The sequence below is a fragment of the Mesoplodon bidens genome, assembly GCF_964165515.1.
Source record: "Mesoplodon bidens genome assembly, chromosome: 6".
In the NCBI taxonomy this organism is placed as follows: Eukaryota; Metazoa; Chordata; class Mammalia; order Artiodactyla; family Ziphiidae; genus Mesoplodon; species Mesoplodon bidens.
The window spans coordinates 19,304,064-19,376,152 of NC_138162.1; the positions used below are offsets into that span (position 1 = coordinate 19,304,064).

General features: G+C 43.3%; 1 protein-coding gene across 1 annotated transcript; it reads left to right on the forward strand.

The window, feature by feature from the left end:
- Positions 1-3,160: 3,160 nt before the first annotated feature.
- On the forward strand, positions 3,161-27,199 carry TNFSF8 (TNF superfamily member 8; the record flags this gene model as incomplete). The annotated part of the gene is made up of 4 exons (XM_081237718.1): positions 3,161-3,355; positions 12,981-13,023; positions 25,271-25,342; positions 26,805-27,199. 4 exons carry the CDS (start codon positions 3,161-3,163, stop codon positions 27,197-27,199), a joined length of 705 nt encoding a protein of 234 aa, XP_081093844.1.
- Between the last annotated feature and the right edge of the window lie 44,890 nt (positions 27,200-72,089).

A 72,089-nucleotide genomic window follows, 5' to 3' on the forward strand; every position in this document is an offset into this window, starting at 1 on the left:
AGACAGAGGGCTCTGGAGAGAGGATGCTGGTGGACTTGAGAGGTCTAGGCAGGCTTTCCTAGAGGATTGAGCCAGGCTGGCAGGGGCCTTGAGGGACAGGAAGGATCTGAAGCAGTGGAAGAGTGAGGAGAACACGGCAAGAAGCCAGAGTGTGCTTAGAATACCAGCAGGGAGGGGATGAGAATGAGCACAGGGACTTCTAAGTATGTCTCTACCCCTCCCCAAGGAAACTCCCCCGAGTCATTTCCATTCCTTTGTCTCTGTTTCTGATTTGAGGATTGAGGGCTTTGAGCTAAATCACAAGTTTCCAAATTTTGTTCCATCTTAGAGAGATCCCAGATTATTAAATGATAAATGAGCAGTCTGTGCTCAGCCCTTCTCCTCATCCTGCTTCTGCTTCAGCCAGAGAACTCCACTTTCCTGCACTGTTACACTCATTGTACAGTTTCACTTCCAAAAAGGATTTGAAAATCACTGAGCAAGAAACTCTGTCAAAGCTCTTTCCATTTGTACACTGGGTGGCTGGATAGAGAGGAGAAAGAAGCCAGTTAGCACAAGGGATGGGACCACTAGGTGGGCCAGGCTAGCTTCTGGCACAGCTTGACAGCAGAGAGGAGTTTAGACCAATGGAGGTGAGAATTAGGAAACCATTGATGGTTCATGGGTGGAGGAGGACCACAGGGAGAGGAGTGGAATTGGGCCCACAAGCAGCCAGGGAAGCAAAATCTCAACTGCTCAGAAGGTTCTGAGTAAAAAAAAAAACAAAAGGGTGATTTTTCCCCCTTGTCAGCCTTCCCTCCCAGGACATTGTACTGTATGCAAAACGTGTAACTGTAAGACAAACATTTTTTTCCACTGCCCTTCTGAGCCCCACGGGCCTTCAGGAAGACCTGCACTACAAGCAAAGCCTTTTTATTTTTCAACACCCACAGCTTCCATTCAACAATCAGAAGTTTTCCACTTTCATCAAAGAGACTGCAGAGAAAGGTCGAGGGAGCAGTCTGTTCTCAGCAGCTCTGGGAAGGTTACAGAGCCCCCTGCTACCCACTCACTGCTCATGCCCACCACAGGACACAGTCTTCTCCCCGAATCAGCCGGGTGCATACCCCACAAAACACTGGCTTGCTTCATTCCCACCTCAGTTACAGATCAAATGAATGTGTGCACCTACTTCTTCCAAAACCAGGTCCAATGTGGGATCAAGGGGACCTCAGCTTCCTTGACTATAAAATGGGTACATTTTATACCACTCTCTTTAGCCCCCCCCAAAATTTACCTCTTGATGGCTCTTCCATCTCCAGAATCTATGATTTTATGGATTCACTTGGAAGGAATATCCACACCAATTCTTAGAGTGACCCAACCTAGGTTACGGTCAGCAGTGGGATCTCTTGCAAAGGTGGCAGTGGTAATAATCCAAGCTTGGCTTTGGACACAGGACCTTTCCTTGGGGGGACCTGGGATTTCTGCTTGCTCTCAGAGATATATGGCAGCCAAAAAGTGAGCAGAAAGGGGAGGGGTGCTACAAAGACCTGGGTACTTCCAAATGAAGTTTTCAAAGAGCTGCATCCGGAGGCACCAATTATGCAGTGATTCATTTTTTAAGTGGTATTTTGAAATGGAGGTCATTAGTAACCACAGATGTGACGCAGCTCTGCCCCCCAGAGAATCTATCTACTCTATCTGTCTGAATTCCAGACTATTTGGAACATTGAACCAGAATGGTCCAATACCATCTGCCAAGTCTATTCCCATTCATGAAGTACTCTTATATCACTATCTCATTTGACCTTCGTGGTGGCTGTCAATGCAGATGGGGAAAAGAGAGGGGCATAAGGATTTGTACAAGGACCCAAGACCATTATGGGGTTGGGCTGAGACAAGACCCCAGGTTTTCAGCCTTCAAGTACAATGACAGTTGAATGATGTAGCATGGGTTCAGGGGCCAGACAGGTATAGCTATGCACCCAAGTTATCTTGCAACTTTGACTGAGGCAGTGTTCATCCTCTCTGATCCTCAATTTTCCCATCTGTAAAAAAGAAATATTAGCTGCCTCAGAGGGCAGAGGTGAGGGTGAAGTGAGGCATTGTGTAAATCTCCTAGCACTGCGCCCGAGACAGAAGAGGTTCAACTGTAGTGGTCACATACACACACACACACCACACCACACAGCACACACAACACACACATATGCACACATCATGCACCACACAATATGTACCACACGTCACAAAGGCACACCACACATGCACAGCATACACATATCACATACCCACCACCCACAGGCAACATGCGCACACATCATACAGAACACACACACAAACCCTGCATTCTGCACCATATCACTTCCCGACACCCACCCGCACTGCCAATTCCTTCCCCTTTTTCTGAGTTTTATGGCAGGCCCAAGTTTATGTGCAAATTTAACAGATCCCAATATACTCTGCAGGAATTTTTGTTCAGAAGATCAGTGTTTCCAGATTCTTTCTCTCAAACAGTATCTTTGAACCTGTCACCAAATTTCATACTGCCATGAGCCTGTCTCCCTTTGGATCAATCTCCACATTTGTGGGCTCTTTCTTCCCAGATATCTGGTAGCATTTCCAGTTTTTAGCAGGAGCCAATATTATCAACCCTTTTGAGTCATTCTGCCACAGTCCAAGGAATCCAGCCTCCCCAAGGTCCAGCAAAGAGACATTTTTCTGATGAGGACTTCTGAGCCACAGGCCTTGCTAAAGAGAATGTGCAGCTTCTCAAGCCGGAAGGCGTTTTGTGGCTGAGTGTGATTGAAACAGAAGTTGCTTTGTGTGTGTGTGTGTGCGCGCGCGCACACACACACACACACACGTACACATCAGAGTAGGGAAACCGTCATTTTCCTACTCACCCTCTGACATCAGCCACCTTCTCTGTAGCTACAGTTTCTCTTCACTCACATTAATCCCTGGAGATGAAAAATGAACCTCTCCCCCACCCGCGCTGCTGCCTTTCGCCTCACGCCCCCAGAGAAGCATTTCTTCATGAGGCAGACGGTGAAGGTTTTTTTCCAAGTCACATGATCCAGGATGCAGGGGGAGAATCCTTCTTGGAACAGAGATGGGCACAGAACCGAATCAGATGAGGAGAGATAAGGTGTGATGTGGGGAAGACTATATAAGAATGGACCCAGGACTGCAGCAAGCACTCAACCCACTGGCCCCTCCTCAAGACACAGCCATGCATGTGCCCGCAGGCTCCGTCACCAGCCACTTGGGAACCACTAGCCGCGGTTATTTCTATTTCACCACAGCCTCACTGGCTCTGTGTCTCGTCTTTGCTGTGGCAACCATTATGGTGTTGGTAGTTCAGAAGACGGTAAGTGGACTTCTCTTCTTTGCCTTTCCTTTCTGATTTATGTTCAGTTTTCTCCAGAGAGAGACTTGGAAATAAACTTAAAAAAGAACCTGTATCATACAGAGAAAAGGAGCAAAGAAATGGGAACTTAACCCTCTCAAATAGTTTGGCTTTTTGAGAGAAAATTTTGTTGAGCCACCATCTCCAAACTTTCCAGGCTCACAGGAGCCAAAAGAAGGGAGAGGAGCTCTTAGCCTTGAGAAATTACTATTTAAATGTTGCTGAGCCAGAGCAACATTCCTATCAAGGAAGGAAGTGATACGGAAACTTGCTAACACATTTGTACAACTTGGTATCATGTCTTCAATGCCTTCAGACCAGATTCCAAGGTTCTATATTCTCTGTCCAAATGTTCTGAGACTTCAGAGGCCTCATCCAATGCTAAGAGCTTTTTTTAACCTGGAGCTAAGTTTCAGAGGCCAAAGTCTATAAGGGAAAGAGGCAAGAGAGAAGACCAGGGCTTCTTAGAGCTTGGGCATTTCAGCGTTAAAGCTCACCAGACACACTGAAAGCTTCCTCCTGAGCCACTGCTTTGAAGAGCTTAGCTCTTCCACAAAAACATAAAGCACAGAGGCAGAACCTAGAGATGTTTTTCACACCCGTTCCCTTGAGACTGCTCAGAATTCTAAAACTACAAGCAATTATGGGTACACGCTGTGAGGTCAAACGGTCTCAGGAAATTCACCTTTTTTTGAAGTAAATGGTAAGATTTATTGTGAAAACAGAAGAGATGAAGGAGGAAGCTTCTTCGTATTTTAGGAAATTGGTGTTTACAGAGAATCCACCAGCATGTATTTTATAGAAAATACTGTACTGATAGTATATATTGCTCATGAATTTTTTAATGAAATAATTTTGATAGTTTAAGAACTGTAACCCCCCCCCAACCTGCCAGAGTAAGTACATTTCTATTATTCCTTCAAAGCTCCCATTTTTTATGGTATTATAATCCTGCAGAATCTGTTCTGGTTTCCTTCAGTTGTCTTAGGTTGAATGCTCTTTAACTTATTGATGGCTAAAAAGAACCAGGCTTTAAAAGGCTTTGGTATCTGTTTCTCAAGTGTCATCAAGCTTTGAAATTTAAATGAAACGTTGAGGCTCATATCTCCACAAAAGTGAAAGAAAACAGAATTGCCAGCATTTGAGATTTAGACTGTAGAATTTATGAAAGTCATCGTTTAATGGGCTCATCTACATCTACTAGGAATAATACTCTTGAAAACATTCTAGGACACTTTTTTTTTCTGTAGAGGCTCTATAATTTCTATAATTCTAATCTGAAGTAAACCAGAGGTGTATCATTTTATAGCAACAGCCAAAGTAAAGTGGTCTTTGAAAAGTTCTGTAGTTAAAGGTTGCAGCTAGAACTGCTATGAGACAGAGAGAGAGAAAAGGAAGGAAGGAAGGAAGGAAGGAAGGAAGGAAAAGAGAAAGAGATGATGGGGGTATAAGGTGTGGTGGTAACATATAAAGCTAGAGAGAGCTCCAGAATGGTCCTTATTCAAATCCCACCTTTGTATGAACTGATTCTTTCCATGAAGGAACTAGAGTGGATCTTTCTCCCTCCTTTTTGTCAATGTGGAAAATGAGGAACAGAAAGGGGACAGGGCTTGACCTAAGTCGTCCTGAGAAAGTGGTAAAGACTGCTTGATTATTTAATCAGGACACCATTCCCTTTGACGATACAGCCAGCCACAGAAGCACTAAGAAACCCTGTCCCTGCTCTTCTCTTGGGAGCGTTATCTTCTTGGCATCTATCTCCTTGACTTACCCTCACGTTGGGATATGAAAAGATTCACTTCAAAGTCTGATTGTAGGGTTTGGTGTACTGTGATTTATTAGCCTGCGAAATATCAGTCACTTGCTTAAAAGAACTGCGACATTAAAAATTAAGTGTTTTACACATACCATTTCCAATAATTTGTTCAGATATTAACTGTTAGAAGAGCTAAGAAGACAGAGTTATCCCCTTGAGCTTGAGTTATCAGGAAAGGCTTCCTACAGGAGGAGGGAAAGCAGGCTGGCTTTAGGACAGGTACAAATGACAGTGAAGAGACAAATGAAGAGACTCTAACAGGGCTTCTGGTAAAGAAGTCAATGGGAGATAACCAAGGACCTTAAGCTCATATCCCAATTATTAAAAATGGAATGGATTGGTGGCCACATAGCACTCTACTGTGAGGGTGGATCGGGGCAGGGGTGAGAACCATGAGAATGGTTCTATTGGCCTAAGAAGTCACAGTTCTAAATAAAAAGGCACATGCACAGACAACATTTAAAACAAGCTTAACTCATAATATATAATAAGCGATGGAAGGTAGGCACATAGGGCTACCATGAGACCACAAATTAAGGAGACAGAACATTTTCCCAGGCAGATCTAAGAAAAACTTCACTGGAGATTGAAATTTCAGTTTGGCTTGAGAAATGTGCACAATTTCAAATGGGTGAAGGGAGATTCTAGGAGAGAGCTTTCCTGGCCAGTGGAACAGTGTGAGAAAAGTGATGGAGAAGAAAAGTGAAGGGCATGTAGGAAAATCAACAAAGATCGCCTTGAGGTTTGGCTTGAAGACCAAATAACTCCAAGGCCAAATTCCTTGGGGGAGGCAAAGAGAGAACTTAGGTTTCAACCTCGAATATTTATTGAGCATCTGCTGTGTACAGGACATTGTTCTAAGTAACAGGTATAGAGCCTTGGTCAAAGCCAACAAAATCCCTGCTTTCCTGTTACTTATGGAACTTACTGCCTACTGATGTCTTAAGTCTCTGTGGTGGCTGTATTTTATTCACCTTTAAACTATTATATTTATTTAAAATATTATATTCTTGTGGTTTAAGAAAAGTAAATACTAAACAAGGGAAAAGAAAGAAAAATAGAAATCTCTCACACTCTCCCCACCCAACCAGCAATCCCTCTTCCCTGAGATAATGACCATTAACAGATTCTTCCACGTCCTTCCAAAAATCTATGCTTCTACAAATATATAGTATACACATGTCATTATAGTAAACTCATAAATTTGCACCTTGCTTTATTGACTAGACAGTATATCTTGGAGATCCTTCCATGCCAATACATGGAAGTCCATCTCATTCTTTTGAAGAGTCACATAGTCTTTTATTGTACTTCATATTTCATCTGTGCCTAGTGAAGGACACTCAGGTTTTCCTCTAGAAGTTTTGCCCACTGTGCACATCTGCAAGAATATCTGTGGGACAAATTCCTAGTGGTGGTAATATAATGTGTTTTTCATTTCTATAAATAATGTAAATCAGCTTCCAAAGAGATTGTACCAATATACTACTCTTGAGGAAGTAAAAGTCCTACCAACAAAGAGACAGATCTTCATGGGAAAGACAGAAAATTGATTTCTTACTGAGTAAGCACAACAGAGTACCTGCATATGTGTCAGGATGAAATTTCACACAATTCATACCGCAAAGAAAGAAAAACAACGAAAAAAGAAAAATGATAAAATTTCTCATATCTCCTCCAGAGACAAAGGGTTACATATAGATTATATATAGGCTACAAGGTTGACATCAGAAGGGTTTACACTGCAAGTGGCTCTGAGGTCTTCAATCTTAGAGACCTCTCTCTTACAAACCAGGAGCCTGGACTTATCCAACCCCTAGAGAGATCCATTTACAGTCCACAAGGTTAGAGCAAGGGCTCATTATGTCCTCTGGAAAGAAGAGAAAGCAGCTGCCTTCTTTCCCTTTATCAGCAAAGAAAATTCCTTTTTTAAAAAAATTTATCCTTACGATACCACTCTACTTCCCCACCAAGAGTGGAGTATAGGGGTAGTGACTGGTGGTCATGGTGGTAAGGTTTTTTGGTTTGCTTTTCAGCCCAGTAAAATATAGGGGAGAATTGAAATGCCTGCCCTGTGATCCTTCTCTCTACCCAAGCTACTCTCTCCAATGCATTCAATTTATCAATCCAAAAAAGTCCACTGAAAATCTTCTCCAGGGAAAGCCCTATGCTGGGCTGTGAGGGAAGGACCCAAGTGGGTAAGGCAGGACCCTTTTTACCGAGAATCTCTAAGTTGGAGAAATGAGGCCCAAACACTCAAGAGATTGAATGTGGGGCAGAATGGCACTGAATGCCATACCAGAGGAGAGGAAGACAATTTCTGCTTGGGATGAGGGAAGGCTTTGCAGAAGAGCTTAGAAGGGAAGCTGAGCCTCCTCCAAGAATTAGAAGGATCATGTCTTATGCCCAAAGTTTTATTTTGAAAAATTTTAAACCTACAGAAAAATAGAATGGTAAACACCCATATAACCTTTCACCTAAATTCATTGTGTTAATATTTTGCCATATTTCTGCTCTTTCTGTATATACGAAAGTAAGTTTCAGATAGTGTGACCTTTCACCTGCATGTATTTCAGCACCCATTTCCTACTTACTGCAGTGCCATTATCATAGCCAAGAGAGTTAATGTTAATTTGGTAATATCACCTTATTATAATATATAGTCCATATTTTAATCTCCTCCACTTGTTCAAAAATGTCTCCTACAGCTGTTGTGCCTTGTTTTGTTTGTTGATCCAGAATCCACTCTCAGGTTATCTGTTCTAATCTAGAATGTTACAGTTTAAAAGGTGGTCCTGGGAGCTTGTTAGAAATGCCAAGCCCCATGCTAGACCTGCATTTTAATAAGGTCCCTGGTGATCTATACACACATTAAGTTTGAGAAGCACAGATCTAACAGTCTCCTCTGCTCTTTGTTGCCTTTCATGGCATTGACTTTTTCAAAGGGTCAGTTCTGTTGTAGAATAGTTTACGTTTTGGAACTGTCTTAGTGTTTACTTGTGATTATATTCAGAGGAAACATTTTTGGCAAGAATAGTACACAGGCGGTGTTATATACTTCTTATTGCAGCAGGGCTAGAGGCATATGTCAGGTTGCCCCATTATTGGCAGTAATGTTTAGTCACTTGATTCAGGCGGAGACCACTGGCTATCTCTTTAGTAGAACACTTTGCTCTTTCTTATTAATAAGTAATCTATGGGGTAATACTTTGAAGACATAACAATATCCTTCACTCCACATTTTTGGCATTCTTTGATGATGACCCTCATCTGAGTCAGCTAATGCACTGAGGGTTGAAGAATGATAATTGCCTAATTCTATCATTCTTTTTGCGTTTATTAGCTGACATTCTTCAATGGAGAAGAGCTCTCCATTGGAAGGATGGTGGCAGGTGGAGATGGTGCCGGGCATTCCAGGTGAGGCGAGAGTGAGGAGACACACAGCCTGGGAGAAAGCAAGCCCAAGTGTGAGGACAGGAGTTGCAGGGCCAGAACAGAGGTCAGTCCAGACTGCACTGGGGAGCAGCAGGACTTAGAGCTAGGTGGCGAGAAGCATTGACAGAGGAAGGTGAGAGGATAGGAAGCCACCCAGCAACAGACTCGGAAGATTTCCTAAACCCATGCATGAGCTCAGTGCCACATTCCAGAAGCCTCCAGAAGCCATTCCCCATTCCTTGGGGAAGGAAGGCCTCAGTATCCTGATTGCCTGTTGGGTAACGTCTTTAAGCCCTTGTTATTCAAAGTGTGGACCCTGGCCCAGCAGCACAGGTATCATCTGGAAGCTCATTAGAAATGCAAAACCTAAGGGCCCATCTTAGACCTACAGAATCAGAATTAGCATTTTAACAAGATCCCTAGGGGGAGAAGCACTGCTTTAAGCCACTGTATTCCAATGACCACTTTCACTAACATTACCAAAACAAAGGGTGCCAAGGAAGATTTTCTATGACCTCCATCCACTTTCTCATGGAGTCTCAGGAGAATTTCCTGCCCCAGCTTCATTCATCCTGCCCTACCCTAGAGAGGCAACGTGGCTTGGCATTGAAGAGCATTGCCTTCCAAGTCAACGTGCCGAGTTTGAACACTCCTTGCTATTCACCATCAATGGGACCTTCTATAATCATTAAGTCACTTCTCTACATCTTAGTCAATCACTAACTCTTGGGGTAAAGATCAAATAAAATAATGCATGTAAAGCATTTAGCCCCCGAGGATTAAGCACCCTCATTAAGTGCTTAATCACGTTCACTGGAAAATAAGAGAGGCATTCCTGGCAAAGGTCTCCATGGCCCACCTTACAAGATGTGAGGCCACCTGGCATATTCCAAATATTAGTTCCTTTTGACCATTTTCCATCAGAGAGGGTATCTTTTTTCGAAGTAAATTTGGGAGGTGACTCCCCTGCTTTTCAGCCCAGATAAAATATAGGGATGAATTGAAATGCCCTGCGATACTTTGCTCTGCAAAAAGAAATAAGACTTTCAAAGGTATTGAGGCAAATTAAGCACCTCATTAGGATTAATAGCGTCACCAAAATAACTACAGTTTTCAAGTACTTGCTAACACTCTATGTATAATATCTTATTATGTCCACAACAACCCAGCGGAGGGAAGCATTATTAGCCCTGTAATCACAGTGATTAAAGGAAATGGGAAAACAGACTCCTAGGCAGGGAAGATGATTGGAACAGGCCATTTCACCTGGAAACAAACAAGTTAAATGTGACAGTTCCTCCCTCCACACACAGAAACATTGTTGAGGATACCCATTAGACACACAGAGTCTGGGGAAAAGAAAGAGAGAGAGAAGTACACTTAAGGAAATGTACCTGGTTGGTAACCTCGGAGATGGAAGTTTCCTGAGCTACTCAATGGAGCTGAGAAGGACAACGTGGGAGGGTCCATTTGCTTGTGTCCAGGTCTAGCCTGTGTACTATGTACCGCAAAGCCAAGCTGCTAAGCAAGGTAGTTCACGTTTCCCCAGCCAAGACCCGGATCCCCAGGCTAGGTATGGGAAAAAATTCTAAGACGGGGAGGTACCTTACTAAAGAGGGATAGATAGATGGACAGCACTGAGCATAGCCCCTAGGGTATAAAGAGTCCTCAGCAAAATATAAGTCGTCATCTCTTTATACCCTACTTCTGCACCTCCAAATACAAGGACTACTAAGGGGCGGAGGGCCGGGGAAGAATGAGCTTTTCTATCCTTGGCTTCTGAAGGTAGCATCTCTCCTGGGGCATAGAGCCCGGGAAAGAGCACTGGAGAATTTCAGTCTGGGATCTGGGATTCCACTGACTCATGAATGTCTCAGTCTCCTTGCCTGTGAAACTTAGCTTGATGGACTAAAGGATGTCTTGGTTCCCCTCTGGCCCTGATTCTCTGATCTTGTCTACCATGGGTAGCCAAGGGAAGCTATGGAGACCTGTCCTCAACCCAGGAGCTCTTCAAGATAGGAATAGTCACACTTCTGTCTCGGATGCCATGGGTCCTGGGTGAAGGTTCAAGCAACAGGATTCTTTCCTGTACTATGATGCTTTGTTTCTGACATCCTCCTGTCTGAAGCTAGAAAACCAGAAAGCCCTCAAATGGCAGAGACTCCCCCTGTACCCCCAACCCCCCATGTAAATTAGATCTCCTTCCAGATATTATCTCTTACAACCTTTCTACTCAAATTGTGTTCTGTGGGCCAGGAGCGCCCATGTCACCTGGGAGCTTGTCAGAAATAGACTCTCAGGCTCCACCCACACGTGCTGAATCAGCACTTGCATTTTAACGAGCTCCCCAAGTGATTCATATACATGCTAAAGTTCAAGAAGTAGTATTTTGAAACACTCTGCCTCTCTCCTGGCAGCTCTTGCCACAACTTGCAATTCTAATTAGATATTTACTTGTATATCTTAAATGACTGCTTTAATGATCGAGCCATAAAATCCACAGGATGTCTTCCAATGACTAACTTAGAGCCTGGCGCACACCAGGCGCGCAATTCAACATGTGCTGCATGTATGATTCTCTGGTATTTCCCAACTGCCAGTGGCCGCTGCGATGGCACCACGGGGGCTGCTGCTCTGGCAGCCTCTCAGTGTCCCTGGACATGTTCCTGGGCAGCCAATGAATTCAACGGTCTTAGCACCACATTTAAACGTAGATGTTTTTCTTCACGTATTTGCACATCCCACTAATTGACGGACATGCTTGGCAGTAAACTAGGTGTTTATTAAATTATGAAATGCTGTTTGTTGTCTCACAGAGGCAACCAGGAGGGGAATTTTGTGACATCAGGTTTTCCTTTGAACTACATGTGCAACTGAGAGACCACAAATGTACAGCATTGTTCATTAGGTTAAGAGCTTTCAACTAAAGCAACAAAATCATAGACTGTTAGAACAAGGAGGGAAGGACCTTCCAAGCCAAGTTCACTTCTTTTCCCTGATAAGCTGAAGCTCCCAAATCTATACTGACTTCCATCTCCAGATCAGTACTCTGCAGGGGCTTTGCCTCAGGAGTCTCCCTCGGACTCCCTGCCACACATCTGGGCTGGAGAAGAGAGTCACTGATCAGGAGAGCTGGCAATGGAAGGCAAAGGACAGAGCCCCTAGAGCAATGGTAGAATAAAGAGGGGACTCCAGATGGTCCTAGGTGTTCATACAGGACACTAAGAAAATAAGGTGTGGGAAGCTGCTAATTTCTTGCTCCGTTAGAAGTTGGGAAGTTGTTTTCATCCTCGTAAATGCTCACATTTCTCTAGGTCCTTATTAATATTTCAATCCAATGCACTATAGGAGATCCTGACCAGGAGAGGTCAAAAGATAAAGGACACTTCATTCCTTATTGGCAGGACAACTGAGGGGTGTCTCTAATGGCTGAGGTGGGGAGAAGGAGGAGGGAGACCGGGGAGGAAGCTAGCCTCTGAAGAATTAGGGGTGAAGAACTGTGCCCATCTGCTTCTGTTGCTCTTACTCAGAGCACTTGAGCAAGACCTCCTTTCATGCCCTCCACTCCCCAGCCCGGAGGCCCTCCTTCAGAAGACAATCTGCTATCAACCTCTTACTTAACTATGTAAATATTTATGTATATATTTATGCTTATTATAGAATAACATAAAACATGTGAATATTAAAATAAATAACATACATTTATGCTTATTTATGTTATATATTTATAAGTATTTAGATGTTATAGTCAAATATAAATTTGTAATAAATCCATGAGGGCAGGGACCCAATTTAATTATTTTTGGTATCTTCGCAATGCTTGGCACATAAACGTTCTATTAGTTCAGAATTTCCAACCACAGGAGAAATAGAAATGTACCTTCCTAGGTATGTTTACAACATACTTTCACTGTTTGCGGAATCAAACGTAGAAAAAAAAAACCCACATATATTTACATACTACACTTGTTTGCTCTTATGTTAATCAAAGTAGGAAAAAATAACACATGTGGTGGTGAAAACAGAAAGCACTGGACTGAAAGTTGAGTTGCAGATTCTAGGTCCCCAGTTCCTCACATGTGAAATGAGGACAGTAATCCTCCAATTGTGTTTCTGATAAGCAGGTTGTAAAGCAAATGGATGAGAAAGCCCACTGTAAACTAAGTCAGTGAATTAATTTTTTTTAAAATCTGAGAGTCAGATGGAACATGAATTCTAAATTGCACAATACTTTGAGGACAACCAAACTGGAAAAGAAAAAGACTAGCTGTTTCAACCTGATGACATTCTCATGCTGGGTTTTTTTTTTTTTTTTCCCTCTTTCTTCTCTTCCAGGACTCCATTCCCAACCCGCCGGGCAAATTCCACCTTAAAGGAGGTAAGACTTTGGAATTGGGAGTAAATGTGCAGGGACGCATCCATATCACATCACAGATGATTAATAACCAGAAACATCATGAGAGTGTCCTACAGAAGAGGGGGTGAAGGCGGAGGTGGGCCACACTCACCTCCCCACAGGTTCTCCCACCAGCCCTCAACTCTGCCACTAGTGAAAATTGCACCTCTGGCACAGGCTGTCACACGGACACAGAGAGGAACACAAAGCAGCGTTGTGTTAAGAGCTTAAAATCTGGAGTCAGGGGGCTTCCCTGGTGGCGCAGTGGTTGAGAGTCCGCCTGCCGATGCAGGGGACACGGGTTCATGCCCCGGTCCGGGAAGATCCCACATGCTGTGGAGCGCCTGGGCCCGTGAGCCATGGCTGCTGAGCCTGAGCTTCTGGAGCCTGTGCTCCGCAACGGGAGAGGCCACAACAGTGAGAGGCCCGCGTACCGCAAAAAAAAAAAAAAAAAAAAAAAAAAAATCTGGAGTCAGGCAATATGGGTATGAATCTTGGCTCCACACCCCACCTGAGAAACTCAGTTGCTCATCTGTGAAATGGGACTAATCATACCCACCTCATGAAGGTGTTGGAGAAGCTGTCGGATCTCTTCCAGATACTGCTTGGCATGGTGACCAACACATAGTAATCATTAAGTAACTGGTAACAGACAAAATGCATTATGAAGCTGAGGGCTTGTGAAACAGACCTCCCCACCCCTCATATTTCCTATCACTGAAGTCACTAATTAATGCATCGTCTCTACTAGCCCCAGAGTGGTGATTTGCAGAGTTAGGTTAACGTGGAAAATGAAAAACTTTGGGATCATCGGATGAATGTTTTCATTGCACAGAAGAGGAAAAGTAAGACCAAGTGAAGGGTCTTGTTCAGAGTCATATGAAGTCAAGCCTAGAACCCAGATGTCCTCACCTCTAATCCAGTGTTCTTTCAACCCAAAATCTTTAGCCCCATCTCAGTCCTGTAACCTTTAGAACCTAGCTAGCAGCTGGATAACCAGACAGCTCAGAGAAAAAAAAAGTAAAAGAGAAAGAGTGGGTCATTATAGGCACCTGGATAGAGATACCAGGTCATGCTTGGGGCCAGAGGACATAAGTGTCTGGACACAGCTTCTCACAGCAGCAGCCATCACACTTGGGAGTTTCCTTCAGGACACCCGTAGTCATGCTTCTCCTGCTATTTGTCACCCAGAGACTTAGAAAGTAAGGGCAAAATCCCCTAAAAGGAGCAGCATTCTGGATCTTTCAAGGCAGACTAATAATTACAGCTTGGTCAACAATAGCTTAACGTTGGCTGGAATTACTTAGCATGTGACCTCAGTGCCCACAACGCCTCTGTAGACAGTCACATTAAGGTAAAAAGGAGTATGGCATAATGCAGACGTAAGCAAACTTTTTTCTGTAAAGGGCCAGATAGTAAACATTCTAGGCTTTGCAGGCCATAAGAGACCCTGTTGCGAGTCCACTCCACTGCTGTGGTGCAGAGGCAGCCACAGACTCTGTGCAAATGAGCAGGCATGGCTGCGGGCCCACAAAACTTCATTCACAGAATGAGGTGGTGGTGTGGAGCTCACCCACAGACCGGGGTTTGCTGCCCCCCATCATGGAAACAGTACTGGCTTTGGAATCAGAACACGGAAGCTTGCAAGAAACCAAACACACTGAGTAAATGTCATTTCCCCTTCCCCAGTCCCACTGTTCCACATCCATCCAGATTTTCCAAGTTCTTTTGACAAGAACTTCATTTTTCAAGAGGGGGAGATGGATCTTTAGGGAGAACATAACCCCAATGACAAGGACAATTTTGATCAGGCAACACGACCTCAGCCATTCTGGGTCTCAGTTTCTGCACTTCCGTCGTAGGTCACCAACTACAGAGGTTCTAACCAGTGATCCCCCTTTTCCCATGGCCAACTAGGCTTTCCTCTGAGAGCACCTCCTTTTCCACAGTTTTCTTTTAAAGGGAAATTTATTATTTTTGTTTATTATTATTTATTTTTGGCTGTGTTGGGTCTTCGTTGCTGCACGTGGGCTTTCTCTAGTTGCAGCGAGCGGGGGCTACTCTTCGTTGTGGCGTGTGGGCTTCTCATTGCGGTGGCTTCTCTTGTTGAGGAGGATGGGCTCTAGGTGCGCAGGCTTCAGTTGTGGCACGTGGGCTCAGTAGTTGTGGCTCACGGGCTCTAGAGTGCAGGCTCAGTAGTTGTGGTGCACGGGCTTAGTTGCTCCGTGGCATGTGGGATCTTCCCCGACCAGGGCCTGAACCTGTGTCCCCTGCACTGGCAGGCGGATTCTTAATCACTGAGCCACCAGGGAAGCCCTCTACAGTTTTTTGGTATGAAAATGTCCTTTCTTTTACAACATGAAGCTGATATAGATGGGAATTAAGTTGGTTTGCTTTTAGTCAGAGTTATTTTGTTTGTTTGTTTTAATGGTCACAAGGCAAAATAATAAGCTGCCCATTGTATACCGGTAACTGAATTTACATTTTGGAGCAATTATTTTGGTCCATAAAATTCAAAGTTTTGGAAGCTGTGGACTAGATCACTTATCAGATCACTTCTTATATGGGCCATCACTGTAGATATCAGAACACAAACTAATCCAAAACCAACCGCAGTTTACAATTCAGTGTTTCTACAACCAGGTAGAAAACGCTAATAATTCTCACCAGGGCCATGAAACTTTCGTTAAAGACCTTCCCACACCTCCCCTGGATTTGTATTAGCCTCCATCCTGTAAGCAAACAACATGGGGATTAATAGTCCCATTTTGCAGATGATGAGCTGAGGCCCAGGGAATCAAGGTGACTTGCCCAAGGTCATCTACGGAGTTGATGGCAGAGCACGGATCAGAATCCAGGGCTCCTCTCTAGCCCCCGCATGATGTGCTTCAGCCGTAAAATGTCAGTGACCTACTGTGCATGGTCCCTAGCTTTCTCCTGCTTTTAATGCAAGTTTCCACCTCTCTTAACTTGGCAAACTACAGACACAGTAGCAGGGTGAGGTGGAAAGAACACTACCTCGGAGCAAGGCCTGGGCTCCAGAACTGACCTTCACACCAGCAGGCTGTGCTTCTCTGGGCAAGTCTTTCCTCCTCTTTGGGTCTCATCTATAACATAACAACAATGTACTGAATGAACTGGAAGGGCCCTTCCAACTCTGACACTTCATGATACTCTAATCTTTCATTCATTATGTAAGTATAGAAAAGTCTAAAAAGATTATTCCTAATAACCTTGAGGAAGTCTGCATCCACAGCCTCCTCCCCCAACAAACCCCTCTTAAACAGGCAGACGCAGCAAACTCCCTTTTGAAAAGCCATTGCAAGACATTCCAGGCAGAGAGGCATCGTCTCCCAGAAACTCCAGGGAGGAAGCCCCAGGGGGCAGCATGTGGTTTGTCACTGGGCTGGACAAGAGCAGAAGCCAGACGCTTCCCAGGGAGACCTCTGCCACCAACTGATGGAAACTGCCCACCATCAGCAGGAAGCCAGCGGCAGCCCAGAGCCTGGAAAACAGGGCCATGTCCGTACACTGAAGTAATGTAACACAGGATGACACTTAGCTGCAGGGAAACCACCAAAAGCCAAGCCTTTTTTGTAATGAGAACATGTCTGAGTCTCAACACAAGCTTCCCACTCCCAGCCAGGAGACTTGTCACTGGCAGACGGCTACCTCACACACACTCCATTGTGCTTAGGACTCAGTGGCCCACGCAGGGGTCCAGCCGGGACTAAGGGCAGGAGGGGCAATGGGAGGAGAACCTTTTCCCACACGCTTCTCCTCTTCTCTGGCAAATGCAGTCATGAAGGACTCCTGCACAGAGCCACTACGGGGGTGAAATGGGACAGCAGATACGACCCTTATCTGCCACATGGTCGAGCGTAAGTCCTCTGGACACAGTCCAGGTGGGCTGGGCGAGGGAGGCTTGTACTGCTTCTCGTCACTTCTTGTTCCAGTCTCCTGCCTCCACGGCGTTTTGACTCTCACCTATGCTCATGTATGTGCCTTATTTGCCCAAACCCCGGAACACAGCCCCCTGTGCCTGAGGTCCCCAGAGTTCCAGAAGCACCTGCAGCTGTGTGCAGCAAAGCTGACAGTAGCATTTAGGGTACGTGGAGAAGCCAGCGGGGCAGTGCCTTCCATCATGGAGGATGTGGCAGAGTTGAGTTGCAGACCCCTCTGTGCTTGTGAGGCTTCTGCGCCCCGGCCACCAGGGCCTTCTCGAGGGACTGCACTGCTCCCTGGGGCTCAGCCCACCGCCATACATACTGCCCTGCTTCCATGCTCTCCTTCTTCCCATTTTCACCACGCCTTCACTTCCCCTCACAAACTCTGCAGAAACTCAAATTCTACTGCCTTTACTGCAAAATAATTTTGGTCACCTTGGTCTCAGCCCCAGGCCTTCCTAACTTCCCAACAACAAAATACCCGTTCTGAGCTGTACTGGAGGAATTCTGTAGACAACTTGTAAATCAGATTTTCTTTTATTCCCTTACTAGGTATGTGTGAGGATCTGGTGGAGTGAAAATAATAAACCCTGATGGGTCACTCACTCTGTGCCACGCACTGAGCTGAGTGCTTCGTGATTCACGCGTACAGACTCACAACAAGTCCGGGGGATAATTAGTAGCCCCTTATTATTTATAAGTAGGGAAACTAGAGCACAGAGAGGTTTACCGACTTGACTTGCCTAAGATTGCACAGCGAGCATGGAGTGGGGAGACCTCAGAATGCAGGCTGACCGCCTTGGAGCCCTTTTGCCGAACCGGGATTGTATGGTCAGATGCTGAGTACAACACAGCTGTGCCTCCTTCCAGTGCCCCTACCAGTCCTCCAAGGCTAGGAATCCTTCCAAGGCTCTCTGTCACTTCCTGAGCACCTGCTCCTGCAGCTGTCTGTCTTCTTGTCACTGAAGTATGCTCTCTGTTGTAGAGCTTTGTTTGAGACAGAGAAGGCCACTAGCGCAACCACACACGTGGGTTTGCACAAGAGGTGAGGTGGTAGGGGGCATGAAGGGCCCACGGCAGGGGATCTAGAGCCCAACTCAAGCCCCAGGAGTCATGAGACCTGGGATGGTTCCGTCCTCCCCACAGCCTGCCAGTTAGAAGAGTCTGTCTTTCCTGTGAATGTCACGTGGCCCCTAATATCCCAAGGTTCCCTGGAGGCCCTGAGGAAGTGGGAACAGTGGATAGACCACATGACGTGGTCCTGCACCCCTCCTGTGCATTCCCCACCCTCAGCCTGAATTCCATCTCCAGCTGGGGATGAGGTACAAAAGGCAGAGAACTGGGTTGAACTTTGGAATACCTACATTCCAGTCCTATGACTTGAACTCCCAGGGACTGGAGTTTCCTATTTTTGAAAATATCAGGCATGAGGCGGGCAGCCAGGTGACCTGACCTGGCATGGATTTTGCTCTGAATATAACACTCCAGGAATCAAATATCTTAGGATTCTTTGACCATTTCACCATTCTAACAATTTGGAATTTTTGCATGGCTTGGCAGGCTACCTTCCTCTCCATTTCCCCTGCTAAAAAGAAAATGTGGGCATTAAAAGAGATCAAGTAAGTTAGCTCTCTAATTGTAACGAGTGAACCCACCCCCAGGGAAATAATACAAGCTGCCCATCGAAGGCAGTGAAACTAAACCAAGGAACTAGGTACTCACCAATCCCCCGCCAGCCCTGGTGTCACACAGCTGGGATCTGGATGGTTGTGGCCCCACCAGGATGCTGCCCTGGCAGCAGAAGAGGCAGGCAGAGAAGCAGCAGTCTCCTCCCCTAGAAAGACCGAAAAAGAGCAGAGACCTCACTTCTATCAGGTGGACTGATCTGGATCTAAATTGCCCAGTCTACAGGTGTTGTAGTTTTTTTTTTTTCCACAGCAAGTGGGGATACCCCTGCTCATGGGGTAACTGCTTTTCAGATAGTCACAGGCCTCAAAGAGCTTATTGGCTTCTCCATTCACTTTAAACCCATTCACTTAAAGCCCACTCTTCACCTGTCTTTTTTTGTTTTTGGCCTCCCCATGAGGCATGCAGCATCTTAGTTCCCTGATCGAACCGGGGCCCACAGGAGTGAAAGCACAGAATCCTAACCACTGGACCGCCAAGGAATTCCCTTGGGGTCTTTTCAATCCTGACCTGTTGCAGTATGTAAGATAAAACTACCTGACTTGATAGTTTTATCAAGCCTCGCCATGTGGCCAAAAAAAAAAGACCTCAAAATCCTAAGTAACCTTCAAGGGATTCAAATGAATTTCAGCTTGATCTCAATTTGTACTTACTGGTGACTTTCTATGTGCTTAACACTGAGCATGCCGTAATGGCTATTCCCCCAATGCTGTTTGTAAATCCAGGGTCACCTAGCTGTCCTTTGTTCAACAAAGAGCGCATCCTGGAGTTTCTCTGTTACTAGCTGGCCTGGTGGCATCGAGAAAACGGTCCAACTGAAGCCAGCTGAAATGACCCTTAGGTTAAGGATTCATTCTGATTCTGAATTCGACTGATAGTGGACTCTCCCCTAGATGTCACTGTTGGGACTCTCCTAGATATTCCGCCAAAAGGAGGAACTAAGAAGCCAGGACATGGTAGATGCAGAGTCATGAGGATGATTCCTCTCTTTCTTGGAAGGATTAAAATATTTTCAGCAGATGGGAGGAGGATTATTCACACTTCCCTGGGAGCATCAGATGGCTTCAAACACTTATGTACATAATTGAGAAACTTCAATCCATCAGATAATGCCGTGAGCTCTGGTTTAATGAGCATTTCATCAGCCAGATCATTTCATGAGCTAAGCAGCACTGCTAAACTGTGCCACTGTAACAACTAGGGAAAGAGGAGTGGGGGAGGAAGGGGCTACCATGTGCTGTGCCGGCCACTTGATATCCATAATCTCACTGCATCTTTGCTACATCCATACGTTGGGTTGTTACCATCCCCACTTCACAGATGCAGTAATTGAGGGTCAGTAAGGGAAAGTGACAGGTCTGAAGTTAAAAGCCTTGACCAGAACCCAGGTGCTCTCTTTGAGATGCACTGTGTTTGTTTTGTCCTGATATCAACGTGGAAGGTGCCTGGCACTCAGACCACATACTTTCTGGCTGGAATGATACGTGTGGTTTGTTTTGCCCCCTTGGGCATTGCTGTATCTTAATGGAGGTCTGATTGCCCCTGACTTACAACTTGGTAGTGTTCAGCACACCCGCCTGAAGTCACCTGCTGCCATTCTCCCAGGAAGAGGGAGCCCAGAAGGCTCATTTGTGCTTGTTTTCCCAGCACCACCAGCTGTCTCAGCAGTTTTCAGTCCAGCGTGTATGGTGGCCACAAATCCACTTCTTCCTACATTTAACCCTTCCTGCTACATGGAAAGACTAAAAACTGGGACTGAGCCCTAGAATAGGAGTCAGGAACTCTGTGCTCTGAACCCAGCTCTGCTACTAACCTACGGTGGGGTCTTGAGCCAGACCTTCAGTCCCTCTGGGTTCAGTCTCCCCACTCATAAATCTAGGATCTTGGTTAACTTGGCATCTAATGGTCCTCTTGGGTCTAATGTTTTAAGATCTCAAGGTGGGTTCCCATCTTCAGGTTGCCATTATTCTGACCTCTAGAACATGACCCTTTCAACCACCTTAAGCAACATCTCTCTCCCTATCTCTGTCTTACGTGTGCCTGTCCAGGACTGTTTCATTGGCACATATTTCTCCCCAGGCTTCCAAACAAAGCCCAAGAAAGTTCCATGATCCCCCTAGAGGAGGCCAAAGCTTGGGAGAACGCTTACAAATCTTGCCCATCTGAAGGCCTTGGTCCTCAGAAGTATTCACAGAGTACTTGAGTTGTCCAAAAGATGGAATGCCCCACAGGGGCACGGAGTCCTGGGTTTTGGCCCTGCCTTTGTCACTGACTCACGGGCTGACCTAGGACAAGTCTGCTGGGGGGGTGGGGGTAACACTGGGGAACACACATGTTATGTAGTTACCAAGCCTGGACCAGATGAGTTCTCAGGGAACTTCCATTTCTATGAACCATGGAAACCGTTAACAGAACCAGGCTCTTCATAACTTCGATTGTCCCCAGACCTAAAATGCTCTGTTCTACTGATACAGCTGTCTGGAAATCTTAATATGTGACGACAGATTCCTAGCTGGGGTAGAGCAACATGCCTCAAAAGACAGAGAGTTGGAGCTGGGACTGACTTTCGGTCCCCACAGCAAGCCTGGTGGTGTCTAGCTGGGTCTACACAGCCTGCTAGAATCAGCTAGAAGGGCCCTTCTAGATCATCAGATTCATACTGCTCTTCATCTAGCTATGGACATGACAGCCCAGAGAGGGACAATTCCTAGATTCTAACTCCCAGGCCATCTACTCTGCCATGACATGCAGATTGTTCTCATTTCCCCCACCCTAGTGTTTAGTTCTTCAAACTAAACCCCTCGAGACGGCAAATCTGGTTGGGAAATGAATGAAATGGGTGTGTTTTGCTCCCAATGTTCCCCAAATTCAAAATTCCAGGAATACTATAGGATTCCTGTCTCATAACCAAAAAGGAAAGTCAGAGCATGGATTCAAAGGGTGATGAGGAGACTCAAGCCACATGACTAATGACCCAGGAAACATTCATCTAGGTCTTGACAAGAGCCTCACGACCCTCACATCAGTCCAACATAACTTTGAACAGCACTAACCGGTCAAATGTTTGCGCTGCCAGCACTGTGACTTACAGTGTGAGTTGTGTGTCCTTGATGAAGGTCTTCCCACTGCCTCATCTGAGAAATGGGAACAAGAGTGGTGTTAACCATTAGCTGAGCGCATCATCTCCTTAAACGTCCATGGAGCCTTCGCGTTTAGGCCCCAGAGAGCCGGCCCCCCTCAGCCCTGGCTCTCCTAGCAGCCTTGACAGCTGCTAAAGGCCACCAGTGTGCCTTCCTCTGGCCTCCTCTCCAAGTTCAGTGGCCCCATTCCACCAACAGCTCCTCCGGTGTCCTGGTTTCCCAGCCCCTTCATTTAGCCAGCTCTAGCGATGTCATTCTTCAAGGGAGTTGCCTCTGTTTTCCCTTTCTCTTGAAACATCTAAGATTGTTTAAGAAAAACTAAGATACGCCATGGCATTTGACTTCAGGAAATGCAAATGCTTCAAAATAAGGTGTTTTTTTTTTTTTTTCCATCCTTGGGTTTCTCAGAATTACAACTGAGGTCAACCCAGCAAATATGCAAAGACCAAAGGGGAAATTTTTAAAAAAAGAGCATGCATGTGTGAGAGTCAAGCCCAGGCTTGTACTTCTACAGCCACCCGTTTACAGAAGCCCACCTGATAGATGCCACCACAAGTGACAGGGTGTGAGGGGGGTCTTCAGCCAAGGAGTACAGTCTGTTCCTGGTGTCATGTGCTGGCTTCAGCCAAGGGCTTGAATCTTAACCTCCCGTTTAATCTAACCTAACCCGCAAAACCAATGATACACTGAGGCCAGGTGCTATTCCAGCCCGGAAGGGAAAGCAAGCCAAGACTCTGCCTTCCCCTCACTCAAGCCTTGAGAACTTAGCTGACACCCACAGAGGGGAGTAAGAGAGACAGACTAGATGATCCAATTCAACATTTGCAGAGCATCTTCTGAGCTGGCAGTGGAGATAGTTAAACAGTAGTCTCTGCCCTGAGGATTCACCATCTAACAGAGGAGGTAAATACCAAACAGACGGAGGGGTCACAGAAGGGTTCCCAGAGGCTGTGCTTTACACAAGGAATAGCTTATCAGTGAAGAGGGGAATTCCAAGTGGAATGGAAAACCAACATGGTGTACGTGGGGGCACCCCAAGGCCCCAACCTTCAGTAAAATGGTCAAAAATCCACTCAGGCATTAGAGTCAGATAGCCTGGGTTTGACTCTCCACTCCACCACTGACTAGCTGTGCGAATGTGAACTTTTTAAAGCCTCCATTTCCTATGTACAAGAGAGAAGTCATTAGAGTAGCTTTCTCGTGGGACGATTGTGAGAATTCAGTAAAATAATGCATGTAACATGCTTGGCAGAGTGACAAGAAAACAGCCCTCAGTCAACATGTATTAGCTATTATTATTATTATTACTAGCACTACTACTACTACTATTGGGACAAGTACAAGAGAGTACAGGGAAAGAGGGAAAGTGAGGGATGAGACCGCAGAACTCCGTAGGGGTTAGAACACAAGAGAACACGAACGCCATGAGGAGGAGCTTGGCCCTGATCCTGCGGTCACAGTAGTGTCTGAAAGGGGTTCCAAGCAGAGAAGAGATGCAGCCAGACGTGCCTCTCTGCGATTCCTTTTGACTTGATGTTCCACATCCCAAAAAGAGAAGGCTGGGCCAGGGGGACGCCCCACCAGTAGTCAGAGCACATTTAAGGATGAACAGCCCTCGGGAGTTCCCTGGTGGCCTAGTGGTTAGGATTCCGGGCTTTCACCGCCATGACCCAGGTTCAATCCCTGGTCAGGGAACTGAGATCCCGAAAGCCGCACCTCATGGCCAAAAAAAAAAAAAAAAAAGAATGAGCAGCTCCCGTTGCCTGGTTGTTGTGAATGTGGCTGGACATAGCCCGAGAGCATGGGCCGCAGGCAGGACAAGAACGCTAGTGGGAGGATGCGTGAGAGATGGGATCAGAAGAATGGCAGCTGGCCTAGCAGCCCTCCTCAGCCGAGAGGCCTTCAGATCAGAAGCTCTTCATGCCTTGAGGGGAGAAAAGGATGAAAGCTGCCCCCTGCTTCTGCTGGGGGTGCCTCTAGCAGTGAGCTTGTTCAGACAGCAGAGGGGACTCTTCACTTAGCTTTCCACCACTCCAAGGACCCCACCCCACTTTAAGGAAGGCCAGGAGGGATCTTCTCAGGCCTGGACAGAGAAGGCAATGGGGAAGATGGTGAGCCCAACATATACTACTTGAGGATCCAGTGAACAAGCCTACTAGGATGTGGCCACTTCGACTGAATGGCTGCCTAGTCTCTGATGGATGGAATTGAGGGATCATCTCTGGTGACAACGTCAAAAAGATGTCAGTGTCAGGTCTTAGATCTCCCAGTTGTACAGATTAGGGAAACCAAGACCCAAAGAAAAGAAGAAATTTGCCCAGAATAAGTTGAATTCATGAGTCTTTGAAGGAAATGTATAACTTGGTTCTTTGCATACAAAATAGTTACTATAATAAGAAGCTAAGCTGCCAACACCAGGGAATATATTTAAAATATTTTTATTTCTTAAATTCCACAAGGACATAAACATTGTCTTTTTTCCCTGCCAAAGAAGCTCCAAATAGCAGGCTCCCCGCTTAGACCTCTTTGATCCTATATCCTCTTAAAATTGAGCACCAGGATGTGTTTATCTCCTTTGTCTAGCAACATGGCCCTGAGGAAGAAACCTGATTCTCTGGAATCAGATAGACATGGGGGCGGATCTCAGGGTTTCCACCAACTTGCATGACCTTGTAGCAGTGACCAGGTCTCGACATTGTCTAGGATTAGCCTCACAGAGTTATTCTGAGAATTAGATTAGCTGAAATATGTATATTTCAACTAGTGCACTCTTTTTTTTTGCGGTACGTGGGCCTCTCACTGTTGTGGCCTCTCCCATCGCGGAGCACAGGCTCCGGACGCGCAGGCTCAGAGGTCATGGCTCGCGGGCCCAGCCGCTCCACGGCATGTGGGATTCTCCCGGACCGGGGCACGAACCCGTGTCCCCTGCATCGGCAGGCGGACTCTCAACCACTGCGCCACCAGGGAAGCCCTCAGCTAGTGCACTCTTAAAGGAAGGGTGGCAGTAATTACTCCCAGCCTTCGTGTTCTGACTACCACAGCCTGGCTGAGTGACTGATGTAGGACAATGTACTTAATCTGTCTGGTCCACACGCTTTTTTCCATCTCTCAAAGGGACGTAATAATACCTCTCTCATGGAGTTGTTGCAAAGATCAAGTGAGGTGGCGTATATAAAGCAACAAGAATGCAGCTGGTACATATAGGAACTCAGGCCCTATCTGTTTCCTCCCCCCAATTTCCACAGTCTTTTGTAAAAACCCAAGTGGGAGCAATCACATTTTTAAAAACCTTCTAAGGTACTTGACAGCAAAATGAGAAATAAACAGGTTTCCTTTTGTCCCCCAAATGGAAACAGAATAGTAATCGTCTCCATCAAAGGGTCACGGAGAAAGATCTGGTGGCTCCAGTTCCCGGAGCAGAGAGAGCCATTTAACACGGGATCTCCTTATTTTTAGGGAATTGTTCAGAGGACATCTCATGTATCCTGGAAAGGGCTGCATTCAAGAAGTCATGGGCCTACCTCCAAGGTCAGTAACCGAATCCAGGAACCCAACCGCATGAGGGCCACTTCCTGTGGCCTTTCTGAAATGTCTAAGCCAGAGGTCACAAGTAGAAGCCCATGGCCAAATGTGACCTGCATGTGGATTTTGTTTAGCCTGCATGATATTTTTTATAATTTGAATTTAAATGCCTTAGGGGGCGAAGGGAGAGCATTACTCTCGAAAGCTACAAGGTTCCCACTTCCTCAGCCTCATTCACTCTCTCAAGTTTGCGGCCCTGGCCTGTGAGGGCATTTGTGCCTCACCGCACCACCCCTCTTTACTCATCCATCTACGGGCTGCAGGCCAAGTGTGCAGTACTTTTCCTCAGGCATGGGAAGCAGGCTCTTAATCTCTGCCTCTATCAAGTTATTCATAAGGGAGCCACAAAATTGCCCTGTGCCCAGATTGACAGCTTAATGACCATGTTGGCACAGGGTCTATTTGCATATCGCAGCATGCTTCGGGAGAGAGGCCCCTTATAGATGAAATAATAAGAGGCACTTACACTGGGAGAGATGAGGTACAGAGGAGATGGCCAAGATTCTCTGAAATAGCCATTCTGCTCATTTAAAAAATTCTATTTTGCAGTCAGCTTAATTCTCATTCTTCAGCTGAATTGCAACGAGGTTTAAAGGGAAGCAATTAAAATGAACACGCCAGCTTCCCAATTCTGAAAGACACCCTGACCAATCAGTGCCGATTTTCACTTGTTAAGACTCAGAGACTTGGCTTCCGACGCCAACCTGTCAGCTTAGAGGGTCTGCTAATTCTTTGCTTTTCTATAAAACCCAGCTGGGAAGAGGCCCTTAATGTGCACTTGAGGGGTCTACAAAATTATGTCTGGCCTTTTAAAGAGAGGAAGACATTTTAAAATTCAGACAATGTTAAGGGACGAATCTTAATGTGAAAGTTAACAAATTGAGATTCTCCTGGACCGCTTGATGCCTAAACTGTATACTAATCGAACAAAATTGAATGTTTTTTTCTCTGATACTTTGTGCAATGCCTACCAAATAGCAGTCTCCCATTGATCAAATATTCCTTGATTGGTTGATTAAATGTTCATGATAGTCCAGAACTTATGGGGAATACAGTCTAGGAGCTTATAATCTGAAAAGGGAAAAATTATAATTATAATAATAACAGAATGATACAACGATTAAATGGGAAACAGTTCCATAGGAGGTAAAGGTCTAATACCGTGTGTGTTCTGACCCTCCAGCTTTATGCATTAGAGAAAAGGCAGGGGGTGGTTTTCTTCCTGTACCTTGAATACTCAGTAATGCCTAGGAGTAACATGGAAGATATTCCAGGTGGTTGAACCAGCAGCCAATATTATGGAAAACACAGGACTTGAATGGGGAACCTTGAATAAAGACTTCAAATTTTCCAATCCGCATCTGAAATTTGCCTAATGATTGAGGTTCTTTTGTCCTTCTCTTTCCAGTGTCAAAGCATATAAACAAAACCAAGTTGTCTTGGAACAAAGATGGCATTACCCGTGGAGTCAGATATCAGGATGGGAATCTGGTGATCCAGTTCCCAGGTTGGTACTTCATCATTTGCCAACTGCAATTTCTTGTGAAATGCCCAGAACATTCTGTCGACCTGAAGCTGGAGCTTCTCATCAACAGAGATGTGAAAAAACAGACACTGGTGACAGTGTGTGAGTCTGGAGTGCAAACCAAAAACATATACCAGAACCTCTCTCAGTTCCTGCTGGAGCACCTCCAGGTCAACGCCACCATATCAGTCAAGGTGGATAAATTCCAGTATGTGGATACAAACACCTTTCCTCTTGAGAATGTGTTGTCCATCTTCTTATACAGTAGTTCAGACTGAACCATCCCTCCTGGCCTTCAGGAAGAAAGCAACTTTCCACCATACAGCACTTCAGCCTTCCAGATACTTGGGGAAAATAGAACACTTTAGGCCAAGACTGAAACCACAAAGGGAATTAAATAGTACACTTCTCCTGTTTCCTGGGAAGATACAACTCTGGGTTAAAAAGAGAGTTTTGAGTGAAGTATCTTCCAGATAGAAGGCAGGGACGCAATGTGGTGTGGTGGACAAAGCCACACACAGGCATCAGAAGGGATGGGTTTAGGCCCAGCCCGATCACTAACTCACTGTATGACCTGAGCTAGTCCCTTCCCTTCCCTGGGACTCAGATCCCACGTCAGAAAAATCAAGGGGCTGAGTTTGAATCTCTCCAAAGGCTCTTCCATCTCAGAAGATCAGGCTCCCTCATCACAGACCTGTGAACTAAGATTCCAGGCAATGTTCTCGAAGCCCCCAACCAAAGGAAAGTTCCCCGCACTGGCATAAAACCGATGGTACTAGTAGTATCTGGCTGCGTGTCACCTCAAGCGGAGTCAGGATTTGGGGACAAGGTTCAGGGCACCTTGACAAATGGTGTGAACAGTAGGATCTAAAGTGTGTAAAACGGACCATCCGGAATCTAATGCCTTCTGGGTATTTGGAAGACCACCTGACCAGGCTTGACTCCATTGCAGTTAAGACTGACAAATAAGTCAACAACAGACAGCTTTTGTTTCCTGTCAGGAAAATGCTGTGAATTGGGCAAGCGCTCAGTCAAGGTGATCAGTCATTTGCTCAGAGAAGAGCTGCTGCCGTCGCCCGCATAAGCTCTTTCCCTGCTTCAGATACTCTCGGAGGGCTTTTAAGGCCCCACAGCATTGATGATAGACAGTGATGACTCTGAAAATGGTGAGAAGGACTTCTGAGCAGCAGCCACCTCCTCTCCTGACGTCAGGCACGACATTTCAACCCGCATTTACATTTGTCCGTCTTCGAAGGAGCACCTTGTTTGTTTTGAGAGAAGGACCACTGACTTGAAATATAAGCCCGTGAGGTTATGCTTCCAAAGGAAAAAGGGACCCTTAACTGCTATGCAAAAGAATGGAGCAAAATTTACATTGTTCTCAATTAGCAGGAGAGAAAAAGGAGTAGGGACTCAGGAAAGTTTGTCAGAGAAAGACTAGAAATGATTTAAACGAAGAAAAAAAGACCAAAAACAGCAGTGGTGGTACGGATGAGAGGGACTTGGGAGAACAAAAACGGCTAAGGGCAAGATGTAAGTAATTTGCTGAGCAGGGTGTTATGTCGACCCCTTCCTAGGTCTCCACTATGAAATATTCAGTAAAGTGTACATTTCTCTTTAACACTTTCTGTGAGTAGATTCTTTGGGAGGACCGGGCACTGGAAGAAGTGTTGAATTCATCCAGCCAAGTGGTACGTGGTAAAAACAGACAGGTTGTGAGGACCCGAAGCCACAGAATAAGGGGGCACCTGGCATTTATACCCTAACTCTGTAGGACAGATGAATCCTGCTTAAACCAACTCACGCGCTCTTGAAAAGACAGCTGCAACCTAAGCATGTGTCACCTAAGCAAGTTCTCTACCGTCTCATATTCTAACTTGAGAAAGTTTCCATTTTCGTTTTCCAGCAACCGTCCTCTGAGCAGAGGTACCTGACCGTCACCTCGTGAGGGGTTCTTAATCTCAGTCTCTGGCAAGCAATGCCCTGAAAGTCAACATGTGCAGACACAAGGGGGCACAGAATTTAAAGGAATCCAGCAGCACGACAGAAAAGTATAGGAGAATGATCATTAGTAACCCAAGGTAGGGATAACCCATAGGGAGAGGACAGCCTAGGAAGTTTAAAATGAAATTCTGTCACTCCCCAAGGGTTATATGCACCCTCTGGAAATGCTGTGAGCCAATGACACCATCTACACAAGTAAAACAAATCATTTTTCTAACTGGGAACCCAGGCTACCTGAAACATATGCCTCTTTGGTAAAAACTCATCTGGAGCTCACTGATTCTGCCCTCTCCCACCCCCAACACACACACACACACACACACACACGCACGCATGCACGCACGCACACACACACACACACACACGCACGCACGCACGCACGCACACACACACACACACAGTTTACTTGTAGAACTTGGACAAGAGGGTGATGGGTGAGTTGACGAAAAATAATGAGTGTAAATGTATTTCTGCCTTTGGGAAAATTCATAGGGCTTTCTCTATACTTGGTGACTTTCTTCACCCCGTTTCTCCATCACACACCACTGTCTCTCCTGTGACTTCCTTGTCCAGTTCCTTCTCAGAATCCCGCCATCACACAAAGGTTGGCTCAGAGGAGGGCCCAGCACCTCCAGGAGGGTTGATGTGAACACGCACTAAAGCAAGGAAGTGCTGAGGGAAACTGGGCAGCATTCACCCAACAAGGGAGGCTTCCAGAATCCCTGGAATACCACTGACTGTCCTGGGGGACAAAGCCCTTAAGTTAAGAGGATACAGAAGTCAGTCAGTGTCATCTCTGGAAAGATCCTGAGAGATCAGCTGAGCCAGTGTTTGAACGGAAGCCTAAAATGGGGCAGAGACTAAAATCCTCGCATGTGGCTGGCGCTTGAGCGGGGATTTGAGCCCAGACTCCTTACGCCATTATTCCCCACCAGGCCGCACTGGTCCCCACTGCAGCCTTCCTGTAACTCCTCAGGTCACATCTTTCCAGCCCTGCACTGCAGTAGGCCCCAACCTTCAGGGATTCTTCTGTTTCTCCCTGCACCTCTCAAAACAATCTGGGATCATCATTCTAATGTGAGACACAGGTGGTGTGTAGATCTTGGACATGGTCAAATCACAGAAAAATGTTAGGGTCCCACGATGTCAAAGTTCTCTCTCTCAGAAACTGAAGAAATATATGCTAAGGACAATATTTTGCAATAAAAATATTAAAAGCTTGTCTTAATTTGAGGTTACGCATATATGTGTGTATGTATATATATGTATAAATGTGTGTATAAGCATGTACATATATGTATATTATATATTCACATATGTGTACATGTGTGTATATGCTTTCCCCTAATAATTGTTGTGTAGGTCATCTGCTTAACCTGGGGTCCCAGGAAGAAACCTGATTCTTGCTCTGGGCATTGCGAAATTTATATACTCTTGTATTTATTTTTAATTATGAAAAGAACAGAAAGTAATATTTCTCCCATGCCTCACCAGTGTATTTAATAACTATCAATATTTTGCTATATTTGGTTCTGCTTCTTTTAAAAAATAAAATAATACAGATAGAGCTGAAGTCTCACCCCTCCAACCATTTCCCTATGCCCTCCCCAGAGGTAACAACTACCTGGGAGTTTTCATGTCCCCTTCATTTACATAATTTCATATTTCTTGTCCCATAAGAATATACAGTACAATTTTGTGTGTTTTTTAAATTTTCAATAAATATCATACTTTATATAACATTTGTGACTTGAAATTTTTCACATAACGTTAAGTTTCTGAGATTTTTCCAGGCTGACCCACGTAGATCTAGGTCACTCATTTAACTGCTATTTTACTATTTCATTGTTTGAATATACCAGAGTGTGCTCATTCTCCTATGGATAAGCATGTAGTTTGTCTCCCTCTTTTGCTGCAATAAGGATCTTCCTGTACAGCTCCCCCTCCTTTCTGCCATTTTTCAATACAGCAAAAATCCTCTTTGAAAATTAGAAATAGTACCCTAAAGCTACTGAGTTAGCCTTGACCAGTGAGGGTTTAGACCCCTCTGTGGTCACAGCTCATAAGCTGGAGGCTTGGAATCTAAAGAGCCCTTTCCATCTTTCCTAAGAACCTCTCTGCTCTGTACAAACATTCCACGTGAAGTCCCAAGTGCCAGTGTGGTGCCAGGCCCCGGGCCAGGTGCCAGCCTATGCTTCAGCACAGTGTGTGCCATGGCTCTTCCAGGCTGCTGCAAAATCAGCTCTGGTTAGCGTGTGCTTAAAACACGCCTTTCCAAAGCACTCTGGGGCTCCCCTGGATCCAGTTCTCTTTCCGGAGAATAAAAGAAAAATCCCAGACTGCAAGACGAATGAGCACAACCCCAGAAGGAAATTTCTCTCCCAAGACCAAACGTCCATGTTCCTTGGGCTCTGTTCCCTTTTCTCTTCAGACTCCACACTGTCTCCCTGGGTGACTTCATCAACGCCCTTGCTATCAAATGACATCTTCTTGCCAATGACTACATCGTCTCTGCCTTCAGTATGGTTCTTTTCCTAAAATCCAGCCCCATACATTGAGTAGCTATCGCACTCTACCCATTAGTCAATGTCTAGTACAGTGGCTTTCAAACTTATTTTTTTTTTACCATGACCCAGAGAAAGAAACACTTTAGTTCACAAATGATTGCATGTACGTGTGCACACACAAACGACAACAACACACACACCTAAGACAAGCATTTCATTAAGTAATACTTACCCTTACTATTTGTGACTAAGGAAAAAAATCTTGTTATGACCACCTGAATTGATTTTATGATGCTCTAATGAGTCACAACCCACAACTATTCAAGCTTGCCTTTCCCTGCTCCAGAGGTGGGGAAGCTAAAGATATACTTTCCTTACTCTCTTGCAGCTTGGGCTTTAGAATAGTTCTGTCTGAGATGGACAAGATTTAGGAATGTTTGTCCATTCACCCAGCAAGCACAGCTGTGGAGGCCTGTGGTGTTTCTGTAGCTGCATTTGCATAGCTTCCAGTGTTCAGATACTAGCTTAGTAGGTATGGCGAGCCTGGGTGTAGGGAGAGAAGCATCCATCCTGCTGACATGGTCTGTTGCAGATTCACATTGGTTCTAAAACTGGCAGCAGCAGTGGCTTCCTTACTGGGGTGGTTTCCTGTTGAAACAGCAGTGTTGTGGCTGTAGAGGGGGCAGCTTCCTGACTGCAAGACTGTTGAAGAAACAGCAGCGACCATAGTGGCTCAGTTCCTAGGAGCAGCTTAGAGGTTGCTCCTGAAAGCTCAACCTGGATTCTGTTTGCTCAGCCCTCTGACAATTCTGTAAGCCATTTAATACCCTGGGATACATGCCTTCCTGCTAAAAAGCTGGAGAGAAGTCTGCTCCCTGCAACGGATCCCTGATGGATACAATCTCAATATGTATAAAACTGACCTCATGATACACACCCCAGGCTTGTCACTATCCCCATGTTCCAAATCTCAAAGACTACCTGAGACTCTCATGATCCTTCTTTCCTGTCTCCCATCCAATCAACATCTGTCCAGTTTATCCAGTTCTCTGGTCCCAGCCACCATCATCTCACGTGCGCTATTCCCATCACCTCCTAATTCACATCCCTGTCTCCTGACTTACTCCTTACAAATCATATCTCCAGACAGAAGAACAACTTTCCCTTGTTCTTGGAATTGATAGTAATAATTATCATTTATCAAACTTTTACATCTTATGCATTTGTCATGTACTCACTCATTCAATCCTCAAATCAGCCCTATGAGGGAGGCATCATTACCACCACACTGCAGGCAACAATGACATTGAGACTCTGAGACACAGTGGCATGTAAACATCACACAGCCAGCGGTAGCAGAGCTGGGATTCAAGACCTGGTTTTTGAACATCCCATTTCAACATTCACGTTCCAATCACTATGAATCCAGCCTTCCTAAATTCCAAGCTCTCCAAACCAGCTCTATATCCATTTAGATCCTGCCTTTCTCTTCAGCTTCATGCGTTCATACCCACCTCCCACCTCCCATGCTCTATGCTCAGATGACATCGAACTTCTCCCAATTCCTCAAACCTTCTGTGTTCAGCCTTTTGCACATGTTGTTCCTTCTGCCTGGAATGCTCGTTTCACTCTCTTTTGCCTGGTTAACTCCTAACATTGTTCTGAGCTCCTCAACAAAGTCTTTCTGACTCTTCTGGCCTCACCTAATTTCCTGCTGTCTTCTCTCGCGCTTGCCCCATCCTTAAGTGCGTGACACTTTATTGTCCACCCCTGGTTCTCTCTATAGCTCCTCTCCAACGTCCAAAGTCCTCGACAGCAGGAACCTTATTCAGCACTGGGTCCTCTGTAGCCCAGCACAGTTCCTGATATAACAGAGAGCTATATTTCTTAACTATAGATAGCTCGATAGCTATATTTCTTAAATAAATAATCGAAAAAAAATCTCTTTAAACACGGGCCCCATTCTAGGGAAAAGATATCAAATAAGTCACCAAAATAATTTAAAAATTTTAAATCCTTACTAAATATGGAAATGTAAATTGAAAGTCACCTTTTCTCTTATGAATGTTTTTCAGCACTCAGGAGAGTAAGAATGTTGATTAAAGAGAGGTGAAATTTTCAGAAAAGAAAATCCACCTGTGCCATCAGAAATTTGGAAGGGAAAAAGACAAACGCTCACTTACTTTATTGAAGCTTTTCTATAAGCCAGGTATAATATTTGCTATATAATCTGTCTCTTACTATCCTTATAAGACAGCTATATGCTATTGGAATCATTTCACAGGAGGGGATACTCACCCTAGAGAGTTTAAATCAAATTTAACACCTTAGAACCAACTGAAGGACTTCTTAAAACCCTCATGCCCAGGCCACGTCTCAGACCAATCAAATTAGAATCTCTAGAGTTAGGACCCAGGCATTAGGATTGAGCTCCCAAAATTTAAGCTAAGTTTAAAAGTCAACGGTTTAAATCCATGCTATCCATATTGTGCCCTGGACCAGCAGCCTTAGCATCCCTAGATAGCTTATTCAAAAGGCAGACTCTCGGGCTTCCCTGATGGCGCAGTGGTTGAGGGTCCGCCTGCTGATGCAGGGGACACGGGTTCGTGCCCCGGTCTGGGAAGATCCCGCGTGCCGCGGAGCGGCTGGGCCCATGAGCCATGGCCGCTGAGCCTGCGCGTCCGGAGCCTGTGCTCCGCAACGGGAGAGCCACAACAGTGAGAGGCCCGCGTACCGCAAAAAAAAACAAAACAAAACAAAAAAAAAAACGCAGACTCTCACACTCACCCAGACCTACTAAAAAATATGCGTTTTAATAAGATCCAAAAGGAATTCATGGGCACTGAATGGTCTGAGCAACACTGGTTTCCATGACTTTCCCTGGAAAGTGGAGATTACTCTGAATCCATTATGCTTCCCTGTTTCCCTCAAGCTGATTTTGGAAAATGGATTTTCCATTCCCTTCTACTGCATATGCAGATGTGAGGGTTTGGACACTGCCAAAGGCATAGTTAAGTCACTATGATGGTATTCATTTGTAATTATCATCACGGAGTTTTTAAAATTTGCTTTTGGTCCAGCTCTCTCCCCTGGGAATCTTAGGCAAGAGCTGGGACAAAATTCTGGCCAATATGTCGAAAGCTCTGGATACAGTACAGAGAGGGGGATGTACTTTCCCTGTGGCCAAGGAACAGAGAAAACGAGTTTGGGGGCAGCAGGTGGGAAAGAACACTTTGGAAACCTGACTCTGAATCCTAGCTCAGGTAATTGTTAACATTAGGATTTTGATGCGTCACAAACACTCTTTAAACTTAAATTTCCTCAGCTGTGAAATGAGGCGCATAATCCTTCCCAAAGCTGTGGGAGAAGAAACACACAATAAGCTTGAAAAGTACACAAACGTGAGGTAATTTTATTATATTCCATATTCACAAAGGAGTTTGACCATGGGAAAAGGAACAGGGGGAAACGTTTGAGAGGAATGAAGTTCCTCAAATTCACCGAAGCCACGTCTCCCTTCTGTGGCCAGAAAAACTAGCCATTTGACAAACAAAGGTGTCCGTGAGACAAACACCTGGAGGTGCTTTTATACTGTAGGGAAAACTGTCCTGGATAAGCCAATGGAATACTTGGGAGATAGAGTGTTGACAGTCCCCTCCCTGTGTCTCCCTCATGGCTGCAGTGGACTATTGGTATTTTTTCCTACTTAGAACATCTAGAAGGCAAGACTCTTCCTCTGAATCCCCAGCACCTAGATCAGTGTCCGGCACGAAGTCAGCACTCGGAAAAAGTAGATTTCACCCACAGCGAGACAGAGAGTTAATGGGTGAGGATGTCAGTGCAGCTAGTTAGGAACATACTGAAAAGAAGTTTTATCCCTCCCACTACTGGAAGGCTCCAAGGGAAAACCAGCTGAAGTACGTCATCATTTCATCCCCTCTGCTAGGGGCACAGATGACATAACTGCCATGACCTTCTGACTTTGCCTTCTGCTCTCACAATCAGTTTCATTTTACCAGCTGGCCTCATGCACACAGCATCAGGCACAGAAGAAGACAAGGGAAGACAGGCCATCCGTCACGGAATTGACACAGCAGGATGAGGAAAATCAAGAAAATGCTTAAGGAGGCTTAATTCCTACTGCCAAAGTTACATTCTTACACTCGAATATATAGTCTTAATTGGATCTGATCTTCCCATGCTCCTCCTTCAATAACTATGGTGTGTTTATTTAAACAGCTTTATATTATATGAATATACATAATGGATAACACTTACTGAATGCTTCCTTACCAGGTTCCCAGGCATCATATTGAAGCCTTCAAATACTGTAGGCTATTGCATTCTCATACCACCTTATGAGAGATTGCCATTCCCATGTTACAGATGAGGAAACTGAGGCTTGAAGAAACGCATCAGCAAGTCCAAGTTTAAGCAGCTCAAGAGCCAGGATGTAAATGCCCAAAGTCTGACTCGAGAGCCACATCCCTAAGGACACTACACTGCTCTGTTGTGAAGCCACCTGACTTTGCACATGTGATTCCTTTGTCTACAAGGTCCTTGCCCTCCCTTTTCAGCTTGGTTAACTGACCTCATCCATAAAACCTCAACTCAAACATTATTTCTCAAGAACCATTACCAGGCTAAGTTAGGCATTCCACCTGGGCCTTGATAGCCTCACCTCCATTAAAACACTTATCACCTTATTTATACTACAATTGTATGATTATGTGTTTGCTTCCCTTGTTAGACTGCAGACTTCTTAATAAGACAGTGCTTAAACAGAGGACACTTCTCCTGCCAGTGTCTACAAAATAAAGTGATTCTTGCTTCTAAGTTATTTTGGCATGATACCCCACCATTCACACCCTACTCTGGACTCTGGAAGGGACACTGCTACCTTGAGGCCGGTCACTGTACATCACTTAGCCTTTACACTTCATTCTGGCTGTTCCTCCCCATGGTCACTGCCATTGCTAAGTGGAAAACCATGAACTTGAAGATACCAATCACTCTAGGCCTAACTCCACACAGCCAGGCAACATCTCACTTCCCACTACCATAATTACCCAGGCCTTTTCATGACTGAGAATCCTAACCCAACTCTTCCTGGCCCCAGAGAAAGAAAGAAGAGTGACCACCCCCAACCCAAAGTGCCAACTCATTTCCTGCCCAGAATTAAACACTTCCCAAAATGAATGACTATGTGAACATCCATTCCCTTCAGGGAAAAACCCCTCCCCACCTACCAGGTTGTCATCTTACCCTATGACCCCAACCTGACAATCACCTAACAGTCCAATATTGGTACCCCTCCCAAAGTTTATCTTTATCTGCTACCACCTTGTTGTTCTAGGATAGTTCTTTTTTTTTTTTTTTTTTTTTTTTTTTCATTTTGGGGGGAGTTTTTCTTGGACATGGGAGCCAACCGGAAAGAACTGAAGCTAGAACAATTTGAGCATCCGAAAGGCTATTAAACCTTTTGGAGATGAGGCACCAGGGAAGGTGATATACATGTATATATTTCGTATATATTTTAGTCTGAAGGGGATGGATACATGGGTGTATTCACTTTAAAATTCTGTTGAGCTGTACACTGATGATTTATGCACATACTGTATGCATGTTATAGTGTAGGATCATTCTTGATGCACAATGGGCATTTGATAGATATTTGTTGAATAAATGAAGGGTTTGTTGAAAACCATCTTAGATGTCTGTACAGTACTTTAGAGTTTACAAAACCACTCTTTCAAGTGACAGATGATGCACTCAGCTGGGAGGGGCAGGGCTGGAAGCCCCTAGTAATCTGATTTCTTGCCCAGACTATACTATATTCTGGGGTCAGCAAACAATAGCTTTGGGGCAGCTGCATGTTTTGTAAATAAAGTTTTATTGGAACACAGCTGTGTCCACACATTTATATACACTCTATGACTGCTTTTCTGCTATTGATACAATGACTACACACTGAGTAGTTAAGCCAGGATGCAAGAGAAGCTCTATGGGGCCTGCTAAGCCTGAAGTACTGACTATTTGGTCCTTTGTAGAAAGTGTTTGCCAACTCTGCTATATACTACTGGGCACTCCATATATGTTCAGATGTACATACTTACATACCACACACACACATCCTAAATTCACTCACAAATAGAACCATTTGGCCACTGCCTCTATCTGAACTTCTCAATAGTATTAGCTGTGAGAAGGGAGTATCAAGTATGTTGGAATCGTGTATAGAATATGTCTGTGAACACTGAGTGCCAGGTTCTATGGGCCCATGCATGGGCTTATCATGGCAGTATCTATTCTAAAAATATGAGTAACAAACTGAAAGAAGAAAAGACTTCAGAGGCAAGTCCACCAAAAACAATGAGAAGGAATAACTTCCAGTAAGAGGGGACAGAACCATGAAAAAACGGAATAATTTTAAATCACAACTTGGACCCCTTAGCTCACACTTTTGTGAAAGCCCTACACACCCTTATAACTGACCCAATTCGGTCCTGTAGTAATATGATGGCTGACTCTAAAACACATTTCTTGTATTATTTTCATTTTTTATTATTATTAAATCTTGATGACTTGAGTTAGAGAAAAAACTGCCAGGAGCTTTCTAAGTCAAGAGCCTGAATTAACCTTTGAGGACAATGAGTTTTTTCTTTTGGGAAAAAACATTAATGGACCTTTTAGTTACGCAAAACAAAGCAAAGATCTTGTTCTAAACAAAGAGGCTTGAGATGTGAGGATTTGAAGTTCTTTACAATGATGAAAAGGTTTTAAATGCATGTCTCTTTCTAAAATAGGGATTCAGAATGCACTGCTCCAAGAAAATTATTGTTTGCTCTTAGATGTTTTTCTTCAATCAGCTACCCAGGGGAGTTTGGATACAGAGACAAGATGGTGGCTGGAGGGATAGGAAACCATAACTGCCATTTACACTAGTAAAGGGGACTTAAGTGAATTCTATGTGAATTACAGAAACCAATATATGGCTATTTTCTGGACTGAATTATCCAGACTCCCAGAAATATACTATCAGACATAAGGTCCTACTCAAACATGGGGCCAAACCTAACACTGTGGGTAGTGGAACATTATTGGTGCCCAATAAAGACAAGGTATCATTATTACTCCTCTTTGAATCACATAGTAGGTACTTAGGAAATATTTATTGACTTGAATAGAAGCTGAAATCACCTTTAAAAAAAACTTCCTATATTGATTTTTTTCCTTTTAGTTCAGTCTCTCTTAAACTGAAGATATTCTATGTAAATACTCATTAAATGAGCTCTATATTGTTATATTTTTAAAATAAGTAACTCAAGGCTCCTTTTAAATAAAGGACTGCCAAGAGTAGCATTCTATTTCAGAAAACATGTGGTATAGGGAAAAATTGTGAAAGACGGAAATTTAGTGGAATTACTGACTAGGCTCATAAATTCTAATTATTTCAAGCTTTTGCTGTCTCTGATATTTTTACAACCCTTAAAGTTGTAGAAAAATGATAGTAATACAAATAAATCTTGTCCATAAAAATGCAATTTATGCCCCCATGCAATGCGACTGATTATCTTTCTGTGGATATTGAACAGTTTTGCAAGTTTTTCATCTACTGTAACCCTCTCCCTGACCCAGGGAGAGTCAGGTCTATTAGCACCTCAAGAGAATTCTCTTTGGTAAACACTGGTCTATACCCTTTTCTGGAATTGTTAACTCAATAACAATTGGCCAAAAAGTTCCTTTGGTTTTTAAGTGAAAATAAAAGACACATTTTTCATTTTCACTAAGAACTTTATTGAACAAACTATTCACCATTTTGTTCCACTACCTTCTGCCATTTTTCAGGCAATTTCATGATTCCACTTCCCAAAACTTTTTAACTTTTTGAGCAAAGAACTCTTCCAGGTGCCTTTTACAGTCTTCCAGGAATTGAAATTTTTTCCATTAAGAGAATTTGTAAAGACCGAAATAAATGGAAATTTGAAGGTTCAACGTCTGGTGAACACGGTGGATGAAGCAGAACTTCCCAGCCAAGCTGTTAACAGTTTTTGCCTGGTCATCAAAGAAGCATGTGGTCTTGTGTTATCCTGATGTAAGATTATGCATTTTCTGTTGACTAGTTCTGGACTTTTTTCAATGAGTGCTGCTTTCAGTTGGTTTAATTGGGAGCAGTGCTTGTTGGAATTAATCGTTTGTTTTCCGGAAGGAGCTCATAATAGAGGACTCCCTTCCAATCCCACCATATAAACAACATCACCTTTTTTGGATAAAGACCGGCCTTTGGTGTGGTTGGTGGTGGTTCATTTCGCTTGCCCCACGATCTCTTCCATTCCACATTGTTGTACAGTATCCACTTTTCATCGTCTGTCACAATTTGCTTTAAAAACAGAACGTTTTCATTACATTTAAGTAGAGAATCGCATGCAGAAATACGTTCAGGAAGGTCTTTTTCACGTAACTTATGTGGAACCCAAACATCAAAGTGATTAACATAACCAAGCTGGTGCAAATGATTTTCAATGACTGATTTGGGTATTTTGAGTATGTCCTCTATCTCCTGCATGGTATAACGTTGATTGTTTTCAATTAATGTCTTGATTTGATCACTATCAACCTAAGCTGGTCTACCTGACCATGGAGCATTGTCCAGCAAGAAATCTCCAGCGCAAAACTTCGCAAACCACTTTTGACGCATTTGATCAGTCGCAGCACCTTCTCTGTATACTGCACAAATCTTTTTTTGCGTTTCAGTTGCACTTTTACTTTTCTTGAAATAATAAAGCATAATATGCCAAAAATGTTGCTTTTTTTCTTCCATCTTCAATATTAAAATGGCTACACAAAAATTCACCAATTTTGATTTTTTTTTTTACATGCACGCTGACATGACAGCTGTCACAATACAATCTAACAAAATTGTTTCAGATGAAGTAAAAGACAACTAAGCGCTACTAGAGCCATCTTAACAGAAAAAAACCGAACGAACCTTTTGGCCAACCCAATACATATATGAATATACATATACATGTATATCTCATACTCACAGATGTACAGGTACTAGTGACTGTGGTACAGATTTATAGCATTCTGGTACTCCAGCTATTTTTAAGTAGTATTTTTGTTCAACAAATAAGATTTTTTGCTATTTTTAATGTGAATATTAAAATACAGAAGAAAGCTAAATGCTGCATTGAAAAGGAGGCCTATTGTCCCTATTTTACTGAGAATCAGAGATGAAAACCACCTAGCTAACAAATACTAAATGGAAAAACCAGGACTCTAACCCAGATTTTCAGGAACCACATTAGTTTTTATTCTATTTCTTTTTTTTTTTTTTTTTTCAGTATGCGGGCCTCTCACTGTTGTGGCCTCTCCCGTTGCGGAGCACAGGCTCCGGACGCTCAGGCCCAGTGGCCATGGCTCACGGGCCCAGCCGCTCCGCGGCACATGGGATCCTCCCAGACCGGGGCACGAACCCGTATCCCCTGCATCGGCAGGCGGACTCTCAACTACTGCGCCACCAGGGAGGCCCTATTCTATTTCTTGAGAGAAGCTTTCTACATCTCTTTCTCTGAATACTTAAAGAAGTAAAATCTCCACATAATAGAGACACATACATATCCCAGAAATATCACCACTTCAAAAAGGATCAGGCTAATGGTATTTCAGAAATACAGTTTAAAAAAATACTGAAATCCCAATATTATCATTTTGCTGTTCTATTACAGGTAGTAAATTTGACTAGCACAAAGGAAATGCAAGAAAAGCACAAGACTCAGATGTGCTTTTATAGAGCTTAAAAACTAATTTGGAAAATACATTATATGTATACAAAACATCCAGATAAAAGTATGGAAGAGTATAAAATGATATATTAAAAAGCCCAGGGAATGTGATAGTATCAGCTAATAATAATATCTAACATGTAATGAGAGCATACTGAGCCAGACATTAATCTAAGTGCTTTACATCCAAATAACTCTTTCATCTTCACAGGTATCCTATGAGGTTGGTCCTATTATGATCTCCAATTTAAAGGTATGGAAATGAGGCCCTGAGAGATAAATTTACTTCAGGGCCTGTGGTGGGAATGTCTAACTAAGGGGGTGGAATTTCTGTGATAATTGTGGGATTTGACTTTGCAGACTTTGCAGGCCCATTGGGGAAGAAGGGGATCCATAGGACAAATCAGCTGTGCAGATGCGGTGGTGCTGAGAGAGAAGCCAAGGGCTTCAAGGAAGGAAGGGTGTTGGGCAGTTTCCTGTCTGGGGGTAAAGTTTGGCTAAGGCACAGCAGGAACATTGTGGAGAAGGAAAGGGTAACAGCAAGAGGGCCAGGATAAGCAGAATAAGGAAGGATGCTCAAATGGCTCATGAAAGTCATACCTTGAAAACATCCTGTCTTAACAGATTTTTTAATTCTTTGTGGCAAACTTGTTTTATTTAAAAATAATGCAACAAGTAACAGTATCCCTTGATTCCCCTGTTTAATTTTCAGTTTGTTCCAGAGCCCTTCCTTTTTGTACCTAGGCTCTGGAAGAAATTGAAAACTAAAACAGAAATTAAGACAGATGGGAAATTAAAGTATCAACTTTATCATTGTGAAAGGCCAAGTCAGATGACGTAGCTTGGCTTGAGAGCCAAATAGGCCAGCCTTTCTAGCTAAATTCCTGATCTGGAAAGAACTGCCTGTTGTAGCATTCCTGAATCCTGGACAAGAACATGGGACCACCAAGAGGAAGATTAAGAGACCAGTTGAAGGAACATGCCCACTGTATTCTTCTCAGGTTTAGCAAGCAGATAAGGCCACTCCACCATTCCTGTGGCAGAATGAACCAAAGAACAAAAAGAGACATAATGTTATACTAACTGAGCTTCCTTCATGTGAAAGAAACATCTGGAAAAGAGAAGTGTTCCTCACTAACACTCATCATTATTTTAAATATTTCATACTAAGAAACAAAAGAATTATATTTACAAAAGCCTACAATTAAAATCATACTCAGTGGTGAAATACTGAACATTTGTCCACTGGTTGGTAACAAGACAAGGATGTCCATTACTACCACTTTTGTGCAATGCTAAACCAGCAGTCCTAGCCAGAGCAATAAGGGAAGAAAAAGAAATACATTGTGCAAAGATCAGAAAAGAAGTGAAACAGTCTTTATTAATAGATGATACAAATACTATAATTATAAAATCAAAAATAGTTTATAAACAAATAAACTTAGCAAAGTTGCTGGTTACAAAGTCAACATATAAAAATCAATTATATTTCTACATACTATCAACAAACAATTGGAAAAAAAATTCAGAAAAATATACCATGTACAGTAGTACCCCAAAATATCAAATATCTAGGACTAAATCTAATGAAAGATGTACAAGACCTCCACACAGAAAATTATAAAATATTGCTAAGAGAAATTAAAGACTTAAATGGAGAGATATTTCAAGTATAGGAGTTGGAAGACTCAATATATTATGATGTAAATTCTCCCCAAATTGACCTGTAAGAATAAATTTTATCCTCATTAGAATCTCTGTAGGTATTTTATGTGTGGAAATTGGCAAACTGACTGTGAAATTTATTTGGAAATGCAAAAGAACCTAAAATGGACAAGATAGCCTTAAAGAAAATGAGAATTTTGCAAGACAAACTATCAGATTTCAATTTACTATAAGGTTAAGATAATCAAAGCAGTAGGGTCTAACAACAGATCCACACATACATGGTCATTTGAATTGTGACGAAAGGCTCAATCGAGAAACAGTGTTCTTTTCTTTTTTTTCATTACGCAGGCCTCTCACTGTTGTGGCCTCTCCACACTCTCCCTGGTGGCGCAGTGGTTGAGAGTCCGCCTGCCGATGCAGGGGACGCGGGTTTGTGCCCTGGTCCGGGAAGATCCCACATGCTGCGGAGCGGCTGGGCCTGTGAGCCATGGCCAATGAGCCTGTGCGTCCAGAGCCTGTGCTCCGCAACAGGAGAGGCCACAACAGTGAGAGGCCCGCGTACTGCAAAAAAAAAAAAAAAAGTACATTCCATTTCATTGCATTTGATGAATGTAATATAATGCATATATCATTGTATTTATATAATGTTCAGAACAGGCAAACTAATCTGTTGATAAAAGTCAAAATAGAGTTTATGGTGGTGGGGGGAGTACTGACTGGGTATGAAGAAAACTTCTGGAGTGACGGAAATATTCTAAATCTCTTCTGAGTGATGGTTATACAGGTTACATACATCCATGAAAACTCATCAAACTGTTTACTTAAGATTTGGGCATTTTTATCTCATTTGAAAATTTTAATTATATTCAGAATATTTTAAAGAAGAAGGAAGAACACTCACCCGCTGTCATTAAATCCCCCCTAAAGATAACCTCTAGGAACTATTTGATGTGTAACTTCTTTCCCATGCTTGTACATTTTTATCTTTCCTTCTCTCTGCTCGTCTATTTAGCCACCATATTTCATCATGCCTAGGTCTCTGTCAATCATAAAGTGCACCATTAATTTCTGTACCACCAAGAAAGAGAGAAAAAATACTATTGTCAATTAAACTGTAACACACCACACATTATAAGACACATCTTGATTTCAGAGACATGAAAATATGAAATATGTAAGCCTTAGAATTGGTGAAATACACACAAACATACATACATGATACATATATGTTTTCTTTTACAAAATGTACAATCATGCTATATGTGTGTGTGTGTGTGTGTGTGTATATATATATATATATATATATGTCTGCAATTTACTTTTTTTTTTTACATCTTTATTGGAGTATAATTGCTTTACAATGGTGTGTTAGTTTCTGCTGTATAACAAAGTGAATCAGTTATACATATACATATGTTCCCATATCTCTTCCCTCTTTCGTCTCCCTCTCTCCACCCTCCCTATCCCACCCCTCCAGGCGGTTACAAAGCACCGAGCTGATCTCCCTGTGCTATGCGGCTGCTTCCCACTAGCTATCTACCTTAAGTTTGGTAGTGTATATATATGTCCATGCCTCTCTCTCGCTTTGTCACAGCTTACCCTTCCCCCTCCCCGTATCCTCAAGTCCATTCTCTAGTAGGTCTGTGTCTTTATTCCTGTCTTACCACTAGGTTCTTCATGACATTTTTTTTCTTAAATTCCATATATATGTGTTAGCATGCGGTATTTGTCTTTCTCTTTCTGACTTCACTCTGTATGACAGACTCTAGGTCTATCCACCTCATTACAAATAGCTCAATTTCGTTTCTTTTTATGGCTGAGTATTATTCCATTGTATATATGTGCCACATCTTCTTTATCCATTCATCCGATCATGGACACTTAGGTTGTTTCCAGCTCCGGGCTATTGTGAATAGAGCTGCAATGAACATTTTGGTACATGTCTCTTTTTGAATTATGGTTTTCTCAGGGTATATGCCCAGTAGTGGGATTGCTGGGTCATATGGTAGTTCTATTTGTAGTTTTTTAAGGAACCTCCATACTGTTCTCCATAGTGGCTGTACCAATTCACATTCCCACCAGCAGTGCAAGAGTGTTCCCTTTTCTCCACACCCTCTCCAGCATTTATTGTTTGTAGATTTTTTGATGATGGCCATTCTGACTGGTGTGAGGTGATACCTCACTGTAGTTTTGATTTGCATTTCTCTAATGATTAGTGATGTTGAGCATCCTTTCATGTGTTTGTTGGCAATCTGTATATCTTCTTTGGAGAAATGTCTATTTACGTCTTCTACCCATTTTTGTATTGGGTTGTTTGTTTCTTTGATATTGAGCTGCATGAGCTGCTTATAAATTTTGGAGATTAATCCTTTGTCAGTTGCTTCATTTGCAAATATTTTCTCCCATTCTGAGGGCTGTCTTTTGGTCTTGTTTATGGTTTCCTTTGCTGTGCAAAGGCTTTGAAGTTTCATTAGGTCCCATTTGCTTATTTTTGTTTTTATTTCCATTTCTCTAGGAGGTGGGTCAAAAAGGATCTTGCTGTGATTTATGTCATAGAGTGTTCTGCCTATGTTTTCCTCTAAGAGTTTGACAGTATCTGGCCTTCCCTCTGTATTCTTTGGGGTTTCCTTGGCCTGTATACCTCTGCCCACTCTTATACTTTCAACTCTCCATGTCACTTCACTTTAAATCTGTTCTCTGTATCACTTTAGTAAGCTCAGTAGTGAATCTGTGGGCCTACAGACTCTCATTAAAGAATCTTCTCTCTTCTACAGTCACTGTATCTACTGAGCCTTGTCTTCTTAATAACATTAATTCCCTATATATTTATAGCACACTGCGGCCTGAAAAATCACTTTCTTACCTATTATCCCCTTAATGTTCCCAACCACCTTTGAAGTAGAAAGAACAGATATTGTTACTCATGGTGAATCTGAACATACAGTGCAAGCTGCTCAAGTGTTATAGTCCCAGGTGTAAATTAGCTCAGGTGCTTCAGCAACAAACTACTTCAGTGGAAGGAAGGTGGGTCAGACAAACATGCAGATCGGGGAATAGGGTGACTCCTAGAGTGTTGTACCTTTCCTCTATTTTCTTAAGTATAGAGAGGTTTAGCCTTTTATTCACTCAAAAAACATTTACTGACCACGCTGTATATTAAGAACTTTGTTAGGCAGTGGGAACACAAAAGTTGAAAAAGACATCATCCCTGCTCCATGGCACTCACAGTACAGTTTAGTGGTGCTCAAATTTGGCTGACTGTCAGAATTGACTAGAAAAAATATTTTTGGTTATGGGTTCCCTTGGTGCCCCTCAAGACACTCTCAACAACCATAGGGCTAGAACCCAGAAATCTGTTTTAAAGCTCCGCAGTCCCAGACAGAATTGAGAACACTGGACATTCAAGTGAAACAATAAACTACCGGTTCCCTTAGAAATTCTTACAGTATTTTTCCTTATAGCAAGTCATTTAAGTCTCACAGAGAGGCAGAAGTGGGTTATATTCACTTATAAAATTGTAAAGCAACGTGATTTCCCAAATCCACAGCCAGTGAATGATGAAGTTGAGGCTGGAACAGAAGTTCACTTCTCCAAGTCCTACACTCTTTACTCTCCATCACACCTTATGAAACCAAAGAAAGGAATGGTGGTACATAAACAAAGAGCTGAGGAGGAAAGAGAGAGATTCCTATTCTTATTACCAAGAGCCTGGCCAAGAGCCACAGATACCATAGTACCTGGCTTATAATAAGAGCTCAATAAATGTTTTTCAATTGAACTGAAGGTCTTGTGCCTACTACCAATAGAAAAAGGCCAAGCTAGATTAATGTTGCAACTTCCCAAGCCCAGAACCCAAGCCCTGGGATGATGATAATAGCTAGTCAGTCAGTCCAGCTCACCAAATGCCAGGTACTGTTAAAATGTTACGTTAAATATTATATACACATGTTACATTAAATATATATGTTACATCAATATATATACATACATACAAACACAAATGCACATACACAAATAAAGTTTAATCCTCACAATAACTTTATGAGATGGGAACCATTATTAACCCCATTTTCTAGGTGAGAAAACTAAGGGACAGAGAAGTTAATTAATTCACCCCCGGTCACAAAGCTAAAAACTATTAGAGGCAGAATTTGAAGGCAGCTAGTCTCGGTCCAGACACCATGCTTTTAACCATTTCACCATATAGTAGCTCTATACTATATTGGATTTCCAGCCTTCAGCCATTTTCACGGTCAAATTAAATTATGGCGGGCTTCCCTGGTGGCGCAGTGGTTGAGAGTCCGCCTGCGAATGCAGACGACACGGGTTCGTGCCCTGGTCTGGGAAGATCCCACATGCCGCGGAGAGGCTGGGCCCGTGAGCCATGGCCGCTGAGCCTGTGCGTCCAGAGCCTGTGCCCCGCAACGGGAGAGGCCACAACAGCGAGAGGCCCGCATCCGGCAAAAAAAAAAAAAAAAAAAAAAAATTATGGCAGTTTCAGGGTCTGTAATTTTTTTTCAGTTTTACCATATTCTCCACAGCCCTGAATCATTACTCAGCTAGGAAAATCACATTTAGTCACATCCCTTTGACCTTGGCCTGATTTCAGTACACAACAGGCTATCGCATGCACACGGGCAGGGTACCACCTACGTGTCATGTAATCTCTCTGCTTTTTTGCCCCAGGGATTTCTCCAAAACCACAGAAGGCTGCTCAGCCTTAATTCAAGTGCAGCCTACTGGTTTGAGGACATTCACACTCCCAGAGGCAACCTTTATGGGGTGGGGGGGTGGGGTTGATGGACAGATGCCAGGCACATCTCCATAAGAGGGAGAATTCTGAGACAGGTTTCTCAACATTAGCCCTATTGACATTTTGGGCTGAATAATTCTTTGTTGCAGGGTCTGTCCTGGGTATTGCAGCATGTTTAGCAGCATCCTGGACGCCAGTAGCCCTTCCCGGTTATCTCCATACAGTGCCAAATGCCATTGTGAGAAAAACCACGCAGTTGAGGACCACGGAACTACACGGATTGACAGAGGGTCCCCAAGGCATTAAGCCCAGCTGCCCATAACAGTGAGTAATTCAGTGACATAGACTTTATTGGCTTTTCTCCCATCCCTCCTTTCTATAATACTTCCCGGGGTCACCTTCCAAATAAACTTCTCACCTAAAACTTTGCCTTAGGTTTGCTTTCAGGGGAACCCAAACTCAGATATTAGATTAACAGGTAGTCTTTAATTATATAAAAGATCCCAACCTATGGAAATTTATGCACTAACCTCCTAAAAGTAAAATAAGACTCACATATGATTCTAAGACCTTCAGATAAACCCTCATGGCTCACTGGAGACCTGGAGACCACACTTCCAGAACCACGGCCTGGATGGCGACACTGTGCAAGAGGAAACTTGCTTGAGTTCTCTCACTTCCATCAGGAGGGTGAGGCAAGCCACATACCATGAATGGAGGACATCTAGGATTTTACGGGGTCAGGAGCAGTGAGTGGCTCTCAACTCATCTTTGACTTTTCTGAACCAGGATCACTGAGAGGGAGGTCTGAAACTGTGTTTTTTGTTTTTTGTGTTTTTTTTGCGGTACGCGGGCCTCTCGCTGTTGTGGCCTCTCCCGTTGCAGAGCACAGGCTCCGGACACGCAGGCTCAGCGGCCATGGCTCATGGGCCCAGCCGCACCGCGGCATGTGGGGTCTTCCCGGACCGGGGCACGAACCTGTATCCCCTGCCATCGGCAGGCAGACTCTCAACCACTGCGCCACCAGGGAAGCCCCTGAAACTGTGTATTTTTAATAAAATATTCTTCGGTAGTCCTGATGTATGGAACCTCACATCCATTCCAACCTGCCCATTCACAGGTGCAGATTCTGAGTGAGGGTGATGGGGCAAGAAACTCACTCAAGGGCCCACAGAAAAGATGAAGCTGAAGAATCAGCACTAAATCCCAAATCTGGACTTTGAGGCCCAGCACGTGGCAGCTGTGTTGCAGCTGTGGACTCCCTGCTATCATTGCTCCATTCCAAGGGACTGGGGCTGGGAAAGTGAGAGGTGGAGAAAGATGGCAGGAAGGTCCTGACTGCTGCCCTGCTCTGGAAGCTGCCCTTAGCAAGAACCCAGATGTTCTTTGATTCATGCCAGTGGTTTGCACAAAAAGTTCTTGCTCAGGAAACGAAGGTCATAAAGCACAGTGCTAGGAGGCAATCCTTCCCCCAGAGACCTGTTCCCCCTGCCAAAATTCTGGACTCTACTTCTGTCTCCATTTCATAGCATTAAATACAGGTAATTTTTCACCTTCTTTGATCTTACCATCCAAGTATACTCTTTGTTCTTTAAAACTTGACTTCATAAAAAACATTTCCTTTCTTCTTTCCTTAGGTGAAACAGGCCAAAATAATTATAGAGTAGAAAGAGAATAAAGATGCGTTAACAAAACTAAGCTAGAACAGTACCAAGGGATACACCAAGGAAAGGAGAAAACATCCACTGCAACCAAATTATAAAGGGAAAATAATGACAGCTAGTTTTTACTGAGATACTAAGTAGATACGTCTTATCTACTTGTCAGAACAACTTCATGACACAAGTTATTATTGTTATCATTCCTATTTCATAAATGAAGAAAACGGATCCCATAGAGAATAATTCACAAGCTCAAGACCATACAACCCACCAGGGAGATGAATCAAGAAGTTTCAGACCCTTACTTTCTTCAGAATTTCAGATATGCTTTCCTGAATACTCAGACTCTTTTCTAAGTCCCTGCACAGATCCTGTTCCACTGGGACACATTACAAGCATAGTTCTTTCTAGATGCAGTTCAACCCTTTGGCTCTATAAACTAGGTGTCCTTTTTCTAGGAAGGAGCCAGAGAAATGTCATAATTGAGGCTTATATTTTTCCAAAGATGCAGCTAGAAGGGCTCAACAGGTTAAAGCACACCTTTCTTCAAACAGATACGGAAGCTGAGGTCCAGAGGGTGAAAGAGGTTTGCTCAAAGTCACAGAGCAAGCCAGTGCCAGACGGAGGCAGCTCAAAGTTCACTGTCTCCTGGTACCCAATCCAGCTGCATGAGGAAGAGCAGAGAGAGAGAGAGAGGAAGCAGTGGAGCCAAGTGGCCTCTCACGTAGTTTGTGGCTCTGTGACCTCCCAGAACTTGGAGTCCATGATTTCAGACAAAATATACACACACTTTCTCAGTAAAACTAAACTGATTTTCCGGTGGGATCAAATGGCACATACTTTGCATTTACTCAGAAAGTTCTCAGGAACAATGAGAGCCCTGGTGTGATCTGTTCCTCTGCTTCCTCCCAAAGGTTCCAGTTAAGTGGAACCGGGAGGATTATTTCCCACGTGGCCTCAGTGGGATGCTTTTAACTTTTACTGTGACCTGAACAGACACTGGCAGCCCAAAGCAACCATAAATGTTCTTTTATTTTTCTTCAGAGCAAGTGATGTAACTCCCCTGCCTCCACCCCACCAATAAACACACCCCTAGTTTGCAGTGCTGTGCTCTTGGCATGTTGAAACTAGAAAAACACAGTTAATGGAGCCAGATGTGATTTTCCTAGCTGATTCTGGGATGATGGGAAATACGGTGCCACTGAAGAAATAATTATGGACGCCAAAACTCTCCTAATTTAATTCCAATTATTATTAGTCTATCTTTATTTTTATCATTTTGTTGTTATTAACTAGGTCACTGTGGGTAGGGCCTCAGCAGTATTATTATTATTATTTTTTTTTCTGGTACGCGGGCCTCTCACTGTTGTGGCCTCTCCCATCGCGGAGCACAGGCTCCGGACGCGCAGGCTCAGCGGCCATGGCTCACGGGCCTAACCGCTCCGCGGCATGTGGGATCTTCCCGGACCGGGGCATGAACCTGTGTCCCCTGCATCGGCAGGCGGACTCTCAATCACTGCGCCACCAGGGAAGCCCAGCAGTAGTATTTTTTTAAAGTTTCCCAGTGTGCACCATCAGGGTTGGAACCATTGGTAATGAGATGAGTTACATTTCCCAAACTTGCATATAATTAAAAAAAAAATCACCTAGTATACCTAATAAAAATTCAGAACCCTAGGCCCCTGTCCAGATCAGCACATCTTGGATGAAACTCTGGAATCCGTGTCCTTAACAAGTACTTCCAGATAACTCTGTCGTTTGGGAAAGTTTCAGATCTGGCAAGTTTGGGAACACTGAATGATGGCATAGATTTGTAATTATACCCAAGAGAGACATGTGATGACCAGCAGCTTAGAAGACGTAAGGAGGTTTCCATCAACTACAGAAGCAGACCCAGTCCTGGACCAGGCGTTCCCCTCCATAAGCCTCTTCCATTAGGCAAGCCCCTTCCCTTCCCTACATGCCGACAGTGAGCAATGATTCACCTCCACAACCCAGCCTGGCCCCTTCCTCTCAACTGAACTCTCTTAAGCCTGCCTATCCTTCTGGGTTTAAGTCCAGTCCCAGAATCCCTTATTATACCAACCCACACTGATTTCCCCCTTCTCTGAGCTCCTACATCGTGAGAACTGCTAATGGTGACATCGTCACTGTATTCATCCTGATTTGCTTAAAGATTCCACACAGGTGTCTTGCCTCCCTAGATTATAAATCCTTTGGGGGGCTCTTCTAAGACTAGAGTAGACCTTGGGTATCACTGACAAAGGGAAAGCTGCATGAATGAATGCCAAAGTTAAGCTTTGGGAGGGTAGGCTATCTTGCTCCCCACTATACCCTCAATGCTCCACCCAGCACCTGGCATACAGAAAGTGTTCAACAGATAGTCATTGTATACGTGAATAATTAAATGAATATATTTCAAGCTTTAAGTATTTCAGCACATACACAGAGTTGAAATCATGATCTTAGAATCTAACCTAAATATAACTCATGACTTGGATCTGTTCTAGTCTCTTTATACCCATGGTTCTCACACGTTGTGGTCTCAGAACCCTTTTCCACGCCTAAAATGACTGAGGATCTTAAAGAGCTTTTGTTTATGTGGGTTACACCTATTGATATGCACTGTGTTATGAATTAAAACTGATCACTTGAGAATATTTACTTTAAAATAACAGTAATAAACCCATTACATGTTAATGGGTTAACACAAACAACATTTTTATGTAAATATTTTTCAAAAACAAAAATAACAATGAGAAAAGTGGCAGTGGTTTCTGGTTTTTTTTTTACATTTTGGAAATTTCTTTGATGTTTGGCTTAATAAAAGTCAACTGAGGGCTGCCCTGGTGGCGCAGTGGTTGAGAGCCCGCCTGCCGATGCAGGGGACACGGGTTTGTGCCCCGGTCCGGGAAGACCCCACATGCCACGGAGCGGCTGGGCCCGTGAGCCATGGCCGCTGAGCCTGCGCATCTGGAGCCTGTGCTCCGCGATGGGAGAGGCCACAGCAGTGAGAGGCCCGCGTACCGCAAAAAAAAAAAAAAAGTCAACTGATTCTCGGGTCTGCTTCTGCATTCAACTTGTTGCCGCTGGAAAACTCCACTGTGCGCTTGTGAGAGAACGAGAGTGAAAAAATCCAATAATATCTTAGTATCACTATGAAAATAGTCTTGGCCTCATGGACTCCCTGAAAGGGTTGTAGGGACCCCTTGGGATCCCCAGACCATACTTTGAGAACCACTGCTGCACACATTTCATAATACATGTTCTACACACAGTAGGGAAAATTAATCAAAGGATTTATTTTTCTGCTTTGAAAGAGATGTAAGGTTTTACCCCACTAGGGTAAGTCCTCATATACTAGGATGTCAGTGCAGAGAAATTGGAAGGCACATTCTCATTAAATGATTAAAATATTGTAGATGTTAAAATCTACAAAAAGCTTGTCATCATGAAACAGAAAATTCATCACAGCAGGACAAAACTGTAGATTCTGTAATGTTCCTTCTAACTTACATCCTATCATCTTTCTGCATCTTTGTGCCTTCCAGATCATCAGACGTTCTAGCAAGGAAACCAAAAGTGGCATGAGATGGCAGATGAATAAAGCTTTTGATTCTCATAACTGTAGATGTAGCCAAAAATTTCCCCCACCTAAGTCTTCCCCTTTTTGTCCTTCTGTCCCTTAAAACTTAAGGTTGCTGAAAAAGTAATTTATATTGAATGGCTTCGAAATGACTACTTATCTCCTTAGTGGTCAGTAAAAATATAGCTCAGAGTTCACTTTGGAGTGCAAGTTCAGAAATTCAGCTGCCTGAATTTAAATCCTGTTCCTCCACTTACTAGATTTGTGACTTAAAGCAAGTTACTTAAACTCCCTTGCCTCAGTTTCCCATATCTATGATGAAAATGATCATTGCACCTATCTCTTAAAAGTGTTATAAGGATTAAATTAATTCACATACGTAGAGTGATTAAAACAGTGTATGACGTGTAGCAAATTGTCAATAACTACCGGTTATTATATATCTATTAAAGTTTCTTGAAAGGAACTAGAAAAGTAAATTTCTACAATTGATCCCATTCCCCATAATTTAGCATGACTTATAAAGATCTGTTTGTAGTTGTAATTTCAAGGCTGAATTCACTTAAAATAGCCTTATGCTAAAAGGATCGATTGACTGAAGGACCATCATGAAGCCATCTGCTAACAAATCAAAAATGAGGCTTGAAAATCCATACTACAAACAGACTGTGGAAAACATCTCCTTTTTCCAAAAGTGTTTTTGCATGTAGTGGTAATCAGCCTTGCTCCAGCAAGTGCTAACTGGCAATTAAATTTAAGTTGACCCCTAGGTTAATTGCACACCAAGAGGAATTGTTAATGTCAAGCATTTACTGAGCACTAACAGATTCAGCAAGCTCACACTGAACACCACTCCACATAAACTCCAGGAGGTGATGAGGACTGGTGGAAAGTCCCACATGTATGGGACAGTGACACAGGTAAGAGGTCCTACACACTCAAACACAGACAGTAAAAATGCTTATGAAAGAGGAAAGAGAAGGTCATTCCGACTTGAGGAATCTGGGAAGACTTGGCTTAGGTGGTAGCTCTGAGGTGGGTGTTCAAAAATGGGTGAGATTGCACCAAAAGGACATGATAGGGAAATGGCACTGGCAGAAAGCAGGATTAGGCATGGTAAACTGATATAATAAGAGCATAAGGCAACAGTGAAAAGGGATTATTTGGAATTGAATGGAGCAGGTCTTTACGCTACGCTTAGAAGTCTAGACTTTACTGAAGAAGCAAAAGGTCAGCCTTAGCAACAAAGGGCATAAAGTTGTGTCATCCACATCTCGGTGTTTTTTCACTGATATACTGCAGGATGGATGAAAAGGAAGACACTAGAGGAGAGGAAAACAATTATGAGGCCATGGCAACAGTCCAAAGGCACATATACCTTCCTTCTATAGGGTAGGAGTGGGACAGGCCAGATGCCTTTCCTTATTTGGGACAGGTCCCTTTGCCCAGGTGGGCGTCGCCCAGGTGGGCTCAGGAATTCCGTAACCATGGCAACATGGTGGGGAGGGCGGGGAGGGTGATTAACAGTCCAAAGGGAGAAGTGGTTGGGGCATTTGCAATTGAAACAGGATATTTATTCAAAAGAAGAATACAGTGGACTGGGGACTAACTAGATGGTGGTGGGAAACTGTTCTGTGCTAGACCAGGGATGTGGGCATTATAAAAGAATTTTTGAAACAGCTCCAAGAAGGTAAATTTGGAAGGTATATGGGACTGAGGAAAAGAAAGAACTCAGGATTGCCTGACTCAGAGTAAAGGAATGGGGAAGGAAATAATAATCCCACTAGAAAAATAATAAACAAAAAACTCTTACAAATCAATAAGAAAAATGAACATACCAGTAGAAAAACAGGCCATAGATATGAACAGGCAAATTATAAAAGAAGAAATAAAAATGGCCAAGAAATACGGAAGAAATGCCTAACTGAATAAAAAAGCAAACATAAACAAAAATATAAGATATCACTTTTTGCCTCTAAGATTGGCAAAAAATGTAAAGATTGGTAAGGCAAACACTTGGTTGCCTACCCAACAGCATCCTTCCTTGCCAACAGAACTCTGGATCTGTTGAGTTATCCAGAGTCTTCAGGCTGGCTTTATTTTTCTAGATCCCAGCCAAGCCCCATCCCAGTAAGGAAGAACTTTGATATAGTATGAGCCGAAACTGGTGATTCCATTCACTTTATCAGTGATTGACTTGGGAAGGGACATATGTTCCAATTCTGGCTAATGGTATTTGACAGAAATGTCGTGGTCCGAATGCGGGTTGGAAAAGAATTTCCAGACTCAAGGCAGAGTGTAAAGAAGATAGAATTTATTAGAGGGAAGGGTGGCTGCCAGAACAGCAGGCCGACTTCCTAGTAGTCTGGGGGAGTGGAGCCTGCACATGTGCTATTGATCAGCTTTTATAGCCAGAAAACAAAGGAATGGTCCAAGGTGAAAATTTCATTTACTGATTGGTCGAGGCACATATACCTTCCTTCTATAGGGTGGGAGTGGGACAGGCCAGATGCCTTTCTTTATTTGGGACAGGTCCCATTGCCCACGTGGGCTCAGGAATTTCATAACCATGGCAACATGGTGGGGAGGGCAGGGAGGGCGATTAAGAGTCCGGTAGGGGGTGTAACTCTGAAACTTTTTCAGGCAGGGTCGTCCTTTGTCCTTGGAGCACCGCAAGAAATATATTGAGAAAGATGAGAAAGGCTTTAGGAACCGTTTCTTAGATCTTAAAAACAAAGCTCAAGGTATTTCAATACCCACTCTGTTTGCCCCTAGATACATGGAGATACAATGAGCTGCTGCAGCTATACCGAGAAAATGAGGGACCCAACTAACATGCTGAAAGTGGAACAGAGGAAAGGCAGAGAGAACCTGGTATTTGATGTCATTCAGCAGCTGAATTAACCTATTTTGAAATCTTCCTATCTTGCGACATCTTGTTATGTAAGATTTTTTTAAAGTCTTATTATTTAAGCAACTTTTATGTGGGGTCTCATTTTCCTGAAGGGCTTTCAATACATTTCATTTCAGTTAGTTGTGAGAACAATTTCTATATATACAGTAGGTGTTTAATAAATATTTGATGAATGAATGAATGCCTGAAGATGACAATGGGAAGTGCCCAGAAGGATCATGAACTTCAAGTTGGAAAGGATCTTAGAGATCCTGTAGAAAGAATTTGAGTATGTTCAAATTCACCCGGGGAATCAGTAAGAAAATGGAAATTAGAACAGGTTTTGGACTTCCCCCGACCAGCCTCCATCTAACTCACCACATTCCCCCAGGACTGTGGCTCCCAAGGTCCAGTTTCCATCTGGCATTGACTGAGCCAAATAAGGTTATGGAGTCAAGATTTCCATCATGGGTCCCAGGATTGGCTATTTGCCAAAGGCCTTAGTTACACTAATCATGAGAGGGGATGGATCTCCACCCAGGAAAACTGAGAAAGTCCCCAAACTTGCTATGCATCGGAGAATCCCTTGAAGGAATGAAGGAAAGGGTTCCTTCATTCTTCCCTGGGAGTTGCAGCAGAATATGGTGGCAGAAATCCAACTGGAAGAGTCTGCTGGGAGTGGCCCTGTGTGTTCCTCTTTCATCACATAAATTTGTTCAAACCAGTTCTGTTAAAAGTTGTGGTGAGATCATGAGTGCATTCACTGTCTCTCACAGAAGCAGTTCTTTCTTGTGACATCCTCTGCATTCCCTCCAGATGAGGAAACTTCTCTTTTTATTATTGCATAATTAATTCTCTTGGATTCTGAAATTGGACATGAAATATGCTCTGTCTTCCCTCCAAATTTAAAATTCAAATGTAAGTAAGTTAACTACTCAGAAGAAAAAAGAACCTTATTTTATGCCATAAGTAAAAATAAATTCCATGGATTTAAAAATCTAGATCTTGGGCTTCCCTGGTGGTGCAGTGGTTGAGAGTCCGCCTGCCGATGCGGGGGACACGGGTTCGGGCCCCGGTCTGGGAGGATCCCACGTGCTGTGGAGCGGCTGGGCCCGTGGGCCGTGGCCGCTGGGCCTGCGCATCTGGGGCCTGTGCTCTGCAGCGGGGGAGGCCACAGCGATGAGAGGCCCGTGTACCGCAAAAAATAAATAAATAAATAAATAAAATAAAATAAAATAAAATAAAATAAAATAAAAATCTAGATCTTAAAAAATTATAAAAGCTGTAAGAAAAAATATAAATGAATATTCATAACATCTTGTAGTGATACACTTTCTATTAAATACAGTACTTAAGGTAGTAGAAGTCACAAAAGAAAAAATGAATGGATTCAGCTATAATTTTTTTTTTAACTCCTGGAGTAGAAAACTGAAGCCTGGGACCAAGAGTGAGAAAGTGACTAACTTGTCACTGTGCTGCTTTTATGCCTGTAGATTAGCTTTTTGAATGAAATAACAATGCAAAAATTTAAACTTCCAGAGTAAAAAAATTAAAGACAAATAATATACTAAAAAGAAAATGTATTTGCAACATCTACCACAGACATAGGCTACTATATTCAATATATGAACTAATAAATATTAATAATGTCACGTAGCCTTTTGTTCAGAAATGGGCTTTGCAGACAGACAGATCGAATCAGCTCCAAGGTTCCCTCTTGCCAAATGTATGACTTAGGCCATGTTCTCTCTTTGCCTCAGTTTCTTTCTCTCTTTGCCTCAGTTTCTTTCTCTGCAAAATGAGGATAATACCCTCCTGTAATATAACAAGTAAAATATCTGATCTTTGTCCCCAAGTCCTGGTACAGAGCTCCTTAAACCCTGAGTGATAAAGGTGAGAGAAGCATCTCTTGTTCTAATGAAGTGACTCTGGTGGGCTCCTCGATGAGGATGGGGGATGGTCACTAGAAAGATCAACACTTAATTAGAAGTTTGGAACTTTCAGCCCCATCCCCCAATCTCCAAGGAGAGTGGGGATGGAGATTGAGTTATCACCAATGGCCAGTTATTTAATTCATCATGCCTATGTAATGAAGCCTCCATAAAAACTCCTGAACAACAGGGTTCTGAGAGATTCAGAGCTGGTGAACACATCAAGGTCTGTCCACGGGCACAGAGGCTCCTGCACTCAGGACCATTTTGGACTTCACTCTATGTACCTCTTCATCTGGCTGTTCACTTACATCTTTCATAATAAACCTGTAACAGTAAGTACAGTGCTTTCCTGAGTTCTGTGAGCCATTCTAGCAATCCATCAAACCTGAGAAGGGGGTTGTGGGAAACTCCAATTTATAGCCAGTCTCTCAGTGACCTGATACTTGTAATTAGTGTCTGAACTGAAGGCAGTCTTGTGAGACTGAGCCCTTAAATCTGTGAGTCTGATGCTAACTCTGGGTCATTAGTGTCGGAATTGACACCTAGTTGGTGTCAGAGTTAGAGAGGTGGCCTTGGAAAAAGAATCACATATTTGGTGTCAGGAGGAAAAAATTCTCTTACCTCCTCATAGAGTAACTGTGTGAATTAGATGAGATAATTGCTGCAAGACATTTAGCAAAGAGTGGACATCAATAAAATATTAGTATTATCATTGCTACTAGAAAAAAAAGATGAACCCAGAAATTGGAAAATGGATGAAAATCATTAATAGGTAATTCTCGAAAGAAGAAAAACAAATGATCCATCAACAAATAGGATGCTGAACCTCATCAATCATCAAAGAAATGCATCTTCAGGGCTTCCCTGGTGGCACAGTGGTTAAGAATCCGCCTGCTAATGCAGGGGACACGGGTTCGAGCCCTGGTCTGGGAGGATCCCACATGCCGCGGAGTGACTAGGCCTGTGAGCCACAACTACTGCCTGTGCCTCTAGAGCCTGTGCTCCGCAACGAGAGAGGCCGCGATAGTGAGAGGCCCGCGCACTGCGATGAAGAGTGGCCCCCGCTCGCCGCAACTAGAGAAAGCCCTCGCACAGAAACGAAGACCCAACACAGCAAAAATAAATAAATTAATTAATAAACTCCTACCCTCGACATCTTAAAAAAAAAAAAAAGAAATGCATCTTCAAATAAGATACCATTTTCTACTTGTTTAATTGCCAAATATTAAAACTAACGGCAATGCCCGTTGTTGGGGTCACTTCAATGGTATGAACTTCCTCAACTGCAAAGAGGCAACATGTGTTTAAAGTCTTAAAAGTTATACACATACTCTTTGACCCCAGTATTTTATTTCTGAGGAAGTAATAAAATAAAAGCAGGAAAGTAAAACATAAATGTGCACAAATATTTAGCTGCAAAAATGCTCCTTATGGCACTAGTCATAATAGCAAATAAAGAAAAAAATAGAAGCCATCTAAAAGGCCTGCATCCAGGCAAATAAGTAAACAAAGTATGATTCACCTTTAGTCGAATATCATGCAGCTATTACAATAAAAATATTTAATGGCAAGAAAGATTTCCATGATATAGAAGGTGATTAAAGGAAGGTTATATAACAGTTTATATGGTATTTAAAATTATACATATTTGATAAAATGTAAATGTATATATGAAAATATTATAAAATTATGGCAAAATTATAGGAGGTTGTACTTTGCTCCTTACTGGTAAATTCTGAAGTATTTACAATAAACAGCTATTTTTGAAATGATTTTTTTTAAACAATAAACTTTTCAATGCAACTTTTACTAAGCTATTATAAAGAGTGAAAATCTATCAAGACTATTCTCTTTAAAGTATTCTAAAAAACTAAGAAAAAACAATGACTCAGGTGGGTTTTCTCAGCCTACTCCCAGTTTTTTTTCACTAATTCATTTATATATCACATTTTCTTTATCCATTCATCCACTGATGGATACTTAGATTGTTTCCATATCTTTACCATTGTAAATAATGCTGCAATGAACACTAACAGATTAGTGTTTTAGTTTTTTTTCAGATAAATATCCAAAAGTGGGATGGCTATACAGAAATAGCCAGAAAAGCTGGTTTGGTCAAGAGCTGGTTTGGCATTTTTCTTAATTTATAGAGAGAAGTAATGAAGCTTTACAGAGCTCCTGCTATCCTATTCATGTTTGTGAGCAGGGTACTATTACGAACTCCTTACCTAGTGGTCTGACCCTAATGCCCTGAGCTGAGGCCCCAAACACCTTCAGAGAAGAGCCATGGAGGCCTCAGTGGGCTAAGTGAACACTGGCCATGGATAGGAAGTGTCTTTGTCTGCGCTGCTATAACAAACTACCGTAGACCGGGTGACTTATAAACCACAGCTACTTATTTCTCACACTTCTGGCAGCTGGAAGTCCAAGATCAGGGTGCCAGCATAGTCGGCTTCTGATGAGAACCCTCTTCTGGGTTGCAGAATTATTGTATCCTGCCATGGCAGAAAGAGGGCACGAGCTCTCTGGGGTCCTTTTATAAGGGTCCTTCCACCCACATGAACTAATCACCTCCCAAATGCCCCACCTCCTAATACATCACGTTGAGGGTTAGGATTGTAACGTATGAATTTTGGAGGGACACAAACAAACACTCAGTCTACTGCAGGCAGGTTCCCTCTCTAGGTTCTTTCTCTCTTGTAAAGGTTAAAAGCATCTCGTTAAACATTCTACACCCCCAGAGTCAGCCAATTAAGAATTGAAAAGGTGAAAACCCCAAGCTGAATTTGTGGCCGAGCACGTGCTTTACTAAATGAAAAACTACTGCCTAACGCTCTTTCCTGCCACCACCACTCCCAGCGTGCACATTTTTATTCCAGGGGAAAAGAACTGAGGAGAGGGGATTAAACCTGGAGCAAGAACTGACGGTAGGCTTCAAGGACACATGAAATCTCTCAGTCCAGGGCGAGAAACACCTCCCGGTGGGGGCCAACCCCCCGCGTAGCCTTCCAGTCTATTTCACCTGAACCTGGGCAGGGCTGAGGTTCATCCCTGTGGCTGAAACCTAGAGCATAATCTCCCTTCACCTCTATGCCTAGCCCTTGACTGCCAGGAACGGGCCAGGCCCTCTGCCCCGCCAAGGCTCTCTCCCAGAGAATTGCAGGAACCCCCAGAAGCAAATGAAGTTAATGATCAGGGCGTTAACAATTCAAAGGTAATGAATGGTAACGAAACCTGCCTCTTTCTGAGCTCTCTCTACTGTGCCAAGCACTGTGCTAGATGGTCTGCAGGCTCATCTCATTGAATACGCACCACAATGCTATGCAGCAGGGTCTACTGTTGTTATTGTTTGTTGTCCCCACTTTAAGACAAAAAGACTGAGGCTCAGAGACGTCAACTAACTCATCCGAGATCTCAAGGCTAGTGAGTGGCAGGCCTGAGACTTGTCACCTCCCCACCTCCCCTCTCTCCGTACCCTCCCTTCCCTCCAATCTATTTTCTGGTCTGGCTGAGCTAGCTGTAGTTTCCTGAAGGCACCAGGCAGGTCACATCCTCTATGCCTTTGCTGGGCTGTGGTCCCCATTCAGAGAGTCCCGGCCTCCCACCCCTTGGTTTGGCTTGCTGTCTCCCACCCATCATTTAAGGCCAGCTCAACAGTTCTGCAGCCAGGAAACCCTCCTAAACCAAACTCCTCAGATTACATTAAACACAGAGATATTCTTGGGCTTCTCTGAACATGCTACAACCATGCTTACTTCTAGGTTTTAGGGACATGATCTTCCCCCCACCTAAAACAGTCTTTATTCACACAGGCAAGCACGCACATACACATACAAAGAGCATGGTCTGGTCTTGCCATGCCCTCTGAGCCCCGGCTTCTACCAACTGAATCAGTTCATTTATGCTTTGTCCTGCTTGGCGTAGGCACTCCCTCACTTCCTTAAAAGTTGATGCACATCTGGAATTTGACTCATTTTCTTATTTGCAGTACATGAGCTCAAAGGACCCTGACACATGCAGCAGGCTCTACAAGAGGTTTGCAGAAATTCCAGGAGTGAAGATGGTGCTGCATTACAATAGCCCAAGCATGTTAAAATTCTGTGGTAGACAACCCCGGTCTTCAGAAAGTCCCTCAGCTGCTGCTTTCCCTATCAACATCAGCCCTCATGCCTCTCTTCTCTCCTCACCCTCCATACCCCAATTCCTGTGGCTTTGTTACCCTGACTGCTTCAGCTCCTGCTTCCTTATCTCTAACCAGAGCCCTTGGGGAGGGCTCACTCACAACCCCAGGTGCTACTCATTAAACTACTTTCCCCAGGAGGAATTCTGGGGTTAGTTTCTAATTTGCCTTTTACACTACTAGCCAGCACAGTGCCCAGCTCATGGTAGCTACCCTACCCTACCCTACCATAAGTATCAACTTAAGTCAAATTTTCAGGAGACATCTAGACAGACTCAGGTAAGAATGGACTCAGATAAGCCATATGAGAAAGGAAACAAAAGGCCTAACAATAGACTGAGAGTTTTGCTTGTGATGCTTATAAACCTTAGTCTTATTAAATTTTTCATCATCAAAAGGGAAAATTCATACCAAGCTACAGGCAATGGAGAGCAGGAGTTAAAAGCAAGGTCTTTGGAGTCTAGATGACCTGGGATCAAATTCTAGTCTTCTAACCAACCATCACCATCCCTAAGAAATTAACTTCTCTGAGCTCCAATATCCTTAGCCATAAAATGCAAATAATGGTACACAGGCCATGGCCGTGTTGGAAAAAGTAAATTAGAAGTATGCAAAATGTCCCACACAGTCCTGGCCCACAGAAAGTGCTGCGACAATAGTTTCTCTCATCTAATGAGGAGATGGGTCTTCATACCTAGGAATCCTGGGAAAGAAAGAAACCCGAAAAGATAGAATAGAGGCCCTAAGGTATTTATTTGCTTCTCTCCTATGCATCCAGAATTGTACTAGTTACGAACCACCCTTGGAAGAAATGGGAAAATCCTTGCTCAAATCATTTTCTGTGTTCTGTGGCACGGATGAGGCTCCCAGTTGAGAACAGCTGGGACAGAGGGAGGTAGGACTAAGGAGCTGGATTCCTAGGAACAAGATACGAGAAGGAGGATTTCTTGGATATTTTAGGGGCCTGGGAGGAAAAGAATGATCTAGAACTTTAAATAGTTGAAGACCCCCTGTGATCTCCTCACCTAAGCCTCTCCTATGGCTTCTCTTCTCTCAAAAAAATCACATCAAGGTCCCAACATGAAGGACCTCAGATACATGGCAGGTCTCAGATTCATGAAGACTTTTTGACCCTTATTTCAATTATGGTTGTGTATCACAGGATTAAATAAGGCACTCATTATGCAACTTTTAACTTGTGCCAATAACCAAGAACTCTGCTTCCTAGGGAGCTCAATGAGTGCCATATATGAGGATATATAAAGCAACCCCATATATAGGGAGAGGCCTTACTATCCCTGACAAAATATCAATAAAAAAGATTTTTGATCAAGCTGAATATACAACCTTTTAGGGATATACAAGAAATAGTCAGATTTCTACTCACAATATTTAATACAGCAATTAAGTTATACAAACACATCTAAGACAACCCAGTACATAAAATTATATTAATGTGGAAATATACTGCTTTCACCCACTCTCATGTATATTGTAATAACTTTATTCAAAGTCTTCATGTGCATCTTCAACATCACTGTCTCTGTCATCATCAGAGCCATTTTTTGAGTCATCTAACTCAGTTTTTCAGAGTGTATCATCTGTACTTCTGCTTCAGGGCTATAAGTTGGCCCACAAATCATACTCACATCTCAAATGCAACCCAAAGCAACAACTCCCATTTTCAGAACATTGGAAAATTTTGTTTTTATTTGTCTTCTGGTGTATATTTGTGATGTTCAAAGCATAACCACTTTAATTCTCTTGTTTCATGAAAACGTCTGTTTAACTTTCACCCATCACTTACATTTGGGAAGGCAGAACCCAAGAAAATTTATTGAATCTGGGTTAGATTCCTTTGCCTATCATTCTAAATGACTATATCAGGTTGTATAATATTTGGGCATACAGAGTAATACTTTTTATGGAGTCTGTTTCATCTTATGAATAGCACAAATATATTACAGTATATTTTTGGTACTACAAGTTCTAAGTTGTTAAATTTTTACAATTTCTATAACACATAAATTCTGTATTTTTGCTTTTTAATCTTTGCTTAAACTATAAGGCCCTCACCATTGTAAATAAAACCTGCCTACATCATTCATTCTCCCCAAGTACAAAGATCTCCATCTTTCTTGTCTTGCCTTTTTGCTTTCTCATTCACAACTCTGAAATTCATTCATTCATTCATTCACAGAACTCATCAAGTGTCTCAGCTCATGAACATCAAAAGAAAGGCTGACCTCACGTTGCCACAAGTCCACGGCATGGGACGCAAATTCACTTCATAACACTTGTCATTTTCACTAAACTTATGGTTTTTTTCTTGTTCTAATTCAAGTCCAGTTCAGTAATTTCTCTTGTTCTCTAAATAGTACTTAAATCAGGTTCCTTTATCAGTCTCCTGACTTTTCAGATAGCTCTCAGGATGACCAAAATAGAAAGGCCAGAATGAACCAAGCATTGAAGGGGAATTCAGGATCCTGGCCCGGCGCAAGCAGCAAGTTCATGCTAGAAAAGTGCTGAAAGAGAATGTGCAACAAGAGAGCCTGATTGGCTATTTGGACATTACCTTTTGGGCAGTGGGGAGCCACCGAATATTTTCTAGCTGACAACAGACATTTAAAAAAAAAAAAAATCCACGGCCATTTAGCATAACATGGCCTTTAGGATCAGAGAAAACACTACATTCAAATCTGGTCAATTAATAACGATAAGATCTTGGACATCTCACTTCCCATAAACTTCTGTTATTTAGGTGAACATAATAATATGCACCTCAAAGAATTGTTGAGAGGATTTTAAAAGACAATGACTGTAAAATACTTAGCATAGAACCTGGCATAAAATAGGTGCTCAATAAATGGTGGCTGTCAAGTCATATTATGAAGTCATGTTTGGGGAAAGTTAATCTATTAGAGGTAGGTATGCATGAAGGATTAGAGGCAGAGAGATAATTGTATTGATAATATACAGGATGGTTGGGATAATGGCTTGGAATCCTGCAAGATCTGGGATAAACAGGACAGATGGGACAAGACAAAGGCAAGACTAAGGATGACCCAGATAGTCAGCCCGGCTAATCAGCTAAATGAGAGAACGTCAGTGCCTTCCAGAAGTAATGTTGGGACAGTGGATAAAAGGGGGATAAAAGCACTGGACGACCCAGATAGCCCAGCTAAACAGCTAATCAAGGAAACTTCAGTGATATTCAGAGGGAATGTCATGATACGGAGAAGAAGAGGATAAACTTGCTTCTAGATACAGTGAGTTTAAAGTCATGGTGGTAAAACCAAGGAAATGTTTACTAGAAAGTTGGAAACATGAACCTCTCAGGAGATAAGTCACAGTTAGAGAAAGAGGCTTTGGAAAGGCTTCCACTGAGGCAAGAGTTAAGATGGTAGAAACAGACTCTCCACAAGGTGGGACATCTGAACCACACGGGGCTGATGAGACAGGCTCTCTTACCCACTGGTTTTATTCTGGTTTGATTTTCTTTCCTGCTCAACTCAAAACTCCAAGAGAGGGCTGCCCTGGTGGTGCAGTGGTTGAGAGTCCGTCTGCCGATGCAGGGGACACGGGTTCGTGCCCTGGTCCGGGAAGATCCCACATGCCGCGGAGCGGCTGGGCCCGTGAGCCATGGCCGCTGAGCCTGCGCGTCTGGAGCCTGTGCTCCGCAACGGGAGAGACCACAGCAGTGAGAGGCCCATGTAACGCAAAAAAAAAACAAAACAAAACACAACCTCCAAGAGAACAGAGAGACTGTGAACAGGGATGCTTATTACTATACATCCAAAGCCAAGTTTAGGGCTGGGCACAGAACAGGCTTTACTTGAATATTGTTCTTCTAACCCATCACGCATGAGATAATCAGAGAGACCACAGCAAGTCCAGGCTTGATGCTAAGTGTTTTATATTCCTGTCATGTAAAATTCACTCAACAATTCTTTGAGGTGTACATTATTATGTTGTTATTATGTCTGCCTAAATAACAGCAGCTTATGTAAAATGATAGGTCCAAGATCTTGAAATTATTGGTCTCTCCGATTATCTCAAGCAATTCTGAATCCCTTCCTAGGTCTTTGATTCATATAAACTAGGGAAATAAATTATTGGTAGAAAACATCTTTCAAAACATAGAGCTTTTCAAAAAAACATACAGTTTTGTTGGGCAGCAGAACTGCAGAGAAATAAAACTGTCCCTGAAGGGGAAGAGTTGGGAGCTGCTTGTGGGCAGGGATTTCAAAGGAGAAGGGATGCAGGCAGTCAAAAGCAACGAAATGGTCAAGAACTCTAGAGGACAAACACTGCCCCTCCCTGTGTGTGTGATTCCAGCTTGGGGAAACAATCCCATTTGCCTGGATTACTAAAACAGGACCCCGTTGGGATGGGGGGTGGTCTATCAAAGAGGATTTAGCCCATGTTCTTTTTTTTTTTTCACATACACACACTGTATTTTATTTTTACAAGAGATAAACAGACTGACACCAAGCACCGTAAATGGATGACCACAACAAAAGCAACAATGATTGCAATTACCAAACACAAAACACACTCATACTATGTCATAATATTGATATTCAGTCCAGTATTAGCCCATGTTCTTGATAGAAGGGAGATGAAGGCAGGATGAGGAGGAAGGTCAGTTTGGCTCAGACCACACCTGCTTCTGCAGCCCCTCCCCGCCAGGCTGGGAATCTCTGAGCTCACACCTCACCAGCTTTGCAGGGTGCTTTCCTTTCTTTCATTTCTCGACTGCCAGCCTGACATTTCCTAGTACCAATGGGTCACTCTCATCATTCCATTGGAATGGATGCCATCTTCTGGGTATACTTTTCAAGTAGAATCAATACTCACCTCTCTTCACAAACGGCAAGAGGGGAAGAGAATGCAACCACGGAAAGCCCAAATCTTCTGATAACTGAAAACCAATCACAGTTGGATGAGGCTGTGGTCAGACATGTTCAACAATCAAGCTTCCTGAGGGACTTTCCTCTGTAGGTTTCTAGGCTTTTCAAGATGTTTCTATCATCATCACAACAGGAGAAATGACTCCAGCTAGCCTAAGGAAATCAACATTACCTAGATCAAAATGACTGCATCCCTTCTACCTACCAAAACAGTGCTACTGTATGTTTCCCAGCCAAAATATAGGTTTCAGGAAATACTTCCATTAGTAACTTCAGTGTGGCTACAGTAAAGCATTCTAGAATGGTCTGGCCTTGCCCATGAAGAAGAAGAAAAAAATTCCCGAAACAACTAGCTTTGCTTCTCCTCCCCCAAAAGAAGGATGAAATAATAATAAATCAGACACCTCTCCCCTCTAACATCAAAATCTGTCCCGTGGGGTGTAGAACTGACTCACCTGTGTGACTAGCTGGTCTAGAGCTGAGGTAACTGCCAAACATAGGGATTTAAACCACAAACCCAAACAGGAAACCACGATTTGAGGAAACCATGGACACACCCCTCTCTGATCCCCTCACCCCGGAAGGGGAAACGATCTTCGGACAGTGTCCAGGGCCACTTTTCCTGTTCTGCAGCAGTACCAAATGTGACAACTGGTGACCAAGCTTCTTTTGAAAGAGGGGAGAGAGAGGGAGTTCTGCTAACCCCAAAGGCGGATATTGCCAGACATAGGCAAGGTCGGGTGATGGCAGGAGAACACATGATTGTTGCCCAGTTTTCTGAACATAATAACCTCAGAATAAGACCTGTGTGTCACCAGGCCTAAAGCTGACTCTTTGCTGGTCCATTCGCTCCTCAAAAGCAGGGATCTTGTCTGTCTTGTCCACTGCTGGCTCCCAAGCCCCTAGATCGTGCCTGGTACACAACAGGCACTCAAAAAAGTGTTTGGATAAATGAATAGATGCCTCAAATTTGGTTTCTATTTGGAATTAGTGATTAATTTTAATGAAAGACACCTGACATGTCACTGATCCACAGCAACAAAAGAGCTTCTAGAGGCAAGAACAGATGTATAGGATGGTCCCTAGGGTGTCGATGACGTCCCTCCTATCAGCATTTCAGAAAAAGCACTGATTTGGGATCAGACTGACCTGGCCTCAAAGCCTGGCCCTACCTCTTTCTCTCTGGGTAAATCTGGGCAAATTATTCCACTTCCCTGAACTGTGGGTTTCCATCGCTAAAATGGGAACAGTAATATTGACCTCATACGGCCTTTGTGAGATTTAAACAGACTAGGGTGTGGCAAACGGCTAACACAGTACCTGGCCCATAGCAAGCAGGTGTTAAATGTTATATACCTTTGCTGATGTTATTATTACCACCAACGTGGAGGAAGGAAGGGCAAACAGTGAGTGGCCGCCTAATGTCTATCGTCCCCATTCTTCCCCATTCCTCTCTAGACATCATGACCCTTCTGCCCAAGTTCCTGCTGGCGGGGAGGAAGACCAAGCTGGGCATTCAGGGTTCTGGAGGCCCACTTACCATAAACTTTTACCTATCTTAGCCAGTGCTGGGCTAGTACATGTTTAATAACTGGTTCTCTAAGGAAGAAAAAGGGCCTTGATTTGTAGCTTTTGCCAATTTCCATGGTGTAAATATTCCCATGGCCAATTTCAAGCTGCCAAGGTGATGATATGGAGCACAGAGCCGGTAAGAGATGAGTAATAGCATTATATCATATCTTCACCATTCAGCTACAACAAGACGTAAATAACCTCAAGAGTAAAATAATCATAGTGATAGTAAAATGTAGTAAAGTAATTAAGAAGTGCTGTCTTGAGTATTCCCTTACCTTTGTTTTCATTATAATTCATTTAATTATAAGTTTATATAATTTTCAATAATGGCTGTGTTTCACAACCAGCTTGCAAAATTCATGAAAATTTAACAAACGGACCAGTGTGAACTGGCTCCAGCACAATGCTGATTCTAGTCTACTACTGCCCACAGTGTCAGTATCAGTATCATCAGAATGGAGTTTGGGCAAGTGCAGTGGGCCTGGACATTAAAAGACTCCAATGGCCAGCGAGACTCCCGTAGAATGCAAGAAAACTTTCAGGGAGACAAATTCTCCTTTGACCTTCTCTAAAAATCTCTCCAGAAGAAAGCAATCATCCTTTGGGGTCTTTAAATGAGGAGATTATTCAGTTTCTTATGTTCAGGGAAGATCCAGCATAAGTCAGCACACTGGAATACCAGAGACTTTATCTATAAAGTTGCGGTGATGGAGTGACGTCTGGAGAAAAGAGCATGACCTGCCTCTGGCCACCACATGGCTATGCGTCTTTTGGCAAGTGACTTCATCTCCCATAGCCTCATTTTCATCATCTGCAGAATGGGGACAGCACCTTCCTATAAGTGTGGTTGTGAGGTTGATGAGACCATGTATTCCAACTGACTCTGTGAACTGCGAAGCATCATAAACACGTAAGGCATTGCCTCTATATGAGCAATGAGACAGAAACCTGGAGTGAGAAAGAGCTGGATAGGAAAAGGAGGGAGAAGGTAGCCAATTTAGACAGGGGAATACGGAAAAAAAAAAACAGGAAAAAGAGGTTGGGAGTAGGAGGAAAATAAGGGAAGTAGGGGTGAGAGATGGCAGTAAGCAGTCCGTTGCAATTTGGAGTCATTGCCTCAATGTTTTTCCCACACTCTAGTCACACTCACTGCAGCAGGTTCTTCCTTATTTCTTAACAGTTCCCATGTTCATCCTAGGACAGGCCTTTTACACCATCCCTAATACCAAGAATGGATTCTGCCTTTCTCAGCCTGTACCCTGTGGCTTTCCTGACCCACGTGTACTCCTTCCTCATCACAGATGGACCCACATCAGCTACAGCTGGCATCAGAATCATCTGACACCCAGAGCTCTATTTTGATAAAAATCCTCCTTGAGCTCAACCATGTTTCTGTCTCTCTCTGACATGAAGCTAGAAATACTACTGGGTCTCAAAAGAGAAAAAAAAGAAAATCAATTTCAATCAAGGCAATGGCTTGCTTTTGTAATGCCTTTGTTAATCAGGCATTTTTGTGAAAGGATTCTTAAGAAAGTCTCTTTCAAAAACACTCCATTCCCTGGCCAAGGTGGGGTAGAAATGGGATAGATGGGTTAATGTTCAGTGTTGAGACTTTTCAGCAATGGAACAGGCAGTTCAGGAGGTGAATATCTTCTCATTACAGGAAGGACCAAGAAGAGATTGGGCAATTCTTTAGTAATCATGTCGTAGAGGGGATGAGAGCACTCAACAGGTTGGCTTCTCAAGATTCTTCCAAACTCCTACAATCATTCAAATATATCCAGCCTCAGCTCCCATTCTTCGAGTTTCACAGCATAGTTTCCCCACCCTTTAGCAGGGCTGTTATGAAAACTGGAGCACTCCCTCCCCCCAATACACTCAGCCAATAGAATTATAGGGAGTCTACAAAATGGTATTCCTCCTGAGGACACTCATTTCCCAGGGTATCTCCAACCTCAACGATAGTTACACTTTATTTTTGTCTCTGAGGCTACCATAGAAACTTGGGTTCAAAAGTATTTAACTTTATATATGGGGAATCTGAGGCCCCCATCCCATATCCCTGGCTGCTGCCTTAATCATCTCTCACCTGGACAAGTGCCACAGGCTTCCACTGGTGGCCCTCCTGCCAGCCTCTCTCATTCCACCTCATCCTCCACACAGCAGTGGAATGATCGTTTTGAAATGTAAAGGTGACCGTGTTCCTCTTCTGTCTACAATTTTTCCATAGCTTATCACTGTCTACAGGTACAAAAGTCCCAGTGAGCCTGGTTTCACTGGATCTTTATGATCTGTGCCCTCCCTTCTTCCCTGCTTTCTTCTCTGTATTACCTATGATGGAGCTGTACCCAGTCGCAATTGATTGCCCAAAGACACCATGCTACCTCCTGCCTCCATGCTTTATGCAAGTAATTCTCTCCTTTGAGAACAGTGCCACCTGGCCCATCATCACTCCTACTCCACCTGGTAAAGGTCTCTTCTTCCCGTAATGCCTGTCTCAAACACCACCTCCTCTTTAATACCTTCCCAGAACCACTTAAGAAGGTTTAATTCCCTCCCGTTTTTCTATTCCCACAGAATCTTATACATCCTTTAGCTCTGCAGTCATCACTCATCTCTGCCTTACCTGCCTGCATCTCTGGGGGCTGTGAGGGCTGAGACTGAGTTATACTCATCTCTATCCCCCAGAGGGCCTGAAACAACACTTGGCTCTTCTCAAAATGGCTTGTCCAAGGTCATACAACTAGAAGAGGTCAAATGTGAATCAACTCTTGATAACCTCATTTCCTCACTTGCTTTCTCTCAGTCTCTCAGCCCTATATTATTCACCTTTCCTCATTTTTTCCCCCACCCTTTTGTGGATACAAATCTGACCTGAACAACCCGAAGTTTCAACTTCAACTTTTACTGATATGCTTTTCCAAAGCAGCTCAACGCTTCTGTGCTGCTCTCTCTGCCTCTCCATCTTCCTCAATGGTTTCTGGATGCAGCTCTGAGCATAACCCATCAGGGAGGCACACAACACTACCCCCAGTACAAACTTCCAGAAAAGACCTCAGTCTTTGCCACTTACACATACTTGATCTGATTATAACCCACCTGCCATAAACCATCCAGCAACGTCTTCACAATCCACCCTGGTGTACAGCTGGTTGTCCACAACAGTCCAAAAATAAACATATCTGGAGAGTCTCCTATAGAGAAAGTTTAAAGAAAGGAAAATGATGAAAGCGAAGTATTTTTCCCAAATACTTTCAGATCCATTACTGAACTCAATCCTCTTCATATCCACTCATCCCACCCACTTCATTTTACAGACCAATCAGCAATCCAGAGACGTGAGGGTGCTTGCCCAACGTCGTACAGTTAGTTATAAGCGAAAGTATAGATGTCTTCAGGATCTCTCAGCACCAGTCTTTAAGGTTCTTTTGCATGCTCAGGGAACAGCGGATTCATTCACACATTCATTCATTCATTTTCTTCCTTTCTTTCTTTCAACTCCCACCAATATTAGGGCCACTATTCTAGGTACTGGGGACACAGTAGCAACAAAACAAAGTTTCTGCCCTCATGAAGCTTACATTCTACTTTCTTATGTAATTTTTTAGGGACCCATCTGAATCACAGGAAAGATTTATTTTTCAGAGAAGCCATGAAGAAAAGGAAACAAAGTGAGTTCAGAATTAGAAAACCAAAACAAAATTTG